Here is a 69,523-nt window from a genome sequence, read left to right on the forward strand (position 1 = left end):
CCTAAAACTTAGGATCAAAGCCCTCACACAACTCTCTCAAATTCTATTGATTAAGGTCTCAAATTCTATTGATTAAGGTGTTATCAGTTCTTATTACTAACTTAGCTATTTGATTGTTCGATTAATCTAGCTAAGTCTACAATGATTCAAGAGGTAACTAATAAATTGAATTGTTAAAGTCCAAGAACATACAAATAGCAAGAGAAAGACATTGACAACCAAAAAAACTAAGTTAAACTAAAAAAAATGGCATCGTCACCAACAATCCCACCATAATGGTTTTGCTACTCATAGTGTTCAAAGATTTAAATAAAGACATGGTTGAAAACAATGAAAATATTGAAATAACTATACTAGATAATCCCTAGAGTGATTTGACTAGAATGGAAGTTCATCTTCGAGCTCGGATCGATCTCTTGCCTTCTTTTTCTATTCATCAAGTTCTAGGTTAAAAATGAGAGTGAATGGGGGGCTTAAAGTCTGCCAAAATTCGTGCCCTAGATTTCATTTATACCCCAACTAAAAAAGGAAAGAAATTTGTAGTCTAATCTGTTGTTTTAAACTGACAACTTTCATTTGACAATTTCCTCCCTTTAACCTAAAATTTGTGTCAAATGTAAATCTAATTCTTTTCAACCTATCAACTCTATCCATAGGTTTTACATTTCCATTTTGGCTCATCAAGAAATAAGGCCTCAAAGCTCAAACGGGCTAATTAGGAATATTTCATAGAAACATGTTTGAAAATGGGTATTGGCTAACAAAGACAGTCTAACTCGATCTTCTTAATTCAGCCCCATTATGTAAATTCAGTTTGATGTATTGAAGCCTGACAAATATTCTCAAGTTTGTTTAATACTTAATTTATTCCACGTCGTACATTCCCATATCAGGCTAATTTTTCTTAATTTCAAATCTATTGGATAATTTAGAAAATCAAATAGTCAAAATTATGATTTAATCCGCCATTTTTTTTATTTATAATATAAAATGCAACATTCGATCGTTGACACTTCAGGCGCGACTCTAATAAACTAGATGAAGGTGAAGAGAAACGCATTTTCATCAAGATCGAATGTTTAACTGCATTTCCCCCCGTTTTAGCTGAATCCGGCGATAATTTAGTTCGAGTGTGAAGAGAGATGCTGGCGAAGGCGGTGATTAAGAGAGAGGAAATATGGCAGCTCTGTCACCAAAACTCTATCTCCACCATTGCATCCGATACTCCGAGATCCTCTTATTCCACTGAAGACATTCTCAGGTATTTCCTGCTCATCAGTTTTGAGTGTAAATTACGCCATCAGCGACGTTTCTACTCAAATTTGAGAATATTTCAGAATTCCGAGTGATTTGTTGAAGCGTATACTTGTATAACGGCCGCCTCAACCTCCGCTTACTAGCCTTGAAGATTCGTCTCGATTGTTAATTATGTTTGGTTTTGTGATGATGGCTATTAATATTATGTTGCCGTGGTATAATTTGGGGAAAATCAAATTACAATTTCCTAAATCAAATTACAATATTATGTTGTCGTGGTAAAAACTTGCTCCTTATGTTTCGATTGAAGTTAATTAGATTGTATGGAATTGCAGCTATGGGAAATGCATCTGGAAGTAGTACAAGGAAGCTATTTCCTGCTTGGCTTTGGAAGAGGAAGCCCAATCAAGGTTTGCTTAGCACTTAGCAGTCCTTATTAGTTGAAATAAACTTTGTATACATATTGCATGTATTTATATAGGCAGAGTAACTTATTTCTCTTCAACTGTTGATGAAGAGGATCATTTTGGACTCCAGAGCTTTTCACTGCGCGAGCTACGTGTTGCAACAGACAGTTTTAGCGACAAAAATATCCTTGTACGTGGTGGACGTGGTAAAGTTTAATAAAGGTCGACTAGCAGATGGCTCTCTAGTAGAAGTTGAACGATTGCAACCACAAGCAACTGAGATAAGATATGGAAATGATAAGCATTCCTATACATTGCAATGTAATTCGTGCTCGTGGATTTTGTATTACTCAAAAAGAAAAGCTGCTCGTTTATCCGTACATGGCTAATGGAAGTGTGGCGTTCTGGTTAAGAGGTCAGCTCAATCAACCATTCATATTCATTTGCTGGTCTAATTGCGTTCTGGTTATGGAAAGTAACCATAAATAGTAATCAAGGCAAGTTTTGTATAAACAATAACTGTGTAGATTTCGTTTTGTTTGTTATATTATAAAGTGTTTGTATTTATTATATTTTGTAGTAACTGATTGAGAATTTTGTTATACATACATTATATTTGTAATAAACCAACCGACTCCAGAAAGAAAAGATTCACAGCCTCGTCTGGACTGGCTAACAAGGATGAAGATAGCACTTGGAGCTGCAAAGGGTCTAGCTTACCTTCATCATGAATGCCCCAGGAAAATCATTCATCGTGATGTTAAAGCTTCAAACATATTGCTGGATGAGAACTTTGAGGCAGTTCTTGCTGACTTATCCGTGGGTGAATTTGTGGATTGCTGCGGTAATGATCTTGTCACTCCAGTTAAAGGAACGATTGGTCATATAGCTCCTGAGTATCTTGCTATTGGTAAGTGTTCGGTGAAAAATGATGTTTTTGGTTATGGAGTCTTTCTTCTCGAGCTCATCACAGCGCAGAAAGCTTTAGATCTTGCTCGGCTCGCCATTGATGGTGACACGATGCTAATAAAGTTAGTGAGTTTGAAACCTAAATATTGTTGTGATAAGTGATATTTTGATGATTGTACATTAATCCTATGGTGATGAATCTAGGCAATATTTTCATTTGAAGTAGAAATTTCACAAATTGAAACTGTGACGGTGCATTTTTCTAGTACCTTGTTAGTTAGCTCAATTATTGTTATATGGTTACTCAGGAATTTATAATCTGACATCAGGTTAGCCATATTTACATCGAGAAAGAATGTGAAGTGATAGTTGATGCAGAACTTCAACGTGAGTTCATAGATGAAGAGGTTGAGGAGTTGTTGCAAATAGCTCTGATCTGCACACGAGAGGAGCCAGAAGGACGTCCGACGATGTTTGAAGTTGTGAGGAGGTTAGAAGTTGCGTATCACTTGACAAAGGAAGAGTGGTCGTCCATGGAAGATTTCAAAGAAGACATTTTGGAAGGTCGAGATGTCGAGAATTTTTCTATGGATAAACTACATGCTGCAACAAAGGGTTTTAGCAACAAAATTATCAGTGAAGATAGTTTTAATGTGATCTACAAAGGCTGTTTAGATGACTATCCTGTTGCAGTTAAAAGATAAAATTCTCAAAGTCTAGAATATTATTTTGAAAGAGAACTAGAGATTGGACAAATGTGTTCGCAAACAATTCCGAATCTGATGGTACAATTGGTCATATAGCTCCCGAGTACATTGCCAGTGGTAAGTGTTCAGATGGTTTCAGTTATGGAGAATTATTACAGGACGGAGAATTATTGATCTTATTCACGTTGCTGATGAGAAGGACATGACATGATGTGTGTTGATTGGGTGAGAGACCTACTTGCCTTTAAAGCTTATTCTATAAGAATTTGCAGTTTGTAATTCCTTATTTCTCTCATACATCTAATATCAGGTAAAACAGAATTATGAGGAGAGAAGATGGGAATCAATGGCTGACATTGAAGGTGGTGATGATGAGATGGAGGCAGTGACGAAGCAGCTGGTGAAAATAGCTGCTCTCTGCACACGATACGACCCAAACAGACGTCCAAGGATGTCGGATGTTGTGATGATGTTATGATTTGTGCTTGGTGAATGTAAAAATAAAATGGAATGAAATTGTGTAGTGTGTAAATTATGTGTGTGGTGTGTGGTGTGTGCAATGTGTGTGCAGTGTCTAATGTGAATTTTTTTTAATATTTAATAATTATAAAATTTTAAGATAATAAAATTGAGTGATATTGAATTTGATATAATATAATATGATGGGTGTAATCCGTTGCTAACTTTTCTTACGTTGCTAACTCATCAACGTAGTGTATTAAAATGTCAACACATGTTTGTGTTATATTTTAATAAACTATGTTGACATTTAATTATTAATGTCAACACAATGTATTAAAATATCAACTTAAGTCTATGTTGACATTTCATTATCATCGTGCACATTAACGAGTTAGTAACTTAACAAAGTTAGCAACGGATTACATCTCACAATTCTGCCTCCTCCAAAAAATATTTTTGGATCCGCCACTGCCCAAGCCTATAATAATCATTAGTCTAATTTCACAACATATGTTATCTCTCCTAAATAGCACCTGTAGATATCATAAATTAATAAAAATCAAATAGAAAGATTAAATCGGACATTTGGAGCCACGAGTACCGCCAGTCAGCCGGCGAAACAGCCAAGGTTTGGGGCGTTCTACTAGCGGCCCCAAACAGGGCTGCATAGTGATGCCACTAAGGCGGGGGCCAGAAAGATCACGAGTAGCAAATGGAATTGGCTAGATGGAGAAAATCGGGTTTCTAGGCCAATTGGCCTTTAAAGTTACGCAAATGTACCCACTCTGTTATCTATTCCAGTTATAGGAAACACGCCAACCTCATTGGCGTTTTGTTTTAGTGAAAACGCCAACTAAGATGGCGTTTTATAATGTCTCGTATTTTGCCCGTATTGTCTCCCATTACAGTTACGTTAAAACACGCCAATTGTGTTGGCGTTTACTACCTAAAAACGCCAATTGCGAAGGCGTGTTTATGAAATAAAAAACACCGACGGAAATTGCGTATTTTCTAAAAGACGCCTTCGAAGTTGGCGTCTTTAAGTACAGAAACGCCAACTACATTGGCGGGTTTACATAAAAAACGCCAACCCCAATGGCGGGTTTTTACAGACTGTTATAGCAGCCCCTCATCTTCCAAATCGCGAAAAACACACACCACACACCATTCGCGATTTTCCATAGTAGCAGCGCCTCTCGTCGGGAATTCCTCCTACTCTCCGTGATTTCGCCCTCCATTTATCAATCGGTACTAGTTTTCCCCAAAATCTTCCAATTTATTTGGTTAGTATACTTATCTTTTACATTATTAGAGTAATTGTTGGATACTTAGCTAGGGTTTGTAATGGGTTGCAATTTGAGTTGAAATATTGTGCATATGGATTATTTGTATGACGTTAGTGTTGATTATTATGTTGGGTTGTTTGGATTTAAGTGAATTTGTGTATAAATTTGATTATAAACCAAAATCGTAGGGTTTTAAAACTTGAAAATTGGGCAAATTGATTTGGTTTATGTGGGTGTTGGTTAGTGTCTTTGTTTGTAGTTTGAATTGTTAATATTGTGTATATTGTTAGGTTGAAATTGAAATTGAAATTGTTAGGTTGGTCAAACTAAAATTGGGTAAGTTGAATTTGTGGAGAATTGATGTATATTGTGCATTTGAACGGTTACTTTTGTGTAGGTGAATTGTGTTATGATGTTGAAGTTGTGTATTGTGAATTATTTGATATAGGTGTTCCATTTTGTGATATTGTATAAAATTGTTTGTAATTATTGAATTTGTTTAGGTTTGTTTATTGTTTAATTTGGAATATGAATGTGTGTAGGTAATTTATGACATCTTCTTCAACTTCTCGTCGTCGGCTCTTATGTGGTCCTGAGGACCCCTCCGTATTATATCTGCAGAGACAACACGTCTCTAATAACATATGGGCAGGAGTGCCATCGGAAGACGTACGGTGTAGAAGATACGAAGGAATCATATGGGATGTTCCCATAAATCCTCGTGTTTTGGCGGTTATAGATGAGATGGGGTTCGGCGGGATGTTGAGGTGTGGTCAACCGAAAGACATTGACCACCATCTTATCACCGCTTTGATCGAACGTTGGAGGCCTGAGACTCATACGTTTCATTTTCCAGTCGGTGAAGCGCCTGTGAGCTTAGAAGACGTGGAGGTCTTATGGGGCCTCAAAACTGACGGTGAGCCTCTGACGGGTTACATCCCCACTAAGGATGTCGGATATTGGAAGGATGTTTGTTTGGATTTTCTTGGCTTTATTCCAGATGCAGTTGATCTAAAAGAAATGAACTGGAAGCAGACAAGCTTATCAAACCAACTGCGGATTGAGCTGAGTGATGACCACGAGCAATACATGTACAATCAACGTGCTCGTGTGTATTGTCTGCTGTTACTGGGTGGTCTACTGATCCCGAACGCCACCGGTAATAAAATTCCCTTCTTCTACCTTCAGTTTTTCATGGATATAGAACAATGTGGTAGCTATAGCTGGGGAGGTGCGACTCTTGCCTGCTTGTACCACAATCTATGTGAAGCTGCACTTGGTAAGAGGACCGATGTCGGGGGAGCTCTTACATTGTTACAGCTGTGGGCTTGGGAGAGAATCCCAATTATTAGACCGCAGATGCTGAACCCCACGCCCGTAGACTACTTACCATGTGCAGTCGCGTAAGTTGTCCACTAATTACTTTTTTAAGCATAATTGTTATTGATTTTTGTGTTGTTCGCTCATAATTTAATTTTTGTAGGTGGACTGGTCGGGCCTCTTATGTAAAAGCACCCGGACATTGCATTGAAACTTTCAGAGATCAGTTCTCAACAATGCATGCCAATCAGGTAATTTACATAACCTAAATTATTGCTAGATTGCTGTTTTTGATTGAACTTGTTTTGACTAAATAAGTTTCATATTTAGTTTATTTGGAGGCCGTACGTCAATCGAAATCTGGCGGATATTTGTGTTGCCGGTCGTCCTATATGGACGTCGATGACAACACTAATCTGCTGGAATATGGTTGAGCCACACATGCCACAGCGAGTGCTGCGACAGTTTGGGATTGTCCAACCGTATATCCCGCTTGTCGACCGGTTCCACGGAACTGATTTTACGAAACAGGATCGCCGTGGCAAAGCAGGTCGGAACTGGGTTGAGTGGCACGCCAAGCATATACAAGATTGGCATAATAGGCACGACACGGTGTATGTTGATTTGGAGTACTCATTCGAGCCTGTTGCTACTGATGAGTACATGGATTGGTTTCGCCGGATAACCGTGGTGTACCTAACAAAACCCGGCGTGCATGCTCCTGAGGGCTTCCATGAAACGGCGGCCTCTCATCACTACGCGGTAAATTTCAACAACTATTCTTTATTTATATTCATATGATGAAATGTAATTAACACTGAAAATTGTAGGTGGATACCCTTCACAAAATACGCCACTTTCTTAGGGAGCAAGACATGTCAGGACGGCCGGATTTATTCACCATTTCGAGGATGGTTGAACATGGCCTCCAGATATGTGGGGAAGCTGAGACGATGGACTACCGTCCTTCCCAGCGCTCTGAGATGGACATCGAGGTGCCCGTGCGGCAAAAAGCGAAGCGGCGTGGAAAGAAGAAAGTTGGTGGACAGTCGTCATCATCAAGGATGGATACTCAATTGGTTGATGATTCTGATGACGATTTTGAGGCTCCTCCTCCACCAAGATCTGCCGTGCGGGGTCATCACTCTGTCAGCCACACGGGTGGTACAGGAGAAGATATCGGTCTCAGCGATCAACAATCTCCACCTCGGTCTTCTGTGAGAGACGACTTTTTTGATGTTGATTTAGAGAATGCTGTCGTTGAAGATACTCCTCCGTCCAGAATCCCTAAGACCAGTATCGGGAAGGGAATCCGTAGTCTGTTTATGCGGAAAAGGCGAGACGAGTGATTTTTATTGGTGTTGGTTGTAATTTGATACATTCTATATAAATTGGTGTTTTTTTATTGATTTGACCGCTTCATATTAGTAATTTGATATATTCTATTGATATTGGTGGTTTTCATTGATTTCCCATATTTATATTGTAAGTTGATAAATGCGCGGTTTTTATATTAGATAATTGGGCTATTTGCAAACACGCCATTCAAGATGGCGTTTTTAAGTTGGTAAATAAATTGTGCAAATTTTGCACACGCCGTGGCTGAGCTACTGAACAAACACGCCAACCTGATAGGCGTTTTTTTTGATAACACGCCACTTATGATGGCGTTTTTAAATAACGCCACTCACAATGGCGTTTTTATAACTAAAACACGCCAACTCCATATGCGTTTTTTAATCACGCCACTCACAATGGCGTTTTTAAGATGGGCAAATTTTTGATGGCGTTTTTCCAACGCGGAGGTTGAGCTACTGAACAAACACGCCAATACCAGTTGGCGTTTTTAAAACACGCCACTTAGGTTGGCGTTTTATCACAAACACGCCAACCGCATAGGCGTTTTTTACTAAAACACGCCAATCGCATAGGCGTTTTTACCAAACCACGCCAACTTCAATGGCGTGTTTTAGTTAAAAAAACAGCCCAAGCCAAAATATAAGTATAACATTTCGTGTGTTTCGATTCAAGCCAAAATGTAAGTATAACATTACAATGTTCAATTCAATAAATATCTACGATTATAAACAGAACAATGTTCAATTCAACTAAATAGTTGTTACACGTTCAATTGTCTCGCCTTCTCCGAGTAAAGAAGCTACGGATACCCTTTCCGATTCTGGCGGTGGAGAGTCTAGACGGAGGAGTATCTTGCACAACGACATTCTCTAGATCAACCCCGAAAAAATCGTCTCGCACATAAGACCTAGGTGGAGAATGTGGGATATCACCGAGCCCGATGTCTTCGCCTGTATAACCAGTGTGGCTGACAGAATGACGACCTCGAACTGCAGATGTTGGTGGAGGTGGAGGCATAAAATCGTGAGAGGCATCATCAGTGTGGCTGATAGAATGACGACCTCGAACTGCAGATCTTGATGGAGGTGGAGGCATAAAATCGTGAGCGGCATCATCTACCAACTGAGTATCCATCCTCGAACGAGCATTCGGGCAGTTGCGTCTGTCGTGCCCTGGTTGACGGCAATGTTTACATCGGCGTTGGGTTCGTGGCTGGTCAGTTTCACGGACATCCATCTGATTACGAATCCTAGTAGTACGGTATCGACCGCGACTTTTAGGCATTAACTGAGCTCGTGAACATTGCAAAGTCCATTCAGGCACGGCCCAATAATCTTGGTGTCTGATTGGATTGAACACCGTAGAATATTGGTGTACCCAAACACTTGTGCGGTATACGTTATCAACAAGCGACAGCATGGGCTCGTTTCTAAACCGCGCAACTGCCGCTGCATGTGAACATGGAAGTCTCCACATCTGCCACTTTTGACATTTGCAGTTCGACTCCAAGTACTTTACCTTCCACTTATTACCACCCTTTCCACCAATTCGACTCTTTGTTCGAACCACATAAAGCCCTGCAATTGTGTTTGGGACTCTCACATTATGTAATTGACCTTTTACATCAGATTTACACACCTTTGCATGGGCCCACGGGGTAAGTGGTGTGGCACACTGTGTTGCTGCAAGTGACCGCTCATTAAACCATTCTATTGTCCTCCAAAATATCAGATCAATGCAAGCTTTAATTGGGAGTTGTCTTGCGCCTCTCAACACATTGTTGTAAGATTCCACCATATTAGTGGTCATCTCACCCCATCGTTTGTGTTTGTCATACGCCAAACTCCATTTTTCTAACTCCACGGCATCAAGGTACTGCACGGCCTCGTCGTTGATGGTTCGAAGTAAACGACGTTTGTTCTTAAACTTGCGTTTCTTGGTAGCAATACCAATTTTCCAAACAAGTCTTTTTACCATGATGCCTTTATGATTCTGCAAAACATTCTTTCTAACATGTACCAAGCAAAATCGGTGATGCCCCACATTGGGTTCTTCTTTCCATATGGGAGAATTCATTGCATCTATGATTCCCACATGCCTATCTGATATTACACATATTTCATGCTTTGCCACGTGAAGTCTAATACGTTCCATAAACCAATTCCAACTTTGTATGGTTTCCTCATCAACAATGGCATATGCAATAGGCAAACATTTCTTATTAGCATCAAATCCAACGGCAATAAGAATTTTACCTCGAAATCGTCCACGTAGATGAGTTCCATCAACGGTTAAAACTGGTTTGCATAGTTGAAAAGCCTCCACAGCTGGACCAAAAGCCCAAAATACGTACTTGAAAACCTTGTTCATACCGTTGCTTGATCTGTCATCATGCAACCATTCGACAATTGTGCCAGGATTTTGTCTTTGCACCTCATTCAAATAAGCTGGTAAAACTTTGAAATTCCACTCCCACGAACCATACACAAGCTCAATAGCTGTCCTCCGAGCATACCATGCTTTCTTGTAACTAACTTTCACATGAAATCTATTTTCAATATCCGCCACAATTGCTTTTACCTTGTAGCAAGGATCGTTTTCTATTTGATGGCGAACACTCAACGCTATCATACCCTACGTAAGATTAGCGTCCCCATTATAATTACGATCCCCCATGCAAGTATGAGCAGTGCTAAACACTCTAATTTGCCAGTGTTCATCATGCTTCCTCAGTGTTGCTCGGCACTCCCACAAACATTTAGGTAAGGACTTATCTTTCGGATTTCCTTGTGGCCACTTACAAACTGCATGCCATCTCTTTCCTTTACTTTCAACGACTGTATATTGGCGGATTTTTTTCAAATGCCAATGAGTGACAGCTGACTTCAATTCCAATTTGGTTTTAAATTTAGTATGCAACCCGACATTGCTCGGATCTTTTTCACTCCAATAATGCACATTGAGATCATCAGACTCAAAGTTTTTTGGATCAAAACTATCATACGGACCTGGTAAGGTGCGAAAATAGTTCATACCAGGCTGTGGGAACTGTGGAACTACTCTTTCTCGTACTGCTCTTCCTCCAGTTGATGTTTCTCCAACCACTGTTTCTCCAACCGGAATGGATGTGCTTGGAGCAACAAATTGGTCCTCATCCGACGAAGCACCATCTGAATCTGTACTATCCGGGTCGACATCTTCAGAATCATAAGGTGATTGTGGATCAAGAAAGTCGGCTTTATCAGGACCAATTATGGCCTCAATCACATCTCAGTTGTCACTGTCCCCTAAATGCACGCCTCCAACATCAAAATCTTGTGTTGTATCGAAGCATGGTTCTTGGCCTCTCGTAGACGTACCAACATCAAAATCTTGTGTTGCAGCGAAATATGGTTCTCGGCCTCTCGTAGACGTACCAACATCATTACTCATGAGAAGATGACTATGTTGTTGAGTAATTGACGAATACTCAACATACAATTCAATTTGACCTCCTGTAGTCATACTCTCACTAAACATTATTGGCATGTATACTTCTTCTAGTAAAATACCTATATACGTGATTGAAGATCCATGCCATATATGACGTTTCCATACTATTTGAAGTTTGTTTTCAAATATGTTTATCCCCATCCTTTCACAAATTGTTTCCACAAGCTTATCGTAGGAAATACTTTCATCCAACATAATCAATCCTTTTGCAAAAGGAGGATCATATGAAATAACTGTTCCGGGAATTATCTTTCCACCCCAATATAAATAGACACACCACGTCATACTATCTGCATTAATGTCAAACACAAATATTGGTCAAAAATATTTCTTTACAGTACACTACAATATATACTATCATAACAACCTATCAAATATGAGTAAAAAATTAGATATACTACAACATATTATACCATAACAATTGGTCAAAATATTTCTATTAATTACAATACAATTTATAATACTATAACAAACCAGCAAATAATTATATAAATTACACTACAATATATACTATCATAATAATCCAACACAAATATTAGTACACTAATGTTTGGAAGAATAATGAGTACAAAATTCGATATACTAACCGATTACGAGGACTAATATTTGGAAGAATGAGCCACAATAGAAATCTACACCCTTCAATCCGACCAAGGCAAGATTTTTCGCGTTTTTCAGTTTTGGGAGGTTTTTTCGCCGTTTTGGAGAGGGAATGTGACGATGGTTTTGCGATTTTGGGGCAGATCTGGGAGATAAGGTTCAACAGAAAAACGCCTACGCAATTGGCGTTTTTTTCTAAACACGCCAACGAAATTGACGTTTTTTAGTTAAACACGCCATCGAAATTGGCGTTTTATAACATAAAAACGCCATCATCATAGGAGTGTTCAATTAAACACGGTAACAAAGTTGGCGTGTTTAAATTTAAGTATATTGGTTGAAAATACACCCAAAATACGGTCAACATATAACACGCCAACACAGTTGGCGTTTTTGCGTAATGACGCGCCAATGTCACTGGCGTTTTTATTTATAAACACGCCAATGAGGTTGGCGTGTTTCCTATAACTGGAATAGATAACAAAGTGGGTACATTTGCGTAATTTTAAAGGCCAATTGGCCTAGAAACCCGATTTTCTCTGGCTAGATGGCCCACCAATTTCCATTGTCATTATTTCGCGAAGAATAAGAATTTTGAAGTGTTACAACAAAGAGAATATAAATCCAAGCATGAAAATGAAAATGAAAATGAAAAAATAAAAGAGAAGTCCATTATCCATAGGCATAGAGAAGAAAGCTTAAGCTGTATTTTCACGCTTTATCTCCATAAAAATCATTCAGCTCAACTTTCCCAAATTCGTCTAGGGTTATCCCCCTTTTTCCTCCGTTTTCTATTGTCACTGAGGAGCTGCTCATTCAGTTAATTTTCCTATATGGATTCGCGGGGCGTGGCTTTGGAGCCTTGAATCTGCTTCATTTATGACGACTGATCTCGTGAATTTCCGCCGATTCCGATTCTCCAGGTATTTTAGGGGAGCCACATGTTTTTTTCCTGTTGAGCACGCAGTTCTAGGTCCTGTGAATTTCGTGAATTTCTATTTGTGAGCTTGCGTTGATTTGGTAGTTAGTGCTGGATCTTGTGTGGTGTGTCTAAGCTGCATTTTAGCTCTTATTCTGTGCTCTGAATTTCTTCGTGAGGAATTGTTCCAGTGGTTTAGGGTTGTGGATTTCCTCATTTTGTTTGGGAAGTGATCATTTTTAGGCAATAGAGTGATGCGAGATAATAGATTGAAGTTTATGGTTTTCGTTTCCTCCCTGGATTTGGGTTTGATATAGTATTAATTTGTTTGCGATCTTGGCTTTCTTAATTTGGGGTTTCCAGTGACTCAGAATCTAAGATTTAAGAATTTATTTTTCTTTATTTGAAAGAGCGCTTATGCTTTTGTTTTCTTTGTTAGTATTTTTTTACTTATTATAGATGATTGTGAACTTTGGTTATATTTCAGTAAATGTGTTAAAATTAATGTAAGGCATAAAGTTGAGGGTTATCAGGTTATGGTACATCTAAGAGCAAGGATTATCAGCCGAGAAGAGTAGCAGCTAGAAAATGAATTCTCATGATAACATATTTTAGTTTATGTTGTCAGATTAGTTGTTTACAGTCTCTTATTTCCGTTTTTGTTAATGTGTTTCTATGTCGGTTTGTTTGATCGTAAGAACTTATCCGTGTGCTGGAAATTGTGTTGCAGGTATCAGTGTACTGATTTTGATACCCCTTATTTATAACTGCTAACAACCCTGGAGGTTATATCACAATCCATGTTGCCTGACGGTTAGGGGGTTTTATGGATGGTGTTAAGACGGCTACACGGCTCAAGGGTAAGAGATATCGTATTCTCTGCATAATTTTGGTCTTGACTATCTAATTTGCTGATTTGCATGACCTTTAAGACTTTTATAAGAATGTCATTCATGCTTCTATCCCAGCATATGCTACGCATCTCATAAATTTCTTATATTGTGAACAATCACATGACTTGAAGAATTTGTTGCATCTCGATAGTGGGACAGGTTTTGTAAATGATGTAATTCTTTGGCTGTTTCTAGGGCAGGTAATTCGGTCGGTTCGGTTCTAACCGAACCGAAAACGCGGTTAACCGAGCCCAAAACTAACCGAGATTAAAGCACCGGAACTGAAACGAATTGGCCTCGGTTCGGTTTGGTTCCTAACCGAATAGGGTCGGTTCGGTTCTGGTTAACCGAATCGGAACCGAATTTAAAATAAAAATTATGTAGTTCACAGGTATTGATCCTTGGACATTGCACACGAAAAATTCCCATCTTGGCCACCACTTGCGCTGCATTGCGTTTTTAGTGTTTAAATTTGTAGAAAACATTATGTAGGTACTTTTGTATTAGAAATTAAAAAAATAAAAACAACCTATTTATAATATGTTTAATCCAACGAAACAAAAAAGTTTACAACCTGCTCAACCCAAAAATTAAAATATTTTAAAAAGTAAACAACTCCAAGCTCAAAGCTTCCAAAACAACAAGGTCAATCAATCAAAGTATACAACCTACTTATAATATGCTTAATCCAAAAGTTGAAATATTCAAAAAAGTAAACAACTCCAAGTTCGAAGATTCCAAAATAACAAGGTCAATCCATCAAAGTTTACAACTTACTCAATTCAACAACCATTCAAAGTTCAAATATTAAAAAAAATAACCTCCAAGTTCAATATTTTCAAATTCCAAACCAAATGCACGATAAATTTAACTTTAACCATGATCACTTGAATGAGTTCTTTCCAATTCTCCCAATTCTGCACCGTCCAATGGCCACGTCACTTTGTCATCCATAATTGCCTCCACCACTATAAAAAATAATGAATTAAAGAAAATGAGTAAAAAATGAAGAATAAATAAATATATTAGTAAATAGTAATGAATTACTCACTTTCATAGTATTGCTTTCTCAAAATGGTATTCTCTCCTTCTTCCATGAGATCGGCCGAACTAGAACAAGACCTCAACCAATCCTCGGAGCATATCAAAGCTTCTACCATTTCCGGCGCCAAAGAGTATCTAAATGTCAACAGCACATGCCCCCCATGCTGAATGCCGACTCAGAAGCAACGCTTGATATAGGAATTGCAAGGATATCTTTAGCCATCTCTCGACAGAATAGGAAAGGAAATACCGTATGTCTTCCACCATATAAGAATGTCAAAATGCTCATGTTCACTGGCCTTGTATTGCTTCTCTGGGAAGTAACGAGTGAGCTCTGAGCTATCATCTTTATCATCATCTTCACTAGCAACGCAGAGAATGTTACAAGAACTTTTACCAAGAAATCGCCGAACAGTTGGCCTATTCGATATTTGGCTAGTTGAAGCTGATATTTGGCTAGTTGAAGCTGTTCGTGGTCGTGTTTGGTCAGCCACTGGAGTGAATTCTTTCTTGTACAACTCAAATAAGTCAAAGATTGACTTTCTCAACTCCTTTGCCAACTCATTTGCCCGTGCATCACCATACATCTTCTTCAAACAAAACTCTACATGCTTCATCTTTTGTCTAGGATCAAGCATTGCAGCAATGTACAGAATTTTGTTCATGTTTGGATTACGCTCATATTCCTCTAACCAATACTTACCAATTGATATGGAGTGAAAGGCGGAAGTAAAACAAGAAGTGGGATTCAATAAATATAAAAGAAGAACAATCCTCCAAAGAGGCCAAGATAATCCTCCGATGAGGCCTACGGTTGATACCGTCCTAATACACTTTATTTTCCGAGATATCTAGCTCTTCTAAAGATGAGCTATTTATAAGGATCAACCTATAGATAAACAAAGAAACAAATCCTCAACATTTAAAGTAACCTTTCAACAATCTCCACAATAATGAAAATAATCTCAAGAGATAATGGAGATCATTAGCTTGATCTCTATCAATTGTAATCTTCAACAATCTCCATAATAATGAAAATAATCTCAAGAGATAATGGAGATCATTAGCTTGATCTCTATCACCAAGCTTTTCCATCATCTTCTTAGCTATGTATCTAACCTCAGCATCTTCATCATCCTCCTCCGACCATTTTATGATATGGAATATGTCACACATCTCCATAAGAAATGAATGTGAGTAGGCATACGTGGTGCCAGAGACGAGACGAGTCATAACATAAAAGGATTGGAGAAAACTACACACCTTCCTCACTTCAATCCAATCTTCTTCTCCAGGTACGCCAACTGTGAGGTCGTTGTGTTTCAGGTTTCTCAAATCCCTATCGAATTGGGGATTGACGTTGTTGAACAGCTTCATAGCCGGCTCATATGGCAATGTCGCCTCGAGCATTAAGTAAGTCGAGTTCCATCTAGTAGGTACATCTTGACATAGAAATTTTTTGGTATCAACCTTACATACCTTAGCAATATCCTTGAAGGCCTTAGACCTAGCTGATGAACCATTTATCCATTTCACGGCTTCTCTAACTCGTACAACAGCCATGCCCATTTGTTTCATGTCATCTTCAACAACCAATTAAGTATGTGTGCAACACACCTCTGATGAAAATATTACCCATCGGCAGCGTTATCAATCTCGTATGGCAGCTTATGGCGGTTCGCCTAAAAACCGCCACAGGGATATGGCGTATTATTATGGCGGATATGGCGGTCAATAATTAAATAAATAAAATAATACTTATTATTTATACATAATTTAAAAATTGGAAAATAACAAAAATATAACATCTAAAACTCTTAAAACAATTAATAAAGCATGAAATACAGCTCTAACATCCATGTTTCTTGCATAATGCCCCATTCCTAAATGCAGTACACACGCAATGTTGTCAAATGGCGGATATGGCGGTGCTATGGCAGTGCCATGTTGCTATGGCATTTCCACCACAGAACGCCATGCCATAGCGCCATGGTGCCGCCATATCCGCTATTTGATAACATTGCCCATCGGCAACAAGCATGCCTCTCGCATTGAAGTTGGACTTCATTTCCTTGATTGCTACATCATTGTTTTTAGCATTGTCCATGGTGCAACAAAAAAGCCTCTGAATGCCCCAGTTCGTAAGAGCCTTTATCAACATCTTAACAATATCATCCCCCTTATGGCTAGTAATGTCAAAGAAGCTGATTATTTTCTTGTGCAACCTTCATTCCTGGTCGATAAAATGTGATCTAACACAAATAAAGCTTGTGTTATTGACTCCAGTCCAACAGTCGGTGGTAATTGATACTCTACTCATGCCTGGTCTGGAGAAAACCACTTTCAATAGTTCCCTCTCTTCTAGAAACATCTTCACACAATCTGATATTATCCTGTGTCTGCTCGGGATATTAAAGTTTGGTAACATATCACAGCAGAATAAACGAAATCCCTCTCGTTCCACGAATCTAAATGGTTGTTCATCAAGAACAATCATCCTGCATAATGCGTATCTGCCCCTTTCTTGGATGTCTTGCCGCAATTCATCTTGGCTGAGTGGTGTTTGATTCTTTTCCGCTTCATTTTCTTCAAACATGAAGCATGATGCTTCCACATAGCGGATGTGCCATTGGGCTTCGAATCAACAGCTATACACGTTCCACACAGTTTGCATTCCTTTTTTGAATTGAATCTTCAAACACTTAATCAAATTTTTTCCATATACTCGATCTTACTACGTGTTTACGCTTTTTTGATGCCGGCGGCGCCATTCCCTCTTCCTCTTCCTCTCCATCGAGCCCTAGTTCTTCAACTTCAATATCTTCAAGTATATCGTTGAGTGGCCGATTGCTCCCTATGTCTTGGGTGAAAGACTCTGAATTTGACATCTTCAACTCTGCACGAAGATAACTGTTACAATTTTGGCCTTCACACAAGTTCAAACATAATCAAGTACTGCTAAAAAATTTCTTGTCTTCACAAATCCATGGACAAAAAGGTGAATTCAACAAGAACAAAAAGAGAAACTGAGGAAAAAGAATAAAAAGAAAGCTGACTTCGTTTGCATTTCATAAGAAAAAAACTACCACAATAAATAGCAAACAATATAAAGATTCATACAATTAAGAAAAATGACCGACCAAAATCATTTTAGGCATCTAAATTATTCTTTGTAATCTCATTTGAAATTTGAAGATAGCCTAAAGTCCTAAACCAAAAATAAATCTATTGGTGACCACGAACATGTTGTGTGAAGTAAACTTCATATAGATGAATTCTCATATAACCGTGCATAAAACAGCCAACAACCTCACCAATCAATTTCATTATTTCAGCATCACTCACACCCTCACAATCACGCAGATAAAAACAAACAGAAAGATATCCGAGCTCTACATTACACCAAAAAAATTGAGCTCTGAACCCCAAATTTGAGTCAAATAACCAACCTCAAGCAGGGTCAGGGGCGGCGGCTGATGGGATGAGGCGGAGACCGGAGGTGGTGGTGGGTATTGGAGGAGGCGCGGCGGCGCGATTGCAGCGGAACAGTGGTGAAGGGGGAAGAAGGAGAGTGAACAAATTAGGGCTCCGTCTCTTTTCTCAGCTTCTGGTTTGAAAGAATGAAATCTAAGTTATTATATTTTTTTAATAATAAAATAAAAGAATAATCATAATTAATATATTTAATCGGTTGTTTAATTTAATAATCGGTTAAACCGATCGGTTCTCGGTCTAACCGAGAACCGATCAAGACATGCAGAATTTGGAACCGAATATAACCGATAACCGAATGGGGCGGTTCTCGGTTAACCGAGAACCGAGGTGATCGGTTCGGTCATCGGTTAACCGACTAACCGATGACCGAATTATCAGCCCTAGCTGTTTCTTATGTATATCAATGTTTCTTATTGATAATAATAATTTGTGAATTAAAATCATCATCAATAGTATGGGCTGGGTTATATAGGTAAATTGGCCGGGCTGTAGAGGTTCTGGGCGAAGGTGGGAGGCCGCCATATGGGCAGGATAAATGAACTGAAAAGTCAATTTTGACTGCCATGGCGGCCGCCAGTAAAAACCGGCGCGGTGATGGCGTTTTTGCCAAAAACCGCAACGTCCTATCGCCATGACAGATATTTGACAACATTGATGTATATACCTTTCAAAGATCCATGTGAGCCTGCACTTCGTGCTATACTATACAGTGACAAAAAAATGTTACGTTATTAAACAAACAACATACAATTGCAATTGTAAATGCATGTTTCTTATGGTTGCAGGCTCTTGGTGTTATTGGCTGATACAGTTTGCTATCTGGCTGTGTAACCTTAGTGATGTGCTGGCTCTGAAGATGCTAGCCCCCAGTGATGTCTCTTCAGCATCTTTGCTTGCTAGCCCACCTAAAAGTGGTATTTTTAAACCCATAGACGCATCACCGGCTGTCATTCCACATTATTCATTCCCGGGTGGTTCTTTGCCTCCAATGTATCCCACTTATCCAAGCACCTACGAGCCAGTCTTGACTGGACGGTGCCCTGTAAATTTTTCTGCCATTTCAAGTATCATGGAGATCACAGCGTCGGACTGCATCCACCCATTAGCAGGAGTAGTAGCAAATGTTATATGCTGCCCTCAGTTCAATAGTTTGCTTCACATATTCCAGGGATTCTATAGTACCAGTTCTGATAATCTAGTTTTACAAAATGCAGTCGCAGACGATTGTTTTAAAGACATTGTCAGTATATTAGCGAGCAGAGGAGCAAACAATTCGATACCTATAATATGCTCTGCGAAATCTAAGAATCTGACTGGTGGCACCTGTCCTGTTAAGGATGTAACCACTTTTGAGAAAACTGTGAACACAAGCAAATTATTGGATGCATGCAGTACAATAGATCCTCTTAAGGAATGCTGTCGGTCGATTTGTCAGCCAGTTATTATGGAGGCTGCCCTCAAACTATCTGGAGTTCAATCATTCATGAATGATAATAAAGATGCAGTTGGACTTTCTGATCACGTTGACACAATTAGTGATTGCAAAGGAGTGGTTCTTTCATGGATTTCAAGTAAACTTCCTCATGAAAATGCAAACAAAGCATTCAGAATATTGTCTGCTTGCAAGGTTAATAAAGGTATGTATCGGGCTGATATATATTGCAGTGCTTGATGGGGAGCTTGTATTAAGAGGCTTCTTATTTTTCGCTTTTATCAATAATCTAATTCTTGCTGATACTTTTAATAACTAATCTTACCATTAATATGCCCGGTGATTATTCACTATTCAGATCATCAATTTGCTTATAAACTTATGATTTGATCAAATCTTTGAATCCTCTTGGGTGGTTGAAGCCATTCATATTATATTCCCTGAACCTTAAACTTAAAATGAGCATTTCATTATGTTTTTTTTATGGTTTTCTTATGATTTATTACATCATAACTTCAATGTGCCTATTCATGCTTGAGTTGGTAGCTTCATTTTATCCTTATTAAAGCTAGCTTTTTGTGAAGCATAGATGCTTAGATTTGGTAATGTATCTCTATATGGAAAAGTTATAAATGATGCTGCCCTAGATTTATAATGTATGAAACCATTTCTGGAATGATGAGTCGCATGATTAAATGAGTGGCATGTAGATCAATCTCCATAACGCAAACATAATATCAGATTTACCAAAAGAGGGATATGATTCTTCGACTGGTTAGTTCAACGACTATGCAGAAATCTTGAATTTCTATATTGCTTTACCTAGAGCCATTTATCACTTTTATGTTAGTTCATAAACAATTAAGATTCTAGGTTGTATGACACCAGGTTATTGATTCTTTCCTTGTGTGCAGCTTGTCCTTTGGATTTGAAACACCCTAAAGAGGTAATTGATGCATGCCGCAATGTTGCTGCACCGAGTCCATCATGTTGCAGCTCACTAAATACTTACATAGCAGGAATACAGAAACAAATGCTGATAACAAACAAGCAAGCAATTATATGTGCAACCATGTTTGGCGCCATGCTGCAGAAGGCTGGAGTGATGACAAATGTTTATGAGCTTTGTGATGTGGACTTAAAAGACTTTAGTCTCCAAGGTGAGAATCTGAATTGTTTCCACTATGCAGTTTCTTATGATGATGTGGTCAGTGATATGCTAATTAGTTCTCTCTTATCTGTTTCTGTGCTTTGTTGGAGCAGCGTATGGACCTGAAGGTACATAAAGCCACCCTTCTATGTTCTGTTTTGCCAAATATTATATACTACATGATGTTTTATAATAGAAATTGCATCTCATTGGTATAATCTCATCATATAGTATACCGGATTGATGGCTTTAGTCATAGTTGTCATATGGTCATGGATTCCTTATTTCATGATTTGCATTAGTTCAGTTACTGGGCTAATTCAGTTCGTTCGTATGAGGAATATACTTGCATATTCCCTTCTAGTAATTGAACACGTCCACTGAGGTTCGAGCTTGATGGAAAAAACCCTCTAATGTTTGAAGATATTTTTAAAAGAGATTGCTTACACATAAACCATTTGCCGAAATAATAGACATTGTAGACCATTTATATCGTATAACTCTTGCTTTCTAGCCATACCAAAGAAAACTCAAGCAATATGATACTGTAAATAATTTTGCGGTGACCAATTTTGTAGGATGTTTGCTCGGGAGCCTTCCTGCAGACATGATATATTATAACTCATCTGGATTCAGCTTCACTTGTGATTTACGGGACAATATTGCAGCACCATGGCCATCATCATCGTCCATCACATCAATGTCACTTTGCGCTCCTGGTAACCAATTCTTTTATCAGCCACCAGATCAATCTTTCCATTTAATTTGTTCAAATGAACATTCTATAATAAGATCGTTCGCATATACAGAGATGTCGTTGCCTGCACTACCTACATCGCAGAATTTGGGCAATCCTGGTGCGTATTTCTCTTCATTAATCATCTCAACATAGCTTCTTTTTGTTCTGTGATTCCAACACTTGGAATAATTATGTTGTCGAACACAGGGTGCCGAGGAGTCGGTGCGGATCTCTTTGTTTCCCTTCTTTCGATTTTTGTCAGTGCAATACTGTTGAGCTTATCTATGTGAAGAAGGGTTTAAATTTGTGTCTTGGGATGGGAAGAGCGTAGGTGTATATGTTAAGCTTGTTTCATGTAGAGTAGTAATAGATTTGTTTCTCTCTTTCTTTTCATTGTTCCTTTTTTTGTTATTATGACATCATTTTTACTTTTGTTTTTAAATTAGTTATTCTCTTATCTTTTTTTTGTTTACATGATGGGAATAAACTTACTGTTATGTTATCATGCTGCGCCTATGCCTATGGAGTTGGTGAAAAATATCCTCAAAATGAATTTTTTTTTACTTTCGTTTAGGATAAATTCATAATGCTAAAATTTGATTTGGAAATCAGAAACAGTCCAAAACTATAGCAACTTCTCAAACCAGGATTCACCAATTACTTTTGAAAACAAGTACTACTAATTCCAAACGATCTTCATCCAATTTCTCCCTTTCATGCATGTTTGTCTTATATAATTTCCCAATCTTCATCGTTAAAATCTTCATCCAATTTCAGCCACTCGTCCTCATCAACTTCGACATTTTCCGAATTGCTCTGGTAGTCTGACATATCCGGAGTCCAAAGTTGAAACACAAGTTAAAAAGTTAAAGAAATTATGTTAATATGAAATTTCAATGAATGTGACGAATAAGACACTCTTGAGAAGATGTAACAAACATTGCATAATATGGTACTATAAAATTATATGCTACTATAAACTATTTTCATTTTGGTTGGCTCCTTTAAAATATAAACTTTTAATACTTTCTATTTTAGGAAACATTTTTCTCTCGGCTAGACTATTCTTCACTAACCATAATTCAATCACTTTTTATCTCCCTCTTATTTTACCAATATGCATTAAAATTCGTACCATTTCAAAAGTTTTTGTTTTTCGAAGACGGGCATAGTAATTTTTGTGACAGAATAGAGTACACAAATGACGGGCTAGGCGCAATATAACAATTATGACCCAAAACAGAAACATAGCATATCATTGGGCAGCAAGACGCTGTCCCCCATTTGGCTAGCGGCAAACAATACAGATTCAAGGCATACTAATAGTAATAATAGAGAATATTAATGCTACCTGTATCGAAATCGGAGTCGGAATATGAAGCTTCAGATTGATGCCCATAATCAAACTTTATTTCTATCAAAAAGTAGAACTATATATATGTTAAACAAGTGGAGTATAAAAAATTAATAAAATCAAGAAATATAGTTTTTTTTTAAAAAATAGGTGTAAATAGTGCTGCATGTATGAATATACATGTAAGGCATTAAACAGGTATTTGATGTCTAAATGAGAATTTCCTTCCACATGTACTACATTTGAATTCCAAGAATGAGGAAGCTAGACTAAATAAAACATACTTCCTTCATCCCACAAGAATATGCACTCTCTCCTTTTTAGTTCATCTCACAAAAATATGTATTTTCTAATTTTAGAATCTTTTTTCTCTCTAATAAGATGAAACTCATTCCTCACAAACAATACTTTATTTAATTTTTCCCTCTACCTCTATCTTACTTTACCAATTTTACAGCGAACCCAAACTGCAAATTCTTTGGGGACTGATGGAGTACTAGTTATAAAGACAAACAAAATAGGGTTAGAGTTTGAAGCAACATTACTACTTGTTTTGGATGATGAAGAATCGACAAATGAAGTCACTTTATCAGCTAGTGAGCTATCTCGTTCATTCGTTTCTTCCGAAGACTGGGGCATTATAAATTGCAGTGAGCCTGAAATTCAAGATTATTTAAATCATAAGAATCTACTAGATTATGCAAGTAGTATTGGTGGTATCAATTTTCACAATCAAAGTAAAACTAGATAGGTACAATACAATCAAAGAAAAGATACAACTATATATTAAATGAAGACATAGTTTACCTAGACCAAGAAATCCATGTATAATGAGTTCAGCAAGAAGATCTTTTCCTATCAACTGAGACACCGTCAAATCTGTAAGACATGAACATATACAGATCACTAATTATGTAAAAAAATCCATAGTCGATGCATTATTTCATAAAACTCACAATCCAAATCGTAAAAACCGGATTGAAAATCACCACAAGATGAGACTTTATCGTCATCAAACTCCTCGCCGCCGGTTGATTCTCTAAAGAAAGCCGGATAAACCGGTTCAACATCAGCTCGAATTGGCCATAACCTAACGCCTTCTCGAATCATATCCTTTTGAATTTTAGCAGATTTTGGAGGTTGAAAATAACCTTAAACAAGCAATTTCACATCAATAAAAAATTGTTTGAGACTTCCATTTAGGTATTCTTGAACATTTTCAATCAGTGCAAATAATGTGTATATATGCTTAAGAAACAATGTGAACTAAAACCACGGAAAAAATAAAAGATTACATGTCAATGAATAAAAAATTCATATAAAGTATTATGAGCATGAATATTAAAATATAAACTTGATTTTATCTAGATATTATACAAATATCTATAGTAGAGTTCCCTAGAATGTAGTAAATTATCTAGATTTTATGAGAAAAATCTAGATATAAAATATTAAATAATCTAGTAGAAAATTGTAGAATAGGAAATGAATGCCTATAAATATGGTATAGTTGTACCATTTTCACAAGTTGAATAAGTTGAGAACTTGAGGAATAAAGTGTTCCCATATTACATCTCCTAAACCATTTCTCATATATTCCATCCATTCTCCTCTCAAATATTTTCTTCAAACTAAATTATCCCTCCAACATATATCTTATATATTCGAACAGAACAATTTTGGCAAAAAATATGATATTGAATCTTCGAAATCCATAATAGGATTATAATTTCTGCCACCAAAACAAAATATACAATCCAATATTAACTACAAAAGTACAAAAAATATGATTTCATATCATAAAAATATTTATTTTGAGATAATAATTCCTTTCACTATATCTTATAACTAGTCACAATAAGCAAAATTTTGAATGTTGAAAATCAACCTTGAACTTTGTTTGAGACTTTCACTGCTACGTTGAAATGTTCTTGAATATTTTCCACCATGGATAACAAAATTTAGCAGTGTAAAATGGAATGGGGTTCAAGACTTGCATAAAAGCAGAAAACTGTTAAATGAATAAACTCCAACATTATAGAGACATTAATTACCTAATTATAAGAACAGCTCGTGGGCTTTGTTTACTTTTAATTAACCCTACTTGGGTTTTTTTTAAAATTAACATGGCATTATCAGCCAAAAATAAAGTCGGATAAATCATTAATTCCTTTTGTTGTATGGGTGTATTATATTGCCAATATATATGTTGCTTTTAGCCTTACAAAATGTTGTATTTATTTTATGGAGGAAATTCATTATCAAACTATTAAAGTTTCGTTGTTTTTAAATGTTAAAAGTATACAGAAAAAAGATATTGGTCCTCAAAATCTAAACTTTAGTCAAAATCTGTTATTTCTCACGAATTTTAAAATTGGTTTACAATATCACAAACTTTGCACTTTGTTTGATATTTCGTACTGTGTGTCTATCACCATATTTGACTAACTTGCGAAGCTTTTTATCATACTTGACACAATTAAATCAATGTGGTTTTCTACGTGACTTTTTATCCTACTTGTTATGAACTTAAAAAGTGATTTGAAATGGAGTGAACTACAAAAATGACCTCTGGACTATGAATTTATCTCTTATAGTCCCTGAACTTTAAAAGTATCGTCAGACATCCCTGGACTAAGGGTTTATTTCAAAAATGGTCATTTTAGCTATTTTGTATCCGAAAATGCCCTTTTGGGCTGCTGGCCAATTGCCTTTTACATTTTTTACTTTTTCAATCTGATAATGATGTATTAAATCTGATATTATTTTCAAATTATCTTCTTATTCTGTTTTTCATCCTTAGCTTTGTTTTTATTTCAATATTAGATTTAATTTTATAAAATTAAATTTAAAATTTAGATTTTTAAATACTAATAAATTATTTTTAGTCTGTTTTTAAAATGTAAAATCTTTTATTTTAGAAAAGGACTCCACAATTCATTAACATTAATTTTACTATTTTTTCAGCTTGTTATTTTATTTTATTCATTTTTTCATGTTCTCTTACTTTATTAATTTTGTATTAAAACTAACGTCGTTTTCAAAGTTTTATTTTTAGAAAACGAAGGTAGTATTAGTTTTGACTCAAAGTCTAACATTTTAAGTCGCCATGATATATGAATTGATTCGCTCTATTTGGTCTTCTTTGCTTGGGTGGCATCAAAATAATTCATTCCACAAAACAACTTATACCAGCAATCCACAAGTAAAAATGTACTATTATCGAATTAATGTGGCATTTCCACCTTTGTTTGAACAACTTACCTACTTTATATTACTAGTATATATCATGGCAAATAATTTACTTATAAAATCAACAATTCAATTTAAAACACTAGCAATTTGTTAAAATTTTCCGATAATAAATTTTAACGGAACTTTAAAATCGGGATAGGCGAGCTTTAATATAACGTTTAAAGACTTGCTTTTTACAAGATTGTCAATATAAGAATGTAATCAAATTCCTCTGGATTACAAATTGCTACAAATATTTTGCCCCCACAAAAGCTAATTATTACACACGAGTTCCTAATTTGATTTATGATTTATTATGTTGTATCTTTAATCTAAACAAATTGGATTCCATATATGCCCATAACTTTATCTAGTCATGAATAAGTAGCTCATTCACTTCAGTTATAGCCATATCCCATTTAGTATCATCTTCTTTTTCCTTTGGATTTTAAAAACAAATTTGAAAAAATAAATTATCAAAGCAACTTCATGAAATATTCACATACAACAAATACTACATGATAATTGTTTAAATTTAAAGATGGCTATGTTCTTTTGTCATGACCATACCATAAGCTTCATGATTTTCGTTTCAATTTGTTTAGAAATATCAAATTTTCCGCCAAGTATTAAAACAGAATATCTTAATATACTTGACTAGGTGACAGACTCACAGACCAGGGCGGATGCATAAATGAACATTTTCAAATATTATTTAAAAATATTTTTTAAGTAATTTATATGATTAATAAGAGTTTTAATATAATTATATGTATAACATAGCAATGCATTATAAAAATTTACAAAAAAATATTAAAAAAATTAATTCATTTAGGGATGAAGTCTCACCTCTCTCTACGTGGGTCCACCCATGGTCACAACTCACATTTTCAGCAAGATTTTAAATGAAAAATGAAAGTCTTATTCTACTCGCCCACTATGAACTCTTTTATCAAAACATTTGCAGTTTAGCTTATTCATTTTTTAAGACGACAAAAACGTAACTCAAATAATAAGACGATTCTTATCCGTCACCCAACAAGACAACTTTATTGTTTATCTGTTTATTCTATTCTAACGTTCATTGTCTCATCTCTGATTTATATTTGGGCAAATAGCCAAAAGAATCACAAAGTTTAATCAAATTCTAGTCTATTCGTAATTTTCATATATGACGTGGATATTGTTGAGCATGTTTTTTGAGCTTTTGAAATATTTATGTATTACGTTTACGCCATGCTTAATTCTATGCAAATCAACTTGATGGGATAATTCAGAAAATCGTCAAAGTTATGATTTGATTGGTCATTTTTTTAAAGTTACAGAATAAACCAGATTTGACCAAACTTTGTGACATTTTTTTACTATATACCTTTTACTTTATTATTTCTTTTAATTTGCAATGGTATGTTTTAGATAAATACGAGATCAAATCAAAACTATGAAATAAATAAATATTTATATAGTAATAAAATATATTATTCAAATCTTAAATTACCTAAATTCAAATATTAAAATTATATAGTTAAAATTTAAAATTTATACACTATAACGAACCTAAATCATACTTGAATTTTCTTGGATATTTTTTAATCATTTTCAGTGTATTTGTAATTGTTCTGAGGTCATAGTAGACATATCTTTGTTGCATGCTTTGAATAAAACACTATACAACTTTTCGAAGCGACTAATCTTCTCCCAAATTTTATCATACTTGAAAGATTTGTTGTCCAACTTCTAATATACTTGAAATATTTGTTGTTATCTTATTAATAGATGAACATCACGGATCAGAGAATATTTTCATCGCTTGAATATGAATTAGAATAAGATGAATATGGTGTAACTGAAGTGAAAAATTCGTTTGACTGTTGTCAATGAGTAAAACAAATAAATTAAGTAAAACTAATTTAATTGATTTTAAATAACATGTCGAATTTAACATTTCATGTATAATTAACGAGTGGATTGCACTCGCTGCTAATCTAATTGGCTTAGAGAATCTCCGACCATTTACGTTAAACTCAAACTCATTTTAGTGTAAATTTCACATTAAATAGATATTCACTTCAACCATCTACACTAAACTCACATTTGAAGGAAAAAAAATATATGTATTTATCTATCATTTTTACTCACAAAATTTGAAAAAGAGTTTTGGAATTATTTTAGCGTAAACCTAGTAGGTATATTTTACTCAAAAACCAAATATGTGATTGGTTTTAGAGTACCTAATTGTTGCCTACTCTATTTTAAGTTTTAATATACCCTTCGGAGATAGTCTTAGTGCACAAGTTCGCTGCTCGCGGTCATCTTATTCCTTGCGATGAACAATTAGTCATGTGTTGCTGATGTCCATTGGAGGAACTAGCTAGGTGATGGAGACGAGGGGCTTAAGCCCCTAATCAACTCATTTTTTAAATATTTTTTAATAAAATTTTAAAATTTATTTAAAGTTTGTGTAAATTATTATACAAAAGCTCCTGTTAATAATCTAAATCACTTAAAAATGTATTTCCAATTAGTATTTGGAATATATAGCTCCTACACGAGTTTTTTCTGCGTTAGCCCATGCTGACGTCGTTGCTTACTATAACTCATAATCAAATCTATTTACCTCAAATAGATATTATTAGCATATATATATATGAAGCGGTCAAAATGAAAAAGATCCCTAATCTGCAATGAATACATGTGAATCCAAACTAGGGAAAAAGAACCTTTAAGTTTGAATTAGTTGGCAAAGAAAGACCAAAAATCCGTGATACTTTTTTGTTGAAGTTATGTGAAATTGAAGGTAAAAATAATTTAAAGTCCAATGATATTCACATTATTACAAACTGAAATGACAGTTTTCTACCACAGCCCACAGGATCTGACTGACTATATTCCTCTGGCCAATAACTACTCATGACAAAGTATAGAGAAGCCTCCCATTATTTCATCATTATAAAAGGAAATAAATTTATATCACTTGTATAAATTATAAATAAAAACAGCATATAGTCAATGTGCCAGCCCCTACTTTGCCATTTTGCTCCAAAGGAAATTATCCTTTTTTCTCCTCTCTCTAATCCCACAATTTCATTCCAATCCCACTGTCAAATTCCATTTTAGAAAACAATGAGCCATACATCCATTTCATCATTTGCCTTGTATTCAATAAATTTATCTCTTTTTATTTCAAGAATGTGTAATTTTTTTATCTAATATGTATGCACATGTGTCATGTATGAAGAGATGTTCACTATTCACACGCTTGCTACAAAAATTCAAATAGGCACAAAACAGTTAGCCTCCATTTATTTGTATTGCTATAATTTTATTTATTTCATTTTATTTTCTACGTGCAATTGAGATTCCATCTTGCTTTTATTTCCCCTCCCCTCTTCTTCACCTTCCCACCACTTCAATTTTCTTCCAGTAGCTTAAAGAATCTTTTGAAGGCTACAAAGAAAAACAATCCTTACAACACACACCAAAAATCTTGATAAGAAAAATCGATTTCCATCCTAATAAATTTAAAGTTTTAATCTTTGTTGGTGCATGTTTGTGTTTCCATGGCTAGCTACAAGCAAGCTCACATCTCTGCTTCTTCCTACAACAATGGCGCCTCTGTGCAGGGAGAGTGGGGTATGCCAATATTTAAGCATCAGAAGACCATTTCCATGAATTGGACTACTGAAGAGCATGCCCTCTTGGTGGATTATTTGGCCCAGTAAAGCCCTCCTTTTTTGCATCTTTGTTGAATATTTTTTGTTCAAAATTTGTAGGAAAGTTTGCATCTTTGAAGATTTGTGGGAAAGTTTGCATCTTTGTTGAGAATCTGTGGTAAAGTTTGTATCTTTGTAGGAAATTTGTATCAAAGTTTGCATCTTTGTTTCTGTGGATGTGGGATTTTCTGATGTGTTCTTGTGTGTGTGCATTGTTGTTTGAACAGATTTTGATTTGTTTTGTTGTGTTGGGTAAAAGTTGGTTTGGTTTGAAGGAATCTTGATCCAATGTTAGAAAAATGTTGCATTTGATTTGCTGTATTTTGTGAAGTGAAGATTTGTGTGTTGTGTTGTTTGGGATCTATGTTTTAGGTTTCTTACACTAATAAGATATAAACAGTGTGGATGTTTCTAGGTCAGCCTTGGAGAACTTTTTATTGGCTTTTTAATTTTTTTTTTACTTTGTAACTTTGATGGATGCTCATTTTACTTCTGATTGTGTGATCGATGTGTAGGCTGTGGATCGAACATCGTAGTGAAGATTAAACACTTGCTAAGTTGTACATTTTATTTCTCTTGTGATTTCTAAAGTTGCCTATTTAAAAATTGTTGTATTTAGGTGGTATTTACTTGGGGATCTTCAATTCTCTTATAGTAGTTTTCATTTTAGTTATATGAATTTATGCAACGTTTTTGTGGTTGGGAGTTGATTTCTTGAGGGATTGGAGGATATGTAGATTCGATAATCTGATGCAGGTTCGGATTATGTTTTTGTGTTGGTGTGTTTTCTGTCATAAATCTTCCCATTTGAAAACAGTACATAATCAGATCATGTTTTGTCGTTATCGTGTCGTCACCAACTGTGTTTTGTCGTTATCGTGTCGTCAACTGTTAGTACTTACGTCATCGGATCCTGCGTAATCTACACATAGATTTGACAGCATTTTGTGGGATTTATTATATTAACTGTTGGTGATCAATGACTAGAAACAAAATCAAGAAAATTGGTGTGATTAAATGCAAGAACTTGATAATTTTATTTTTCTAGATTATCTATTTGTTTTCAATCTTATAACAATTTATTGGTTCACACAACACATTTTGATTTACTCTAGCTATGGCAGGGACTCAACCGTGTTCGGTTATGCAAACATCGCTCTGCTGCTAAAGTCCAAGACTGTTCGAGATGTGGCTTTGCGCTGCAGATGGATGGCTGTGAGTTTTATCCATCTTCTCAAAGTCGCATAACTGTATTCTCGTATTCATAAATCAGGATTCGAAAAAATTAGAAAACGACGTAGATAGTAATAACAGAAAGGGTCATAAAAGATAATGCAGAATGAATCTCCATTGAGTTAGTCATAAGTAGTAGGTACTGATGAATTCATTGTCGTTAGCGAACTGGAATGATTCATTCGACTCTGCAGAAGAAGGAAATCAGCAAGAGGCGGAAGGACGATCTCAACGTAAGGAAAAGCAAAGAACGAAAGGTAAGTACTTCGCCTCAGGTTCATTATCTCAAGCCATAATCTGTTTATGCATATCTCCGATTTCTTGAAGTGGAAAACTCTCAATGCCTCAAAGATTAATACTAGTAGGGGCATTATTTCTTGCACACACCTGAACTTTTTGCTTAATTTGATATTTCAAATTATTATTCTGAATTGGATGGCTTAACCAATGAGTTCTTACTTTTCCAAAATTTCCAAAATTCAAACACAAAGTCATCTCCTAGGCTGGTGTAAATTCTTCCAAGCATTTCTAAATTATTAAAATTTTTGAGTTTCTCTAGTATACCTTTTAACTAGACTCCCAAGGCTTGATAAGTTTTTTTTTGTCAGGAACACTCTACTGTAAAGCCTTCTCGATTATCCATCCAATCGGATGCATCTCAAGCTCCGGGAATGATTTCCAATCACAGCAATGGTTAGCTAACTTAGCTTCTTTTCTGAAAGATCAGTTTTTTATGGTTTAGAATCAAGATATTTTAGTTTGTTCTAGCATACATATTGCATCAATGGAATGAATCTAGAAAGGAAATGTTTCATTAAGCGGCTCAAACTCATCTATGCTTCGATTCTGCTTTGTTTCCTCATTTTATTTCCTTTACACTTCTATTATGTGGACAGATTTAGCTGGAGCCACTAAGCAGCTTCTTCAGCAAAATGCGTTGGCTTTGAAACAAATATCGAAAAATCTTTCGACTCATCAGGTAAACTCTTAACGTTTAATTAACTTCAATAGAGTTGAATTAACTTGGGATTCTCCTACACTATCTGTGATTATACATGTCTTCATTATGTGTACAAATTGATGCCTTAGAATCTGTCTAAGGGGAGATTTCTTGACGAACGTGGCTAATGTATCTCTCTCTTTCGTGTTTTACAGATACGCCAAAACATTGGGCTTCTGAGTCAAGCTCGCGACAACATCTTTAAAATCTTATCCAAGTAGGATTTACATTTTACACTGTGATTCTTGATTTTCATTTGATGCATTCCAATACTTGCATTCTTTGTCAATCTCTGTCTTAAATAATATTCGTTCTTGGCATTTTATCTGTCGCGTAGAATTTTCTATAGAAACGAATATCTTCGTTCTTTTTAGTAAATTAGTCTTTGTCCTTTTTTTCTCAATGTGAGTTCTATAAAGAAAGAAAAGAAAAAAAAATAAACAAAATTCTTCTATGTAGATTGGAAAGAAACCATTGATTCTTGTAATTGGCCTTAATTTTGTCATTTTTTCTGATCTTTTGGCAATGCATGTAGCTTGGACGAGATGGGGCCAGCGATGAAGAAAATGGCTGAGCTCCCTAAGGTGGATGAAGAGCTAGCGAACTCCATCCTTTCTTCGCCAAACTTCCCTATCCAGCTATGATCGATCATCGAGAAGCTGCAGATTGGTGATGCTCGCGATTAAAATGATGGATTGATAGACTTGTATCTTCCTATCTTGTTTATCAGCAGAGGTAATTAACATTTGAGATCTGAATGTGCTGAAAAATGGTGGAACAAAATCTCTCAAAGCATTTTTTTGTACTTTGAAATGTTGAGTCGAGACTACATGGTACAACAAGCATGATGGACCATATTTCTGTATTTGGTTTGATTTTTAAGAATTTTCTTCTTGTTTGATGTAATTGTTTAATACATTGAATTTGTCTAAGTTTAGAGACTACTTCATTATATAATTTCAAAAAAATGAAAAATATGTTACTAATTCACTTGTCTACCTCATCTTTTACACATACTTGTGCATATTTCTCCATATTGAAGTAGTATTATACTTCATTTGTCCAATTACAAGTGAGACTCTCTTTTTAGGAAGTGTTGTTTAGTATTGTAAGAATATCTCCAAGAAAAAAGATAATATATTTACCTCTTTTTTATAAAAAAAAACTCTAATAGAAAAAAAATATTTGAGAATGTATTTATTATACATTCTTCAATTTAGAGGGGTATGTTTACATCTTTTACATGCAAAAAGGTAAAATGTGGTTGTTATTTTTTGTATATATTTTTTCATTTTACCTTCTTCCATTGGATTTCATTACAAATTCTTCAAGGAAAATAGGTAAATTGACAAGATATATTTCTCATTTACCTCTTCAAAAAGGTAAATATTACTCCCTCTGTCCCTGAAAATTTGTCACATTTCATTTTCTGCACTCGTTTTGAAAAAATGATAATAAATAATTAAAATGTAGAGAGAGTAAAGTAAGAGATAAAATAATATAGAGAAGACTTTATCTACATTATTCTCTCTCTTATTTTACCTTCTCTCCACTTTAACAATTTATTATTATTTTTCTAAAATAAGTGCAGAAAATGAAATATGACAAATTTTCAGGGACGGATGGAGTATTTCTTAAAAGTAGTGAATTCCAAGGAAATAAGGCAAATTGATAAAGAACAAAATAATTATTCTCTCCGTTCCAAAGAAGATGACTAATTCCTTTGACGGCACAAAATTTTATGCAATTTTATTATGTATATTAAGTGAAGAGAAAATAAAATAAAAGAAACAGTAATAAAATAGAAGTAAAAGTGTTCCAATTTTTTGTAACCAGAATCATCTTAAGTGGAATAGAGAGAGTACCATAGTTACTTTAGTACATAGAAGAGTAATATATCTCTTCAAAAATGAAAAAAAATGTAGTAATACTTTTTCTTAAATACTCTTTTCGTTGGACAATGAATTTTTATAAAAAAAAATGTATTTATGGTGGTTATTTTCTTTTAGCTTTTCATTTACCTCTTCCCTTGGAAGTAAGATTAAGTGATGTAAATTATTTTTTTATTTTTATCACATATGTTGCATTTTCAAATTCTAGTCAATAATTCAAAATTTTCAAATTCAATTTCATAATTTTAATTTCTTTAAATTTACTGGTTATATAGGCAAACTTGTGTTCGAATTTTCAAAATAATATGGCGGCGGATTTGAGTTTTCATTTACAACTAAAAAAAGGGGGCCACATTCACCTACAACAAGTTGAAATCACCTATAAATACATTGTCATTCAGTTTAAACAGCCTTTCGATTCACAATTCACAAAAACAAGCAAAAAAGTAAAATAAAAATGTCAATAAATTTATCCTCTGAGATACAATAACAATTTGTGCAGTTTATCGTCAAAAGATGCATTTACAGCATACCACCAAGAGGCACAATATAGGAAGCGTAGCTAATTAAAGTTCACCATATCGCATGCTTCATACACAAGATACTGGTTAATAGAGGTGAAATAATGCAAATTGTGAATGGTAAAAAGAAGGTTGCAACTTACTCCAGAATTTGCATTACCCTGAGAGGTGTAACATAAGAACCCTTCTTGTTGGCTTAGGCTGTAGTAAGTCAATAGTTGAGGGATGGGTTAAAAGATGTCTTATATTAGGGCTGACAAATCGTGCAATTCGGTCGTTATCGAGTCCACCTGATAGGTCAGACCCTAACCCAACCCAAAATCACCGGGTGGTTACCAGGTCCCAACCCATTAACTTCGTGCATGTTCGTGTCAAGTTATCATGACATGTAAAAAATTAGCAGCCCTACCATTCATGTTAGTAAGTTACTCCCTCCGTTCCGTTCCCTTACAGATGAGTCATTTTTCCGTTTCGGGAAGTTCCCTCATAGTTGAGTCATTTCCATATATAGTAATCTTTTTATCTTTCTTACTTTACTCTCTCTTATTTTATTCCCTCTACTTTATTCTCTCACTTACTCTCTTTATCTATTTATTTAACCTACTCAACATCCCTTTCTTAAACTCCGTGTCATGCTCTAAGTTGGCGAGGCAAGAATCCTTTAATTTCTAATCCGAACAACTAGCAAAAACAAATAGAAATTCAATAACAACTATTACTGAAATGTAGAAGAAATGGGAACCTTTCGTGGAACAAGGATGGCAAAGCATGTGATTCGTAGGATGCTTGCCTCGAAGTTCATAAGAGCTGCCAGTTCTGAAGCAGGTGATTAATCTCTTCCTTTGATTCTCTACTTTAGAAGCTTTTAACCTCTGCACAGACTTTGCAGTGCATAGATTAGCTGAAGGAAATATGGTCACGAGGAACTTGATGTAATGAGTGAAGAACTTGTTTTCTAAGTTCAGAACACCGATATAATGTTACCTGCTCCTATAATTGCAGAGGCTCCTTGTATGGCCAGCCAATGGAATACAATTATACGGATCATGTGAATGACAATGTCTTGGAGATGGAACAGTTTGCGCTTACACGCTGTAGCACAGAGCTGGACTTTTGAAACATGTAGCAATTTCAGTCAAAATAGTTAAATTATTTTATACAGGCCACTCAATGGACAAAAATCATTCACATGCAGCATAGTTCAGATGTTGTACAAAATTCCCAAACTAGGTAGAGAAACTAATGATGCCATAATCAAAATCAAAAGCACAAGTTAGTGAGTTTATATATCAAAGTATAACAAAGTAAACGACATCGAGAGCGCAATGTATGTGACAAAGTGAATACGACTATGAGTAGATATCAAAATGTTAGTCATACAAAACGATCTTCCTGATGAAAAAAGTAATGCAAATGCGTATTTATTGCTCGTTCAATCTTCAAAAGGAACAGTAGAAACTAGAACATGAGTATGATCATGCTGCAAGAAACCAGAAGCTTCATTCAAGATTCCCTTCATCCTACAAGAAATATAATTGCTGTAAGTTTTCATGCATATAAACCAAAGAAATGTAAGAAAAAATTAACATCTGTGTGGTTCACTGGTTACGGTTATAAGAAACCACAATCTATCTAAACCAAAACATCAAGAAAGGATATTAGATATATTCCATCACATAAGAGATAGGTAATTAGTTGTAATTGAGATACACACCACATTCTTTAACCGATATTGCTATTTTGGGATGTCCGCAATTTAAAGTCACATTTTCTTTTTTTCCGTATTAGGTAGGTGGATCTCACCATTCAACAAAATCACCACACTCACATTCTATTATAAAACCAACATATATAATTGTAGTCCACATTCAACTAACACATTTCCACATTTTTCTTCACAAAAGTCAAACAATTTCTTAAAACTTGCGAGGAATCAAAACTGTACTTATTCCTACAGTTCCATTCTACAAAAAACAGTGAATAAACTCTAAAAGCAAACAAAACCTGAGGGGAAGTAGGTTTTGTGGAAATCAGAGACTCCAAATTAGACACTCGCGTATCCAACGAATTGAACTTTTCCGTCAACTGCACAAACATTAACAATGAAAAACTAGAGAAATTTATACACGCGTGTGAATAAGTGAATGCTATAGTTCAATCAATTCGAATTAAATTTATAAACGACTAGATTTGAGGATGGAATTTCACCTGATCAAAAAGGGAAGTGCGATCCGTCCACAAATCCGTGACCACAAACTGTGCAATTGCTCCAGAAGCAGAGGCGAAACCTACACCAAACCACAAAAACCTCGTTCGCATCATTTTCACTAGTTTTTCACTTTCTTTACTAAGAAGTGTGGAGTTGGATTTGACTTGAGTCTTGATTGTACGAAACCTAGTCGGTCGGACTCAAACTCAACTCATCGTCAGGTAAATAATTTCTTTTTCATTGTGGGTTTATCGTCCATTTTGCAGAGGTTAAACGATTTCTAATTTATTTTAAAATATACTGAAATTCTATACTTTATTTTTTTAGCAAAATATCATCCCTCATACTTTATTATCCACTAATCCACCTACTTTATTCCCACTTTACTTCTTTATTTTTCTCTTTCCTCTCGTTACTTTAATATTTTAAATATCAATTCCTTAAATCGCATGCTCAAAAGAAGTGTTTCGCTTATATTAGGATCGAGGGAGTATTTTTTTTCCCGAAGAGAGAACTAAATAGTAGTTCTTCAACTTTGAAGTTTGTATGTCAATTGTCTCTAACTTCAAAAATATTCTGGTAGACCCTTAGACTAAGATGCAATCACATATGTGTATATTTTCTATTACTCCCCCCATCCGCGAATAGAAGCCCGTTTTTCCATTTTAGTCCGTCCGCGAATAGGAGTCTCGGTTTTATCATAAATGGTAATAGGGTCTCATCTTCAACTAACTCATTCCACTCATATTTTATTTAAAACTAATATATACAAGTGGGACCCCTATTCCATAAACTTTTTTCCATCCATTTTTCTTACATTTCTTAAAATTTCTTATATTTCTTAAAACTCATGCCGCCAAGGAAAGAGACTCCTAATGACGGATGGAGGGAGTAATAAGGAATGAATATAAATGGAAATCTGGGACACATAATAGGAGACACATTCCACAAATTTTTTACAATCAACTTTTAATCAAAATGTGACATTTAATGATGGGCAGAGGGAATATACTCCATTATTATGTTATGGGTGATCGTGACTGTGGAGCATTGACTGTTGTTTCATTCTCTGATAATGTCTTCTTGTTGTTGTTGGCCATGGGTACAAGAAAATTAACCGAGCGTAATACAACTTAAAAAGAAGGAATGCATAATAAAAACTGAAACAAAATTGCAACAACAAACTCGAAACAACAAGCCGAGTCAAGGAGGTTCCTGTCCGCAAGATGAGATACACCCCGGTAGTGCTCTCGAATTGGTGTGTCGTCAAAGATAAAATGACTTTTTGTCTCTGATGTAGCAGCACCGCTATCAGCAGAGCTGAGGCGAACTGTATGGAGGTGGGGCAGAACTTTGACATAAGAACAATGCACACATGAGAGAGAGAGCGCTTATGAATGCAGAGAATGTTTTTTACTGGACGGACGTATCTGGACATGCTGTGCGTCTAGGTTCGTTCACGACGAGGACTTCGTCACGTGTCAGCCACTTTGGCTTCGTAACGACCAAACCCAATGAACAGCCCAAAGACCAATTGTCAAGATCCAAGTTCAAGACCACGACACTTGAAATCCTAGTCACGCGTCTATTCAGAGAACAAACGATGCTGGTGATGAGCAACGGTAGTGGTGGTGGGCGGAGATAGTGGTGGCACCTAGGAGCTCGGTCACAGTAACACCTTCTACCTAACCGCAACCAATCAAATAGGAGATGCCAGACCACACGTCCCCTCCACGTCATCATTCCCCACATTTTCTGCTCCAGACCACAACTCCGACAAACCTACAAGCGCCATCCATGCCTCATTCAACCACAAACATTAAATTGCACTATTCATAACTTCAAAATAGTTTACTCTTAAAATTGAAAACGTTGAACATTTATATTTCGGAAATTATAAATTACAAACTCTATAAATCAAAAAAAATTATGAACCTAGAAATAAAACAATTACAAGTCCTAAAATTTCAAAAACTACTGTTCCTAAAAATTGAAATGTTGAACAATTATATTTCAGAAAATGCGTAGGAATAAAGTAGAAGGAATGAATGTTGTGGAGTTTAAACATGCCAAAAAAGAATCGATTTTTTACAAAAAAAATAGTGTTGGGGTCCGGTCTGTGCGCCTACAACACCAGGACGGGCCGCAAACAGGTGCGGCCCCAGGCCTCTCCAATGTTCCCGAGCGCGTCCCAAGTCTCTCCACCACCACCTCCAATATTTTTGCTTAGCGTTGTGGATGGCCTAAAATTCAACCATATAGACTACAACAACAGAGATTTGTTTGATCCTTTATAGACTGCAAATAAAATGCATACATTATTTAAAAAACTATTAAGCCTTCAATTGTTTATATTTGCCCATCACAACGACCAAAAAATATTGTTAGCTCCGAAATATGGAGTATTTAACTGTTGGATAAGTAGAAATACTTAAGATCATAAACTGCATAAACAAGAGATAGAATGAGATGAACAGAAGAGAAGCAGGCGAAGGTTTTCATAAGGTAAGAGGAATTTCGAATTGCTTCAAGGACAGAGATGAGGAGCTTTCCTTTTTCCGGGACCTTAAAAAACGCGAAAAAGATCAATCTGCAAGCCTTGTTCACCCTATTTCTGATGACTTTGAGCCAAACGGTGGGTTAACTGTTGACACCTTGTTTTTATTACTGTTATTTTGTCATTTGTTGACATTTTCTAATAGTCCAAATCATCGTTTGAAGTTTGTTATGAGGATTGGGGCAAAACTGCACAATCAGTCAAGCTCGGTGTTAGCCGAGCTTAATCGTGCGCGGCAGGGACTGATATACTGTTAGGTGATTGATTGCAGCTCGGTGTTAGCCGAGCTTAATCGTGCTCGGTGATTAGCCGAGCTTAATCGTGCTCGGTGATTAGCCGAGCTTGCTGGTGCTCGGTATTGGCCGAACTTAATCGAGTTCGGTGTTGGCCGAACTTAGTCGAGTTCGGTGTTGGCCGTTGTTATTAACTGATGCATAGACAAACGTGAGCCGTCGGATGCGATTAGTTAGTTAGCTTAAATGACAGCCGTTGGTTTTGTTTTGGTTGTTAGATTAGTGTTATATAGAGTGAATAACCGAGCTGTGCAAGAGAGTGAGAGAAAAAGATTTTTCATCCATCAGTTTGTAATCTTCCACAAGAAATTGAATACAAGATTTCCATTAATTCTCCGAGAGTTGTTCTTAGCTTTATTCATTTTCATATCGAGTGTTTGTTCTTCTTGTTCCGGAATCGATCTTGTTGTGATAGCAAGATTGAGTCGCGTATTTGCTAACATTACAAATTGGCGCCGTCTGTGGGAAAACGAAGAAGGACGACGCATTCAACAATGTCTACCACGAAGTTCGACGTTGAGCGGTTCACCGGCGAAAATGATTTCGGCCTGTGGAGATTGAAAATGAAAGCTGTTCTTATGCAGCAAGGAGTCTGGGATTATGTCAAATCCAAGGCGGATGAGAAGGAGATTCAAGGAATGGATGCGGCGAAATCTCAAGAACTGGAATACAAGGCGTACAGCTCGATTGTCTTGTGCCTCAGCGATAGAGTCTTGAGGGAGGTTCAAAAGGAAGATGATGCCGCAGGAGTTTGGGAGAAGTTAGAGAAAATCTATATGGAGAAGTCGATCTCAAATAGATTGCATCTCAAACAAAGGTTATTCAATTTCAAGTTTTCTGACTCCAAGAACTTAGCAGATCAATTAGAAGATTTTCGCAAGTGCATAGATGATCTTGAGAGTGTGGATGATGCCATGAAAGATGAGGATAAAGCTTTGATGTTATTGAATGCTCTGCCTCAGAGTTTTGAGCAATTCAAAGACTCAATACTTCTTGGAAGGGATTCGAAGGTGACTTTAGAGGAGGTATATTCTGCATTAAAGCTGAAGGGAATGCAGAAATCTGTCAGCAAGCAAATCGATCAAGCTGCTGAAAGCCTTAATGTGAAGACTGCATCAAAGAAACAATTCAAATTCAAGAAACCCTCATCTGATAAATGGAGACCACGGGATGCGAAGGAAGGTGATCAGAAGGAGTCAAGAAGTTGTTTTTGGTGTAAGAAACCAGGACACATCAAGCAAAATTGCTTTGCTTTGAAGAAAAGACAAGCTGAAAATCACAAAGCAGATGGTACAGCAGCTATCACTGAGGAAATTGAAGAGGCAAGAGCTCTCAATGTGGTGGAGGATAGTCCATTATCAAGGCTGTGGATCATGGATTCAGGTTGCAGTTTCCATATGTCCTCCAACCTTGACTGGTTCCAAGATTTAAAGGAATCTGAAGGCTCGGTGTTGCTAGGAGATGATCATGTGTGTGATGTAAGGGGTGTTGGGAACATATGCTTGAGGATGGAAGATGGATCACTGCGAAAGCTTACTGATGTAAGGTACATCCCATCCATCAAGAGAAATTTGATCTCATTGGGACTTCTTGAGAAGATAGGTTATAGATTGACCATTTATGGTGGAGAAATGCTTGTTACAAAGGATGGCCAGACGATTATGAGAGCTATCAGAAGTAATGTACTCTATTATCTACAAGCTGAGCCTATTGATGGTTCTGCAAATTCAACTCAACAAACCATCAATTGGCATACAAGGCTCGGGCATGTAGGAGTTGCTGGGATGATGCAATTGGTGAAACAAGGCATAATTCAGATGTCTGAGTCTGATGTACAAAGACACATTGGATCTTGTGAGGAGTGCATACTTGGTAAGAGCAAAAAACTGCCATATGGAGTGGGCAAGCACACATCGAAAGAGCCTCTCCAATATGTTCACAGTGACATATGGGGACCTGCACCAGTGAATAGCCTTGGAGGAGGCAGGTATTTCTTATCCTTTGTTGATGATTTTTCAAGGAAGGTTTGGATAGTAATAATGAAAGACAAGTCAGAAACATTCCAGAGGTTTCAAGAATGGTGTGTAGGTGTTGAGTTGGAGAAAGGAAAGCCATTGAGGTGTCTTAGGACTGACAACGGGCTTGAGTTCTTGTCCCATGAATTTGATGGATTCTGTAAAGATAAGGGGATAAAGAGGCACAGAACAGTCCCTCACAACCCACAACAAAATGGGGTTGCTGAGAGGATCAATAGAACCATTCTTGAAAGGGTGAGGTGCATGTTAATAGCGTCTGGAATGTCTAAACCATTTTGGGGTGAAGCAGCCTCTACTGCTGTTGTTTTGATCAATAAATGTCCTTCAGCTGCCATTGAAAATCAGACCCCAGACAGCAAATGGTATGGATCTTATGGGGATTATTCAAAACTGAGGCCATTTGGGTGTAGAGCTTATGCTCACATAAAGCAAGGTAAATTGGAACCTAGAGCTCTCAGGTGTGTAATGATTGGGTATCAGATGGGAGTCAGTGGGTACAGGCTGTGGTGCTGTGAGGAAGGAAACAAGAAAGTGGTGGTTAGCAGAGATGTGATCTTCAAAGAATCTGAAATGCCTTTCCTCAACAAGGATAATCAGAAAGTTCATTTTGAGGTGGAGAACCAGAGAGTAACTACAGATGTAACTCAGACTGATCTAAATGCTACATCTGATGTCAGTGGTGGTGGAGCTTCTGGAATGCAAGCTGAAATCAGAACACCAGAGAGAGTGATTGCTAGAAACAGAGCAAAGAGGAATATTAAGCTCCCTTCTAGATTTAATGATTATGACATGATGCACTATGCACTGGCAGTGGCTGAACAGATGGATTACCATGAACCTTCATCTTATAAAGAAGCAATCAGAAGCCCTGAAAAGGATCAGTGGTTGTTAGCTATGCAAGAGGAGATTGATAGCTTGTATAAAAACCACACATGGATCTTGGTACTGAGGCCTACTGATCAGAAAACAGTAGGGTGCAAATGGATTTACAAAAAGAAGGTTGAGGCCTTCAACAACAACCATATCAGGTTCAAGGCAAGGTTGGTGGCTAAGGGGTTCACACAGAGGGAGGGTGTGGATTACAATGAAATTTTCTCACCTGTTGTCAAACACAGCTCCATCAGGCTATTACTTGCTATAGTTGCTCAAAGAGATTGGGAATTGCAACAACTTGATGTTAAAACTGCTTTTCTCCATGGTGAACTTGAAGAAAAAATATACATGGAGCAACCACCTGGTTTTGTGAAGCCAGGAGATGAAAAGAAAGTGTGTTTGCTAAAAAGAAGTCTCTATGGTCTAAAACAAAGCTCAAGGCAGTGGTACCTGAGGTTCAATGTGTTCATGCAGAAGATTGGGTTTGAAAAATCTTTGTATGATCACTGTGTGTTCATCAAGAGAAGAGGTGGAGTTGCTGTAGCATATCTACTGTTATATGTAGATGATATGCTGATCTCTGCAGAGCATAAGGAAGAGGTGGAGTTAGTGAAGGCTGATCTGAAATCTGAATTCGATATGAAAGATCTTGGTGATGCCAAGAAGATTCTTGGGATGGAAATTATCAGAGATAGAGATCACAAGCAGATATGGCTGACTCAAAGGGATTATATCAGTAGTGTGATCAAGAAATTCCAGATGGATCATAGCAAACCAGTGAGCATGCCCCTGAGTTCACAGTTCAAGCTCAGCAGCAATCAAAGCCCTAAAGATGATGAACAGAGAAGAGAAATGGATAAGGTCACATATGCAAACATAGTGGGGAGTATCATGTACACCATGGTGTGTACAAGGCCAGATATCAGCCAGGCAATAAGTGTTGTGAGCAGGTACATGGCTGATCCGGGTATACAGCATTGGCAAGCTTTAAAATGGATATTAAGGTATCTCAATGGCACTCGGGATTATGGCATACTGTTTGATGGAAGTAAGAATTTTGATACACAGCCTCTATTGGGATATTGTGATTCTGATTTTGCAACTAACATTGACACAAGGAAGTCCCAATCCGGCTATGTTTTCTGCATGTATGGAGCTGCTGTAAGTTGGAAATCGAGTTTGCAATCTGTGGTGGCACTCTCAACAACTGAGGCAGAATATATTTCCATGGCTGAGGCTGTAAAGGAGAGCATGTGGCTGAAAGGAATCTGCTCGGATTTTGGAGTCGATCAAGAAGCTGTGACTGTATTATGTGATTCAAATAGTGCCATATGTCTATCAAAACATCAGACATTCCATGAGAGGAGCAAGCATGTGGATGTTAAGCTTCATTTTGTGAGGGATGAAGTTGAAAAGGGCTCAGTAAAGATTGAGAAAGTAGCTACTGAGCACAATGCTGCTGATATGCTAACAAAGGTGTTACCCGGACTTAAGTTGAAGTATTGCATGGATTTGGTGAATCTGATTCAGCTGGAGTGATTGTGGAAGATGGATATGCTCTGTGGATTGTCCAGTTGTGTCCCAAGGTGGAGATTTGTTATGAGGATTGGGGCAAAACTGCACAATCAGTCAAGCTCGGTGTTAGCCGAGCTTAATCGTGCGCGGCAGGGACTGATATACTGTTAGGTGATTGATTGCAGCTCGGTGTTAGCCGAGCTTAATCGTGCTCGGTGATTAGCCGAGCTTAATCGTGCTCGGTGATTAGCCGAGCTTGCTGGTGCTCGGTATTGGCCGAACTTAATCGAGTTCGGTGTTGGCCGAACTTAGTCGAGTTCGGTGTTGGCCGTTGTTATTAACTGATGCATAGACAAACGTGAGCCGTCGGATGCGATTAGTTAGTTAGCTTAAATGACAGCCGTTGGTTTTGTTTTGGTTGTTAGATTAGTGTTATATAGAGTGAATAACCGAGCTGTGCAAGAGAGTGAGAGAAAAAGATTTTTCATCCATCAGTTTGTAATCTTCCACAAGAAATTGAATACAAGATTTCCATTAATTCTCCGAGAGTTGTTCTTAGCTTTATTCATTTTCATATCGAGTGTTTGTTCTTCTTGTTCCGGAATCGATCTTGTTGTGATAGCAAGATTGAGTCGCGTATTTGCTAACATTACAAAGTTTGTATAATATTTAGAATTTGCATTTGATTATATCCATATATACGTATGTGTGTGTTTTTTTCTTTTGTTTTTTTTTTTGATTAAGTTGGTTTTTGAATCAAGTGCAGGAAGCTTTGGGTTGAACAAAATGAATGGTGAGACTGGCAAAAATGACTACAACTGGTAATGACGAATCCATTTAGTTATGTGCTAATCAACTCTCAATTTGTTTTATTGAAAGTTAACAATTTTTTCAAATGAAATTTGTTTTTTGTTTTGATTTTGTGAACGTTTATGAAGGCTGAAAACGCCTCCGGCGACAGCTCTATTTCCTTCACTTGAGATTTGTTAGAAATCAGTGAAGATCAGCAAAGAAATCTGCGAAGATTATGAAATCAATTTAGAGTGATTCTTTCCTGATTTATAGCTAGGGTAAATCATAGCAAATCATACCATATGTAAATATCCTTTTGCCTATTTAGGCATGTAACTTCTCCTCGTTGTATATACTTGAATGAATAAAAATCAAAGCCTTTCGCAACATGGCATCAGAGCATAATAAACGAAGGCTCAGAATATAGATTCATCATCGCCATATACCTATCCCGACCAGAAGGCAGACAACCGGCGATATACCTGAAAAATGGCAGAAGAAGAAGATGTCAAAACCGGCGATATTAGACTCAAAGCTAGCAAGAATGTTACAGTAGCATTCAAGCTGAACGGGAGAAACTATCCCCTATGGGCTCGACTGATGCGAGTAGCCATCGAGAGCAGGAGGGCACTACGACACATCACCGGAGTGCCGGAACCCCCAAAACCAATCGATAAAGAATATCTGGAGTGGGGGGAGACCGATTTAGTGGTCTTCTCCTAGATCGTGGACAATATGGAGATCGAGATCGTCGGAGATTTCGCACATCACCAAAGTGCGAAGGCAATCTGGGATAGCCTAGCCGTGACGTACCAGAGTACGTCAGATTCGTATATGATATACGACATGGAGGATAAGGCCAGCCGAATCGTCCAAGGGGACATGGATCTGGAGACATACTAGAGGACCCTACAAGGGGTATGGATTGAGATCGATCGATGCCAAACAAAGACCATCACCTGCTGCGACAAAGGAATCGATGAGTACCGAAACATCATAAATCAAAGAAGATTATACAAGTTCTTGGCGGGTTTGAATCCCCAATTCGAAGGGACTAGAAGAGACATCCTCAAAGAAAGCCCAACCCCCCAGTAGATGTCGCATATGGCTGGGTGAAACGGGAAGCCATACGGCTCAAGATTATGCCGCCGACAAACCCCGATTCAACCTTCGCAACAAATGGGGTGGGGCTCGGATTTGGAGCCCGAAACACGCAATTCCAGACCCAGCATGCACCGCTCCATCCCGGACAACACCTCGCCGCCACCAACAACCGCCGCAGAGCAACCAAACCCGACAAAACCAAGCTATGGTGCTCAAACTGTGGGATGAACAAACATACCCGGGAAACTTGCTTCAAATTGGTTGGATTCCCGGATTGGTGGGATGAGAATAAAAAAGGGAAGGCCAAATTGGCCATCGGAGTTGAAGAAACTGGCGGAGCAGAGAACACCACCCATGGGCGAGGCGGCGCTGAGGGTGAAACTCCAGGCGGCGGCGGCAGACGAGGAGAGGAGGTGGGGCAGGCGCCGTTCGCCGGACGGGTCGGAGGAACGGCAGACGGCACATTTGGGGAAGGAGGTAATGGGCTAGGGCTTGTCAAGCCCTACCCATTTGTTAATTTTTTTGCACGATCCCCATACTTTCAATTTATCACATAAAAAACCCCATGCTTTACAGAATGCCCCCCATACTTTAAAAAATCAGAAAACCGAGTCCATGTTATGTGATAATACATTAGTTAGTCCCAATAGTTTTGATATATTTCATGAGCAGCCCATTGCATGTACTGTGCAACATAAATCTAATGATAGAGATAAATGGTGGATTTTTTATTGTGAGGCAACTGACACGATGACACATGATAAGAGGGATTTTACAAATTTTTGTGGTACTATGAAAAGTCAGATACAGACTGCAGATGGGAAATTAACTTCAGTAGAGGGGAGTGGAACAATTGAGATTTCACCAACGTTAAGATTGTCAAATTGTCTCTATGTTCCCAAATTATCACACAAGTTGATGTCTATTAGCCACGTGATGAAGGAATTAAATTGTACATTGCTAATGCATCCTAATTTCTGTGTATTACAGGATATCAGGACGAGGAGGATAATTGGGCGTGGCACTGAGCGTCAAGGCCTCTACTATGTTGATGAGATGGCTCACCAAGGCACAGTGCCGCAATGCTGGCTCACGGATCTGCGACTTGAGACGCTTGGTTGAGGCACAGACGTCTAGGTCATCCATCTCTTGGTTATTTTAAATTGTTTTTTCCTAACTTTTCCCATCTCAAGGAGTTTGAGTGTGAATCTTGTGTTTTGGCGAAAAGCCATAGACAATCTTTTAAGTCTTCTGAAACTCGTGTCAAGAGTCTGTTTTCTTTAGTACATGCTGATGTTTGGGGCCCTGCGCCTGTTACTGGTAATCACGGTTTTCGATATTTCTTGTTATTTGTGGATGATTGTTCGAGAATGACATGGATATATTTTTTAAAACACAAATCCGCGGTTTATGAAAAATTTGTCCTTTTTTACAAACTAAGCCAAACTCAATTTCAGACAACCATTAAAGTCCATAGGTCTGTTAACGGGAGGGAGTTCGTCAATAAGGAAATGTCAAATTTTTTCATGGAAAAAGGGTTAGTTCATCAAACCTCGTGCCCATATACCCCCGAACTAAATGGAGTAGCCGAAAGGAAAAATAGGATAATTATGGAAATCACTCGTGCCTTGTTTTTTGATTCCAATGTTCCAAAATTTCTTTGGCCTGAGGCAGTTACCACGTCTGTTTATTTGGTGAACCGTCTCCCTACAAAAATTTTGAAAATGAAAACCCCGTTACAACTGTTGTCTTCTCTAGCCGACGTGCCTGGACCTCTTACCCTACCCCTTAAAATTTTTGGATGTTCTGTGTATGTTCATGTTCCCAATCACGAAAGAACAAAATTTTCCGCATGGGCTATAAAATGCATTTTTTTGGGGTATGGAATCAACCAAAAAGGTTATAGGTGCTTCGACCCATCGTCTAGGAAGATAATAACAACCATGAACTGCAATTTTTTAGAGTGTGAGTATTACTATACCAGCCTTAGTGGTCAGGGGGAGAGTAGTAGAAATATTGATAGGTCAAGTGGACCCCTAAGCTGGTTTGTGCCATCACCAAGTGACTCTGCCGTGGAACCAACAAAGACAGTTAGTACTGCCACCGAGCCTGTCTCGTCGGCTATAGAGCCTCCTCAATCACCGTGTCCCGACAGTCCTCCTCCAGTGATATCTGAGGTAATCTCTGAAACTGGAAACAATAGTATAAATATTCCTAATGACTCGGCTGCAGAACCAACAGAGAATGCCGTGATCGACGGGGATACCGGGTAGTACATACTTCTATAGCGAAGCACAAGAGGTGTTCCATCTAAACGGTACAGTCCAGAACGTATCTCGAAGAAAAGTAGATATTCAGTGGCAAATCTGGCTAAAGCAAATCTGACAGAAATGGCAGGGGCCTTTATGGCGGCCCTGTATAAGGAAGAAGAGATCCCTAGATCGGAGGAGGAAGCAATGAAAATTCCACATTGGAGGGAGGCAATGCTTGTAGAGATGAATGCACTAATGAAAAGCAAAACGTGGGAAGTATGTGTGAGACCAGAAGGGTCTAGACTAGTGGGGATGCCGCTAGGTGTTTACAATCAAGAGGAAACCAGAAGGGTCTATTGAACGATACAAAGCAAGGCTAGTAGCAAAAGGCTATACTCAAACCTATGGAGTTGATTATGCAGAGACCTTCTCACCAGTGGCCAAGATGAACACTATTCATGTACTATTCTCTATTGCTGCAACAAAAGACTGGCCACTACATCAATTTGATGTAACCAACGCCTTCCTACACGGTGAGCTTACTAAGCCGATCTATATGGAAGCCCCGTCGGGTTTTGAGGGAGAACTCAAGACAGGAGAGGTATGTAAACTCAAAAAGACCCTTTATGGCTTGAAGCAGTCACCAAGGGCATGGCTCGGAAGATTCAAGGAAGTAATGAAGAAGTATGAGTATAAACAGAATAACTCAGATCATACTCTGTTTCTAAAGAAGAAAGAAGGGAAAATCACCTGTCTGATTATTTATGTGGATGATATGATCCCGACGGGGGATGATGAGGAAGAAATAAAGCAGCTAAGGAAGAATCTATTTGCCGAGTTTGAAATGAAAGATTTGGGCCTCTTGAAATATTTTCTGGGTATTGAAGTGATGAGATCCAAGAAGGGAATATTCATAAGCCAACGGAAGTACATTTTGGATCTCCTAACAGAAATAGGAATGCTAGATTGCAAGCCTGCAGAAACTCCAATGATGCAGAACCATGGTCTTCGATTGACTGAAGGGGCGGGACTTACACACCAAACAAGATATCAATGCCTGGTAGGGAAGCTTATCTATCTTTCTCACACAAGACCGGATATTGCATATGCTGTGAGAATAATTAGTCAATTTATGCATAAACCTCAAGCCGATCACTGGGAAGCGGCATTGAGAATTGTGCGCTACTTGAAGGGGACTCCAGGACACGGGATATTATTCGAGAACCATGGGAACTTGGCAATACATGGGTTCACTGATGCAGATTGGGCAGGGAATCCAAATGACCGAAGGTCGACTGCAGGGTATTTTACCTTCGTGAGAGGTAACCTTGTGACATGGCGAAGTAAGAAGCAAAAGGTGGTGGCCTTATCTAGTGCAGAAGCAGAGTTTCGTGGGATCAAAAGTGGATTGACAAAAATCATGTGTTAAAGAAGTTAATGATAGAACTTGGCTTGATGACAAACTAGCCATGTAGACTTTTTTGTGACAACAAAGCAGCAATCAGTATATCTGAGAATCTAGTACAACACTATCAGACGAAGCATATTGAGGTAGACCGTCATTTCATCAAGGAGAATATAGAAATAGGGGTGATAGACCTTCCATTTGTTCGTTCAAAAGATCAGTTAGCAGATATTCTTACGAAGGCTGTAGATGCAAGAAGCTTCTGTGAAGTATTGGGCAAGTTGAAAATAGGAGATCCCATTGTTCAACTTGAGGGGGAGTGTTAGAAATCAGCGAAGATCAACAAAGAAATCTGCGAAGATTATGAAATCAATTTAGAGTGATTCTTTCCTGATTTATAGCTAGGGTAAATCATAGCAAATCATACCATATGTAAATATCCTTTTACCTATTTAGGCGTGTAACTTCTCCTCATTGTATATACTTGAATGAATATAAATCAAAGCCTTTCACAACAAGATGGAAACAAATGGGCAAGAATTAGTCTTGCGAAGACAGATACCAATCATCCAGCCTATTTCAAGGGTAAATTTTATTTCTGATTTTGATCAACTTTTCTTGCATGCTTTGAAATGTGATTTAGGATTCGAATCCAAGAAAGTGATTTTGGATTTAGAATTAGAATATGTATAACTATATAGTTAGTAGGATCGTAGCATGTTGTTATGAAACTGGTATATATTTTGTGAAAACGTTAGCGCTATGCAAGCCAAGTTAGTTTTAATTTGATCAAAATTGTTTGTTAACAAAACGCTAGAAAGTTGGTATATTAGATCTTTCTAAAGTGTTTGGAAATATTTTTGAAATCATTAACCTAGAAAGTTGGTATATTTAGATGTTTCTAGAGAGTTTGAAATATTTTTGAAACACTAAATATTCTTGTACGTATAAATAAATCATGCCTCGTCGATCAGTTTGCAGGGAAATTAGAAGGTAACAAGACAACTACTTAGCCAGAAACCAAGAGCAATGCACCGCTAGATAAGTCAAGCTTTCCAAAAGAGAGTAGGTCAAACACATCAAGAAGCACTCGATACCCACTCCAATACTAGTCACTGGTCCCCGGGGTTTCAAATGACACCTAATTTGAGGACCACAAATAGACATGCACCCGCTACCCGAGGAAGACCGGCATATCATAATTTACCAGGCCCACAAAAGCATGATCCAAACACGAGCACGAGCACAAAGATCATCAGGAGGCAGTCGTGCTCCCCGTGTGTGACAAGGGGGAGAAAGTCGGAGAGCGATGGAAATGCAAGTAATCAGAGCGGTGTTGGTGGTAGTAGAGGTGGAAACTGGGTGCAAATTGTGGGGAGCAAGATGGTGGACAGGTTAATGAATGCGAGAATGTCGAATGTGGAGGATCAACGGTCGAAAATCAAACTGAACGGATCTATGAATGAGAGGTCAAGGAGTTGTAATGTCGAAGAGAGACAGGCTAAGATTAAGCTCAATGGTTCCTTGAATGAGAGCTCTGGACGGTTGATGTCTAAGAACTCAGTAGACATGGCTCTCGAAATTACTCTCTTCCTTTCTCTCGCCTTTTAAATTTAGGAAAATTATAGTCTCATTATCATTGCTAGAGTATAATCTATTTTCTTGTAAGGTGATTCAACGAGACACGTAAATCGGCATGATTCTATAAAGAAAATCATGGCACTAGCAACATCTCAAGTTTAGATGGCTTAATTTGAAAAGACGTTTAATGTCTTAATTTGAAAAGACGTGTGTAATGTAAAGATAGTTAATCTTTCGGATTGAATTAATGGTGGAATTGATGTACCAATATCACATAGTATGGTTTTGAATGAACACAAAAATAAAACAAAATGTTTATTTGAGGAAAATAATTACGAAAATTAACTAGGATATCAATGACTAATTGGAATAATTAGAATATTGGTGAAGCAATGAGATGAAATGAAAAATACTCTCCCGTCCTTAAAAAAATACACTATTTTTACCATTTTGATGGTCCCCCAAAAATTAGACAATTTCTAAATATATAAAATTTTCAACAAATAATAATCTTACACATCATTTATTACGTGGACTACACAATTAACGAACACTCCCTTCACTACATTTTCCCTCTCTCTTTTACTTTTTTCATTTCTCTCTTACTTTACTAATTGCATATTAAAATTCGCATCATTTACAAATTTATCTATTTTCTCGAGGACGGAAAGAGTATTTTGAAATATGAGAGTTAATAAAAAATAAAGATTAAAGTTCAAAATTGGTTCCATATATTTGCTCATAAACTTTTTGGTTCTACACATTAAGGGCCTATTCAAGTTACTTGAAATGAAATCTGCCCAATTTAAGGATTCCAGAACTCATACTGTTCCATCACGGTTTTAGCCAAGTGTTTATAGTGTTCAACATTTCAAAAAGGGTTGCAGATATGGGCTTTTACATTTTTTTTCTTTTTTGTTTAAAATTTGCCCATTTTCTATACTTCCTAATATGCCCTCATCGTTTTTGACGAGCCCGCCACCGAAATTTGGTACGCGGAATACCTATTCAAATTCAATTCAAGTTTGGGGATAAATAAGGAGCTGCTATTGTCTGCAAATTGATAGCCAAACGGAACGATGCAGTCGGGACACCAGCACGGGAAAGGTATGACCGAGTCTCTCCGATTTTCCATTCCTTTAGAAGGACTATACATTACAAGCTTTAACTATCTCCATTTGTTCAGTGCTTCATGTGTTACCCCAAAAAACTTGATTAGTACTGATATTCACTTCTGATTTTGTAACATATGCGCACCTAATGGTGCGCCGTCGGCCACCGACATCGTGATGTGCTATTTATTTTCGCATCAATTGCTGAATCCGTGGCGCCATTGAAGTAGATATGTTATCTTGTTTGCAATTTTGTATTGACATTGCCGAGTTCTAGCTTTGATTAAGTGATTGTTTTAAGTGAGTATTTAATCGAGAGGCTTCTACTTAAGGTCTGTCTCCGTTACCCGGTGGACCGAATGTAGGTATCCCCAACTCTGAAAACATCCATGGGGAGGTAGCTCTAGCAGCAGGGCCGATTACGATGGTATGTACACCACTCTGTTTTAGTTAACATCGTTTTTGTTGTCACGATGCTTTTATATGACTTTCTGACTGGGATGGTGGGGTTTTCTGTTCCAGTTGTGACTGCGACGCCGAGGAACAAGTTTCGCAAGGGGGAAAGATCGAGACGAATGTGAACTCCGCAGGAGGAAGACATACTAACAGCGACATTGCTAGAGCTCACTGCAACAGGCTGGAAATCGGACAACGGTTTCAGGGCGGGGTACCTAAGTAAGATAGAGGACAGCCTCTGTGCCGAGTTCCCCAGCACGGACTTGAAAGGAAACCCGTTCCCTAATTAATTTACATGTACCAGAATATACATTTGGCATAGCGATTTTAGTTTTGGAAACTTAGCGTACGAGGAAGCTATCAAAACTTAGTTTGAGACAGTTTTCCCTATCAAAATTCCGACCATTACCAGCAAGAGTCAGGTGCACAAAATCAGGACATTGCTCTTCCACTCCAACAGGTGAAGGGTGTTGTAGTAAGGAGCACTTATCACAGAGTGGGACGTTGCTTCAGATATAGTATCTGTTCCACGTACATCTCGAGTGCGTTTACCTATTTCCGCGTGGATATTGCAGCTGCGAAGCGAAGTGTCACCGACCACCTCGTCATACCACTTAAAAGACCCACGATGCTTCCTTTCGACTGGACACTTCAGGTAGTATCGCCCTGCATTGATCGCTGACGGCCCGGCACGCTTAAGTTCCATTTTCCCGCTACCGCAAACGCATTCTGACATTTCTTCTGTAGGATGCATATTGCTAAAAAATAAAACAGAAGACAACATATATCTACATCATCAATACTGATTAGTGAATGAGGAATCATAGAGCAACCATCATATCACATAAGCAGTAGCAAATGCAGTGCTATCGTTTTACAATAAGTTCAATTAAAACAGAACGGTTTAATCTCAATTCCAAGTCACTTCTTTCCAAATCGATTACTCATTCATCTGTTATTCCACATGTTGAGTGCTAGACTATCTCTGAACTGAGTCCAATCGGAAGACGGCTCAACACATTCAACATACTCCCCACCAACGTAATCTTCCTCTGTGTTCGTTATGTTCATGTTTGTGTCTAGCTCAAGTTCCACTGGATCCACCTCCATTGTTGGGGTTTTGGAGCCCTTGCACAGCGGAAGACTTGTACAAAATAAATAAATCAGACGTGGGATCTATTTGACCGATTACGGGATTAATCTATTCACATGTTAACACAGAATTGCATGCTAGAACGCAAATAATTCATGCTCATAGAATATAAATCCTAAACATGAATTCTACGGTTTAGAGTTACCGATTTGACTCTCCAAAGAATCGTCGATTGCTCGCGCCTTCTCCACGATGATCTTCAATACTAGACCACGGATCTTCTAACTGGTGTCCCGAACTGTATTCCGACATCAGGGTGGGCTGATCTTATCGAAACACTAGGACTCGAATAAAGAAGACAGAAAATTCCTCACGGAGGAGGAGCTGAAAATCTCACGGAGGAGAAATTCTCTTTGAAAAAATCGTCCCTTTCATTAATTTTGGAATGGACGAAATTTTCATGTTAATTAATTATTTTTCTGTCTCTTTTATTCTCATATTTATAATAGTTCATATTGGGCCCAGTCAGGGATCTATGGAAGGTTTTGGATATGGGCTCCCCCAATTAGCTTTTTACTAATTAAATTGAACCCACAATTCAATACAAGCTTATATTGGAATATTATGAGCAGCCACTATAGAAGTAATATTGAACTCCCCATCCAAATCCGAAATTATAAGTATTCCGGGTTTCCATTTTGTTTATTATTTATTTCCCGCGCTTAAGATATAAATGTCCATTAATTAATTAAAGTCTGCTATGGACTTAATTAATTAACATCTTATTAATTCCAAGTGTGGACTTAGCAAGAAATACTTATTTATTATTCATAGAGTAATAAAACTCCAACTAGCCAGTTTCCGAATAATAAAACCTTGTTCAAGCTTCTCTTGAGGACATTATCAAACGAGACTCACCTCGCGCACGATTCAACATAATAGCAATCCTAGCACCGCTAGATAATGATCACCATTACCCAATATACCTGGATCGTTGGGTGACGAAAAACCCGCACCTTTGGTAAGTCAAAGTAGTAGATACTCAATATCGTATGCTCAATGCTAACGTACATTGATTAAGAAATAGATATTTATCAAGACCTCGTCTTTCAGTAGATAGCATAAAGACACGTCTTGCTGTTAGATCCATTCAGTGCTATACCACACCAACGTCATCTTATTTCAATAAGGCTTAGAAATAATCGGACTGACATTGCAACCTTTCACGATAGGTAGCCAAAGCCTATCTAGGTTGTGAAATTCTTCTTTTTCTTTTGCAAAGTATTGAATAGAACCGACTGTAGTTACCTTAAAGTGGACGACGCCCACAACCAGTCTACTAAGCAAAAGACTTAGGCTTTGTTTACTTCTTATGCATTTAAATGTTTATAAAACATCTTATAAACGCACAAGCAAACACAATGTAATAATTTACTGATTCTATTCGTGCGAAATGCTCGAATAATACTGAATCGGGTCAAAAGTGGATTGTAGAGTTTTTCCGTACACAAGCAAGATTCTATTCGTGCGAACTCGCTCGAAACATGCTTTCTAGTATACTAAACCTAACATCCATTTCACGTCGAATGAAATTATGGAGTAAGAAACATGCCATGATTAGACGGATTTGCGTTTTTATAGGATAAAATGAAGCGCTCCTTAGAATGCCCTACCGCATTTTCAAAACTCCAAATGCGCGTTCAATCACATTTCGCGCTTTGGTATGCCGCATGTTGAATAATTCCTTCGGGGTTTGGGGAGTCTCGGTGCCAGGACCCCACTCCTTGAGATGATAGCGTACTGCCTTGAATGGTGTGAGGAACCTATTGCAATTTGCATAAGCATTATCGCAAAGGTAATAGCAACCTATAAAACATAAGGTGGAACGCGATTAATGTTGCAGATGTGAAGAGAGCTGAATATATAAACAATGGGTGTAAGTAATATGCTACCTTGAGGTACTTTTTAGCCCACCGGCATGTGAAACTGCATTCGTGAGGACGCGGGAGTCTCCTGCACAGCCTTCCCAGCCAGGGAGCAACTACACAAACTACATTTGACGATCACACACAACTAGAACATTAGTTGCTATCTGCCCTTTCCTCGTTCTATACCGTGGTTTGTCATCATTTAGAACTAAGACACTAATATGGGTGTCGTCCAGCGCGCTGAGACAACCCTTGAGTTAAACAAATAAAAGGTTACACTTTATTATTTGGTAAGCAAAAAAACATATACCCAAAATGGATATTACAGCAAAATATACACTTGTGGCCGTATTACCTTAAACCACTTCCAACGATGGTCGGTGCAATCATCCGGAACGGGTGCCGGCTTCGCAAGGAGCACAGGATAAAGGCTAGGTACAGCAGCAAGTACCTTATGTACATAATACGATACAGTTCCACCTGAACGCCAAAAAGTAGTCCCAATAACTCGATTCTTCTGATAGTGTGCCAATACAGATACAAATATTGTCGTTTGCTCCTCGACACCAAGGCATTTACCTACTGTCAACCCCCCCCCCTCTCAGAAAGTAAACGACACAACCTACCAAACGTGTTACGGTCCATGCATAGATTGAATACACATGCAGAATTTGTGACGTGCAGTAGCCGGTCTAAGTACTTCAGCTGTGCAGGGATCTTGTTGACCACGTTGTGTCGCCGAGCGTGCTCAACAATCTGACGCCTCTCCCGTCTACACCGGGCACAGATGTAACGATGTAACAATGTTGTGGTTTCTTCACGATAAAGGAGCATAATGTCCTCGAGCAACAAACATAGATGCGCTGATTTGGTAGAGTAAAGACTCATTTTCTGGATTTGTATATTGGCCTTAACTATATAACAATGTATGAGCAAATTGTAGGATTATCAACACAGCAACACAGTACAATGACACCCAAAATTAACATAAACGTCGTCGCTGGGAGCAGTTGTATTACCCGACTGAAATTTCAGAGCTAAACAAAGTGGGGCTGGGTATTATCCCAAACGACGCGATCAGGAGCATGATGTTTGGCAAGAAGAATAAATAGCGAGCAAAATCAAATCACGAATTTTTGGATTAATTTCTGCTTACCTAGGCTTACAGAGGCCCAGATCAGGAGCACGATGACGGCGTCTAGCTTCTGATTTTGTAACTTTCCTGATTCTTGATCCTACGATGTGTCCCAGAAAAAAACCCAAAAATTACTGTGGGTGTTTCAATCTGCTATTCACATATCCATGTGTGTAAATTGCAAGGGATAGCTGACAAGGGCATACCTGGGGTGATTGGGGGGAGTCAGATTCGGAAATCTTCAGTTCACAACCAAATCAGCCTCCGCCACGGAATCGAGTTATGCAGATCTAGGGTTGGGTCGACATTTGTTGATGGGGGAAAATGAGTGGGCTCTCTCGGGTGAGTTAAAAATTTCAGAGGCAAAATGGTAATCTTCCATTCATTACTGGATCCGAATTTCTAGGCGAGAATCGTAAAGCACCTCCTTCGGCTGAATTGGATTTGGCGTATTTCAGAATTGAACAGTGCGGGCCCGAATATAATCAGCGGGCTTCAGTAGGTTAAAACATATACCTTGAACAACCACCAAGTCTAAGAAATAAGCTCATATCTGCTCCTTTCATGAAACTTGAAGAGGCCTGTTAGCTTTTAATGTCAAACATTACATTTTAAGTCTGTATTTAATAATTTCTTAAATACTTAACAATCTATCAATACCAAAACATAATGTTTGAATAAACGGACCAAATTTTTTTACAAATACTACTCGTTCCGCCCTTAAATTTTGTCACAATTTAATCGGGCTGGGATTTTAAGATCGAAATTTTACATAAGTAAATTTGGCTGGGCTTAAATTGATAGCTGGCATAGATATGGAGGAGGAACACGAACATCCGCCGCCGTCTCCGGGTATCCCGCCGGTGGAGCTGAGAGACTGCATAGAAGAGCTACTGAAATTCACACTCACTTCCTCCATACAAGGCAAGACTCAAACCGGTCTCTCCAATGAATACTGCGCCCACCTCCTCAGAGACGACCCATCAAATCCCCTTTACACTCACGCCGGTATTTTTGCTGCCCTCTTCTTAAATTTACAATCTTTTCACCAATTCAGTCTAGCGCTGTACTCTTCGCATAAGCAGTTGTACTCTTTTCATGCCCATCTCCCTGTTTCTATTATTGCCAAAGCTTGTGCTCTGTCATATTATACTCTTATATATGTGTGTGTGTGTTTTAGTGTTTGTTTGTTTATTTTCGGACTTATATATATTCCATGTCAGTTACTTTGGGGTTTGTGAGAAAATCTAGAAAAGAGTAAAGCATGTGTATTTTTTGACAACCCTAAAAATGACTAAAGTTGGTGTAATTTGTAGTAAGTTTTAAGAGTAAAAGCAAAAATGGCTAAAAAATTGTATGATTTTGAGCCAATTAGCCATTCTAAATATTGATCAATATGTGATTTTCTGTTTATACAAGCACATTGTGTATTATGTCAAATTCTTGATTTTGTTTTCTTGTTATTCTAGATATACAGATGTACATTAGTCGTTTTAGTTGGCATACAAATGACTTTCGGGGACTTGGACTCTTAGATATACGAAGGACAGGCTTTTGCAGGATATTTCAAGTGAAAATAATACTATTTGAGAAAATTCGATTTTAGGTAGAAGTAGAACGAATCATTATTGATGAAATGGGTGAAGTGATATGGTAAAAATAAAATAAAGTGCATATTGGACTTGCTTTCTGTCCTAGTTCTTTACTGTCCTTCAGTTGCTAATGGTGTGTGAGCACTGTAATCAGATGTTTCCGGAGGAGTTCCATCGTATCCTTTATACAAGCGACTAGCATTGTCTCTATATCAGTCCATATCTTCTGGAGTCTTGTGTTCATATCAAGAACTTATACCAGCTCATGAAGAACCGAACTGTAGGAAGAAAGACGAAGAATGGAATAAGATTCTTGCAGAAAAGGGTTCTGCTTTACTAAGTGTAAGACTGAGATAATGTTCATTACATTACTTCTTTTCCGATGGTGCAGAGAAACTTTTTTTTCAGTGCTAACATTGAGATTCTGTAGCTGATCAGGGAAGTAAACTTTGATCTTCATGTTCAGGAGCCTTTCTTCTCTCTGCTCAGTGGTATTCATCTCTTGTATTTTACTCTCTGTTCGATTCGTTTCTATGATCTTTTCACTTTTTGAAAGAGTTTTGCCTCGTATGCAGATGGTGTAAAAACAATTGAAGGAAGATGTGCAGTTGGTGACTACAAGAGGTATAACACGCTCTAGTCCCGTGTTGTCCCATGTATGTGACAATTATCTTGAAGAAACATGACCATTATACCGAAGAAAAGTGTCTATTATGGAGTTCTGCATTATGTTCGTAGAGGGGAAGTTTTGTTTCTTTCTGGCAGCTTTCTGTTAAATCTCATGAAGTGTCGTTCTTGTGTCTTAAGCAGAATCCGAGCTGGACATGTTCTTCTCGTCAACAAGTGTTTAACACTTCAAGTTCAGGTGCTGGGAATTCCGTACACTTTCTTTATTGAAGGAATTGTCATGTACTAAAGCTTGAGCCTTTTCAGGACGTCCGACAATATTCCTCATTCCGCGAGATGCTGGAAGTAGAAAATCTGGCAAATATCCTACCGGGTGTGACAAGCATCGAAGAAGGTAGCAGCTTCGGTGAATTACTACTATTTATGCTCTTGCTGATAAGATTCTTTCAGGTGTCCAAATCTACAGAAATTTCTACTCAGAAGAAAAGGAAAGATCGAATGGCATTCTTGCCATATGTGTTCAAGCACCAACCACTCAGCTTCGCGATATTGCTGCCTCCATACTCTCAGTAAGCATTCTTCTATATACAGAATTACTGATTTTCAAGAAGTCGATATGCCTTTGTTGCATCATGCATTTTGGCAGGGTCTGGGCTGCGGTGGAGTGCAGAAACTTCTGGGCTTCGTAGAGACCGTGGGATCAAATCCGGAGTCACTCCCTCCAGCGCCATCAACCCTGCTCTCCACATTTTTGTCACCACATAATCCCGATGTATGATTGTAGCCTAGAATTTCTTCAAGCCTTTGGTAGTTAAGGGTTGGTTACGTATTCCGTCTTTTTTTTTGGTTCGAGGTTAAAGGTTCAATCCTCACAAACGGTGCCAGAGCTCTAGCAAAGCATGTTAACCGAAGCAGCGAAGGATACTGGGGCCTGTTACATGGAAGTGGTCAGTTCCCTTTGAGAATGTGGCGATGAAATTATAAGTTACACGACGTTTTGAACCTTAATAGTTCTTCATTTTGGGCTTACGACTGCAGACGAAGAGAAGAACAGGCATGCTGCGGAGATCATCAGTCGTCTGCTGGCTGAGTGTAGCTGGATGAACATGCATATTGTTCGACCACATGGGACCGTCTTTGAGATCAGGAACGACGGGGGTTATGGCGCACGGTGGTCTGTAGATGGAAGTAAGGTATACTTTTTTCTTGCTAGAATCTAAAGGCATTGATGAGATTCGAATTTTTAGCAATGAAGTCGTTCAGCTGACCAACTAAAGCGATTAAGTTCGCAGTTTATCGGATTTTTGGAGCCGTATGCGATTGATGGATACGCGAAGGGTTGGAGACACTAGACATGCTCTCGGACCCGACACGAAAGACTTTGTATTGATGAAGTGAAACACAACGTCGAAACTTGAGATGCCATTATTTAGAAGAACATCTTTTACATGCCATTATTAAGAAAAACATCTTTTACCTTTATTAGGTCCGGTTAAAACTCTTAAATCTTATCTCATATTGACTTGTTAATGATCCTGTTTTATCTTTATAAATACGTAACCCTTCCTTTTATAATGCCTTTTAATTATAAGGCCTTTTAAGAGTGAGTGATCCATTTCTGGTTCAAAAATCACTCTAATCCAACACAACACAACTTAGTGATTAATTTCTCTACTTAAATATATGTCTTATTTTTCTCAAAATAAATGGGCACCATTATCCAAAAATATTTTCTACAATTAATGTTATGACTTAAATTCCAACATCAAAAATTTTAATTAAGTCACGTTGAATTTTGTGGTGTAATTTGGGGCCTGTAGTAATATTGAAGTATTTGTTTTTTTTTTCGTCCCACTCAACCACCGTCAGTTTATAAATTGGGCCTTCTTTAAGTTAAGGCCCATTAAGTTGTCATTTCTTCAGATTCTGTGGTATATATAAGCATAGAACAGATCAACGGTCACTAAAGCTAGGGTTTGGAGGCTGCTCATTCTTCTTCGCCTGCATCCGACCTACCCTACCGAAAATGGTACTCTCCTTTAAATCCAACCTACTTTCATGAATTTTACGTGTTTAGACGAAATCTGTTCGTGTTTTCTCTATTCTTCCATGATTTTTTTTTGTTTTGTTTGATTTGTTCTTGATTTGTTTTGCAACTGTCGTTTCTGTGAAAAACTTAGATATATAGGTTTCAGAAAATGAATGTGATGGAGTGGAATCAGTTTTGGTATTGCTAGTATAGGCAACGATGTGATTCGAGCTTGAATTGAGTTTAATAAGCTTAATTTGTGCGAAAGATCTTGATTCTGTTGCAACGGAGAAGCGATTGGTGTTTTCTATTAGCTATCAGTTTAGAATTTCCGATTGTGTTGAAACGAAAAGGAATGAAGGTAGTGCAGCTCTGTGTTTTGAATAGAAAATGTAGATGCAACCATAAAATTGAGCAATTTCCGATTGTGTTGAACAAAAAGGAATGCAGCTGTGTTTTGAATAGAAAATGTAGATGCAACCCTAAAATTGATGCAATTTCCGATTGTGTTGAAATGAAAAGGAATGCAGGTGGTGCAGCTCTTTGTTTTGAATAGAAATGTAGATGCAACCCTAAAATTGATGCACATCCATTTCATATGCTGTGGTAGTGATCTGTATTTGTCAGTTTCAATGTTGCATGCCGTTGGAAAGATCACGGTCCTAGAATGCCCTTACTTCTTTATAAATCGTGGCACTTATTTTTGCCTTGAAATTTCTCGGGTGTAATACAGGTGATCTAGCCTTGCTTGGTGGTGTTCAGTTTCCTTGATAAAATAGTACCAAGATATAATCTAGGATTAAGTTGTGAGATTGTTTTAGTTGTAGAGTGTTGGCTATGACTAATTATCACATGATTATCCATCTAGGATTGAGTTGAGTTGTGAGATTCAATCTCATGAATCAAACACGCCACAAATGCGCCACATTTTTAATCTCGAGATACAATCTTGCAAACCGAACAGCTCGTAGTATTAAATTTTGTTCCACAAGCATTTCTATGTTGTATATCTATGAGTGGCTGTGCCTATTCATTTAGTAATATTTTTGAGTACCTTGGATTTTAATGGCTCTGGTTTGGTTATCTTGTTATTAACAGCCGAAGCAGATTCACGAGATAAAGGACTTCCTGCTCACAGCCAGGAGAAAGGATGCTCAGTCTGTGAAGATCAAGAAGAGTAAAGATGTTGTCAAGTTCAAGGTCAGGTGCTCGAAATACCTCTACACCCTCTGTGTCTTTGACCTCGAGAAGGCCGACAAGTTGAAGCAATCCCTTCCGCCAGGTATAACTCTCCAGCATTGCTCTTACTATTTGTATAACAGAAATTTGTTACACATTACATCCTATCAAAAACCATGATGTGTGTAATTGTGCTGCTGCCAAATGCATATGGTTATCATCTTATGAATGCCTAACTTAAATGTTTTCGTTTTACTGTATTTTTAGGTCTGAACGTGCAGGACCTTTGAAGCTGCAACGTGCCCGCCTCTGGATTGTTGTAGCACTTTTGCAAGTGATTTTGCTTGAGCTTTTTTCTTAATATTTGAGTTGAAGACTGTTTTGATACGGTTTGAGAATATTTATGGTGATCAATACATGCCATGTGTGTCAGTTAATCATTTTCTTTGACAATTTGAGCTTGAGTTTTGCACTATTTCTGACGTTCTTACTCCGCGGCATATGGATTAAAAATCATCCTTTTCACTATTCGCTTAGATTTGTTATATTTTAACTTACAGTTACATTTTGAGTCTGTCTAGTGCCATGAAATTATTGTCGATTTGGATCAAATCAATTGTTTGGCAGCATACAAAATGTTTATATTTGAAATTATTATTAGTAGTGTGCTAAATAAGCTTAATCAATTATAACAACTTATCTGTATTGTAAGCAATAATAATTTTTATTTTAGGTCGTAAGTTTAATTTATAAGGCCATTTGCAACTCATCTTTTATCCATCTTCTCGTCACAATCCATGGGTGGCACACCATTTTTTACACCATCTCTTTATCAAAAGACAATACATGCAACACTCCATTTCTTCTCATAACCATTCATAGGCCACAAATTTTAATTTCTTCAATTTAAAATTACAACTAATTAAAATATATTTTATTTAAAATACTTAATTACAACAAATTAATAGCCTAAAATTTAAAAATGGCATGAAACCATAATACTTAATTAAAACCCTAGAAATTAAAATACATAATTAAAATCTTACAAATTAAAAAATAACATAATTAAAATCTTAAAAATTACTTCGTCAGCGGCTGTAGAGATTGCTTTGATGGCACAAACGACAGGTCAGCATCGGGGACCCAATTGAGCCATGAGAAGTTGAAGCCCTTAGTTATGTGCTCTTAATTGGAACGACACCAAAATGGTATGTCGGCCACTGTGGCCAAGAAGAACAGGTGCATTAAACTATTATTCACTAGCGGGCATTAGCATCTTAATCACCACCAGTAACCGAAGTATCTTCCAGATTTTCTTCTAGATTTTTTCTTCATCCTCCGGCAGGGTCTTCCTAATTTGGGATAACAATTGCGTCTACCCGTGGGATCCCTACCGCAAGTGGCCCGTCAACGAGCCTTGACTACCGACGTCGGGTAATCCGGCACGGCACATGGTCGTTTTTGAGGTTGTTAATTCCGTCCTTGGCTGGCCATAGTTGCATAATGAAGGAAATTGTTGAGAGAAAAATGAGAGAGATGAAGATGTAGAGAGTTTTTTTGTGTGAAGAAAATGATACTATGAAGTGGGTATTTATTGATGATCTTAGGATGAGTTGGAAGATAAAAAAGAAAATGGGTAAAAAGCGATAATATCTGACGAAGTGAAATTTTTTTAAATTTTGATTTATTTTTGAGTTTTCCGATTTGAGAAAAAAATTATAAAACTGTGCGCTAGCTCGCTAAGAGCATCTCCAATGGCGGACGTCCGGTCGGACATCCGGTCGGACGTCGCGACGGGCGACCCGGACGTCCGCCATTGTGGCGTTTAGGGTCGGATACGGACGTCCCGTGAGGATGTCGGGTGTCCTCGGACGTCTCTGCGACGGGCGGGCGGACGTCCGCCACTGTGGCAAGGGTCGGACGTCCCGCTCGGACGTCCGAAATTTTTTTATTTTTTTTAAACCCTATATATACGGCTCGTTGAACTTCATTTCATTTGCACCACTTGTTGTTAACAAGTTTCTCTCTTCTTTTACTACAAATTTCATTTCTACTTTTAATGGAGAACGATAGGAACTCCCCGGCCACGAGCGAGTCGCAGACTCCGGCGTTTCCCATCGACCTGGAGGGAAACGTCAGCGGAAATGCGACAACGGTACCGGGAATGGGACAGATGGGGGGCATGGGTGGGATGATGTCCCCTTATATGTACAATTGGATGAGACAGATGGGTGGTATGTGTGGTATGATGCCTAGGGCAGCCGGGATGGGGGGCATGACCCCAAATATGATGATGCCGGGGATGGGGATGGGGGACATGACCCCAAATATGATGGGGGCATGACCCCAAATATGATGATGGCGGGGATGATGCCGGGGATGATGCATGTGGGAGGGGGTGGCAGGGGCCCTGAACCACTAGCGGACGATGTCTATCGGCCGGTTGTGGATATGCAGTCTACTGATACCCCTTCCACTTATGTTCCGGATACTCAATTCACCGGCATAGACACTTTCTCTTTTGAGGAGTTGGGGATATCTCCAGTCAGGCAGACGCCCGATGATATGAGCGGGGGCAGTGGGGAAGGGACGTGGCAAGGGCAAGGGGAAAGCCCCAGGGTCTTCCTCACAAACGGTGGCAGAGGAGGAGGATGAGGAGACGGGAAAGAGGACGATCTGGAGCCAGTGGGAAAACATTGCGCTTGCGAAGGCTTGGATTGCAATTGTCGAGGATCCCTATGTCGGTGCCAACCAGGATATTGACACACTGTGGCATCGGATCGCTGAAGCCTACCACACACACAAACCGGCTGGGGCGAAGCGTCGCCTTCCCGAACAATGCCGGAAACAGTGGGAGCGGTTGAGGCCTAAGCTTAGTCGATTTGCTGGCCTCTACCAAAACAACCTCCGCCAGGCAAGCAGCGGTATATCCGAGGAGGATGTCCGGAACCGTGCCTTTGCTCAGTACCCTGACAGAGCCTTGAAATTCAAACAATTCGACCAGTGGGAGGCCTTTCTCGTGGTGAAGGATTCCCCAAAGTTTTGTGGGGGAGTCGAATCGGGCTGGGGGAAGCGGACGAAGATCAATGCTTCCGGTGAATACAGCAGCAGTGCTGGTTCGCACGAGCTCCCGGAAGCCGATGAATTGTCCCCGCTACCGCAATCAGACTCTCGTCGTCGTCGTCGCCCGGTTGGGCAAAAGGCTGCGCAGCGGAGGGCTAGGGGAACCAGCGGCGGTAGCGGGTCGTTCGAGGTCAAATCGGAGGCCCCTGCTCCCCAAGAAGATATCGACCGCCTCGCCCGCGCGCAGTTAACGACAAGCTTGGTCCGGACCATGCATAGGTGGCATAGCACGACCGATCCGCTGTACAAGAGGATGCTGAAGGATGTCATCGATGGATGTCGGCGCGATTTGGGGATGCCCCCCATTGGAGATGATGGCGCCGAGATTAGCGGAGGGGACGACGGGGGCGGCACGGGCGACGGGGGAGGCACGGGCGACGAGGACAGCGCGGAGTGAGCCGGGGATGTTGGATTATGTATTTTTCTTTTTTTGAATGACTATGTATTTTGTTTTTTTTCTAACTATGTTTTTTTTATGTTTTATGAATATGTATTTTTGCCCGTATTTTGCTTTCCCGTATTCCGTGTCAAATTTATATTTCCGTTTTTACGTAATTAAATTATTGTGATTTTTTTTATTGCGGGATGTCCTAGTGGGAAGGGCGGACATAGGAGGGGATGTCCTAGTGACGTGGCAGTGGGATGGGAAGTCCTAGTGACGTGACAGGATGTGTTTTTGGGATGTCCTAGTGGATGTCCTAGTGGGATGTCCGCCCACTGGAGATGCTCTAACTCCCCCTTCGCACGGCAAGCCACCTGAGATGCTGTCTTGCGGATGGTTCGTCCCGCCGGGACGACACCGTGCGATAGTTTTGCAGATGGCCAAATCTGTGTCATGATTTCAAATGAAGAAGCGCGTTAATTATAAAAAAATATCTAGTGAAACGCGTTTCTATATGTGTAGCCGTTAATTAAACAATTTGGGCATTTTCCATCTCTCACTTTGCGTATTCTTCAACTCACTCAATTGTTCATGCACCCTCTCCAAAACTAACACTTTACAAAGGAGTACCGTTCAATCTTCTCCTCTGTTGTTGTTCTAGAGAGAGAGAGATATATATTCTCTCTCCACTGCTTCCGTCGAATTAATTTCAGGTCAATTATCTCTTCAGATATGGTGGTTTCAATTTCCATCTATTGAGTTGTTCATCTTTACTTTAATTTACTTGATGCAAATGATCGATTTGGTTGAGGAACAATTGGATTTATGTAATTGGAAGAAGTGAGGCCAGATCCTGTTAGATCACGAACTCTATTTTGGGCGGAGTGATTTTGCAATATGAAATCGATTTTTTCACTTTGTTGTTTTGTTAATTTTGTGTGATTTGGTCAATACGATCGTGATTATTCATATCTAGCTTGAATGTTTGTATCCAGACGGATCCGCGTGGATTGGGTAGAGTTGTGGATGGAAGGAGCTAAATCATTTTGTAAGCAGAAATCTACACTTTATAGGCTTTAAAACTTTCTGGGGAATGAATCTCTGTTTAATTATGCTTTCTGCTTTCTTAGCTCTACCAATTGAGTATCTGATTTGAAGGGAAAGGCGACGAGGAGGAAGAGCTGGAGTCGGTGCAGGACACTCAGCCGTTGAAGTCTGGTGGGGGGAACGGCCAGATTCGATTTCGATCGCCGTCGGCTGCTGAGCTTTTGGATGCGCAGCAGCAAGTTCAGATGGAGAAGGTTTTGAAACGAAACAGGCAGCACGAGACCTTTTCTGACAAGTTCCAGAGATGGCGTGGTGCGATGCTATTGGTTTTTGTCCCTCTCCTGCTGATATCATTTGTGCTATTTCTCATGCCCTCGAATTCGTCTCCCGATTCTATCTCTAGAAAGTTCGCTCCCAACTTCATGTCTAAGAAATATGCGGTCATCTTTGATGCTGGAAGCTCTGGTAGTCGGGTGCACGTCTTCTGCTTTAACAAGCAGCTAGATCTTGTTCCTATGGGAGAAGAACTTGAGCTGTTTGAGCAGGTTATCTCTATAGTCCTATTATAACTGTATTCTGTTCAATTTTTGCATCGAGGGTGTAATAATTGGTTAATGTGACTTATGACTGAAAACGGGTTTAGTGGAAGAATGCCGCAGTCATGTATGGATACCTCTACTCCTGGAGAGAAGAGTCTTAGGTTTTTCTTTAGGTGGAGTACATTACAGTTACGGGGGAAGACTACGATATGGAACAGGCAAGATGAACGAAAGGATTAGCAAAGACTTGTTATAATAACCTGAAGGGATCCTATGTTAAGTTATGGCATCCTAGATTCTTTATCTTGACCTCAACAGTTGATTTGTATTTTAAACTTAAGTTTGTAGGAGAACTTAATTATATGGGAGATGGCTGTGCCTCTGATCTGCCTTTTCTTTTTGAATAAATGAGAAGTCTTTTTAGGTGGGTACCGGGTACCTCTTGTTTCTGTTTTTAGGTACACATATCCAACACCTTGAAAAACAACAAATAAAGGTCAAGTTGAAATATTTCAGTTTTGAGAATTTATGGGGCATAGATGTGGAGAAGAATGTTGATCCAGACTTCTGTCAAAATACACTAGTATTGCAGAGGTCATGGTTGAACTCACGACCTAGTAGCAATTAAAGCCTCAGATTTAATCAGTCAAAGCATCATATATTAGTGGAAATAAACAGTTTTGCTTTTTTCAGAGCCTATACATCTTGAACTGCCTTTTTTTTCTCTTCCTGACATTAGGCTGGATATTGACTTTCATTTGTAGCTGCAACCGGGTCTGAGTGCGTATGCGAAGGACTCCGAGGCTGCTGCAAATTCACTCTCAGAACTACTTGAAAAGGCTGAAGCAGCAGTTCCTGAAGAGCTGCGGTCCATCACTCCAGTTAAAGTTGGGGTAAGGCCGTAGGGGATGACATTTTCTGCTAAAGTATACGTGAATAGCTCACTTTATTAACTTATATCCCCTTAAGTTAAATTGTACCAATCATGTTCATGCAGGCTACTGCTGGTCTAAGGCAGTTGGAAGGTGATGCATCTGACAGGATTTTACAAGCAGTAACTACATGCTCCAAAAGTTCTTAGTGAAATTGTCCTTTTCTTTCCTTTCTCCTAGTTCGTTCTGGTTACTCCTCTAATCTTTTGCATAGGTGAGGGATTATTTAAAGAAAAAAAGCTCCTTTAAGTCAAAGGCTGACTGGGTCACAGTTTTGGATGGGAACCAGGAAGGTGCTTACCAATGGGTATGCATGTTATACTCCATTTGAGTGTTGGATATTTTTTCTGCCATTTGTAAGACTGATGGCTGTGAGAAGCTAATGTGCTAAACTCTTCAATATTGAATACATTGTTCTCTGAGAACTTGTATATACTGTTACATGTTTACAGGTGACCATTAACTATCTATTGGGAAATTTGGGCAAAGAGTACTCCAGTACTGTTGGAGTGGTTGATCTTGGGGGTGGCTCTGTTCAAATGGCATATGCAATCTCAGAGTCAGATGCTGCTAAAGCTCCTAAGGTATCTGGTGGAGAGGAGTCCTATGTGCAACAAATGTATCTCAAGGGAAGAAAATATTATCTCTATATTCACAGGTATGTAGCCCTTAATGTTATCTTTTATTCTTACCTCTCATCTTTCATGCATGCTGTTAATCATGGTGGTTTTTGTTTAATCTCTTGTTGCCTTATTGTTTAAATAGTGATGCATTTTCATTAGCAAGGTATCTTCTTGATGTTATGATAAGACACATATGGAAGTATTAAATGGTCTCGATAATATTTTATTTCTGATGGCGTCAATGTTTCTGGCTTGCAGTTACCTACATTATGGTTTACTGGCTGCTCGAGCTGAGATTTTAAAAACCACTCAAGACTCTGGGAATCCATGTATACTGGAGGGCTATGATGGTTTGTAAAAGCCTACTTCTTATCTTGACTTCCTTATGTGATTTTAAAAAATTGTAAATGGGCCTGCATATCAGATCAGTCCGAGTAACCTTTGAAATACCAATAGAATAGTTAGGGTGACTATTTTCATCAATGCTATACTGTAGAATTATGAAGTTTTCCATGAAACCTTAACTTAAATATGTAACGATGGTATAATACTGTGTGGAAGGTTATAATGCCATATTGAAACAAGTACTATTGAAGAATTTGTCAGTTATTCTTCGTATCTGTTGAGCAGAACATATGAAAGAGTGAATTTCTTTTTCTCAATGCTGAGGAAATGCCCTGCTAATGACATA

General features: G+C 38.1%; 6 protein-coding genes, 1 long non-coding RNA gene and 1 pseudogene across 16 annotated transcripts in view; 6 read left to right on the forward strand and 2 right to left on the reverse strand.

Moving 5' to 3' along the window:
- Positions 1–1,027: 1,027 nt before the first annotated feature.
- On the forward strand, positions 1,028–3,820 carry LOC121770031 (annotated as a pseudogene).
- A 1,952-nt stretch (positions 3,821–5,772) lies between these two features.
- Positions 5,773–7,697, forward strand: LOC121774799 (serine/threonine-protein phosphatase 7 long form homolog). The gene is made up of 4 exons (XM_042171659.1): positions 5,773–6,431; positions 6,512–6,599; positions 6,679–7,110; positions 7,179–7,697. The coding sequence occupies exons 1-4, from the start codon at positions 5,773–5,775 to the stop codon at positions 7,695–7,697; spliced, it is 1,698 nt and encodes a 565-aa protein (XP_042027593.1).
- A 4,748-nt stretch (positions 7,698–12,445) lies between these two features.
- LOC121790114 (uncharacterized GPI-anchored protein At1g61900-like) lies at positions 12,446–21,943 on the forward strand. 3 transcript variants are annotated; one of them, XM_042188403.1, is made up of 8 exons: positions 12,446–12,722; positions 13,449–13,578; positions 18,936–19,787; positions 20,497–20,742; positions 20,846–20,860; positions 21,311–21,451; positions 21,542–21,589; positions 21,679–21,943. In XM_042188403.1, the coding sequence occupies exons 2-8, from the start codon at positions 13,545–13,547 to the stop codon at positions 21,759–21,761; spliced, it is 1,419 nt and encodes a 472-aa protein (XP_042044337.1). In that variant the 5' UTR covers positions 12,446–12,722; positions 13,449–13,544; the 3' UTR covers positions 21,762–21,943. The 3 variants fall into 3 exon arrangements, with proteins under 3 accessions (XP_042044337.1, XP_042044344.1, XP_042044333.1); XM_042188410.1 differs by lacking the exon at positions 12,446–12,722 and adding an exon at positions 15,951–16,068; XM_042188399.1 differs by lacking the exon at positions 12,446–12,722 and adding an exon at positions 18,623–18,829 and having other exon boundaries at positions 13,486–13,578.
- A 241-nt stretch (positions 21,944–22,184) lies between these two features.
- On the reverse strand, positions 22,185–24,010 carry LOC121780624. Of its 3 annotated transcripts, none has more exons than XM_042178254.1 (5): positions 23,815–24,010; positions 23,633–23,704; positions 23,371–23,481; positions 22,823–22,885; positions 22,185–22,295 (listed from the first exon to the last, which is right to left on the reverse strand). In XM_042178254.1, the coding sequence occupies exons 1-5, from the start codon at positions 23,933–23,935 to the stop codon at positions 22,201–22,203; spliced, it is 462 nt and encodes a 153-aa protein (XP_042034188.1). In that variant the 5' UTR covers positions 23,936–24,010; the 3' UTR covers positions 22,185–22,200. The 3 variants fall into 3 exon arrangements, with proteins under 3 accessions (XP_042034188.1, XP_042034182.1, XP_042034174.1); XM_042178248.1 differs by having other exon boundaries at positions 23,374–23,481; positions 23,782–24,010; XM_042178240.1 differs by having other exon boundaries at positions 23,782–24,010.
- Positions 24,011–29,073: 5,063 nt separating this feature from the next.
- On the forward strand, positions 29,074–32,991 carry LOC121762283. 2 transcript variants are annotated; one of them, XM_042158111.1, is made up of 7 exons: positions 29,074–29,777; positions 30,897–30,987; positions 31,170–31,262; positions 31,614–31,698; positions 31,902–31,984; positions 32,161–32,222; positions 32,541–32,991. In XM_042158111.1, exons 1-7 carry the CDS (start codon positions 29,620–29,622, stop codon positions 32,647–32,649), a joined length of 681 nt encoding a protein of 226 aa, XP_042014045.1. In that variant the 5' UTR covers positions 29,074–29,619; the 3' UTR covers positions 32,650–32,991. The 2 variants fall into 2 exon arrangements, with proteins under 2 accessions (XP_042014045.1, XP_042014055.1); XM_042158121.1 differs by having other exon boundaries at positions 29,076–29,777; positions 31,200–31,262.
- A 1,234-nt stretch (positions 32,992–34,225) lies between these two features.
- LOC121762041 lies at positions 34,226–36,896 on the reverse strand. 2 transcript variants are annotated; one of them, XR_006042148.1, is made up of 4 exons: positions 36,627–36,896; positions 36,423–36,503; positions 35,403–35,938; positions 34,226–35,299 (listed from the first exon to the last, which is right to left on the reverse strand). It is a non-coding gene; the product is annotated as an uncharacterized LOC121762041 (long non-coding RNA). The 2 variants fall into 2 exon arrangements; XR_006042147.1 differs by having other exon boundaries at positions 34,226–35,290; positions 36,627–36,895.
- Positions 36,897–57,421: 20,525 nt separating this feature from the next.
- On the forward strand, positions 57,422–60,550 carry LOC121790131. Of its 3 annotated transcripts, none has more exons than XM_042188418.1 (11): positions 57,422–57,767; positions 58,506–58,693; positions 58,818–58,842; positions 58,927–58,975; positions 59,162–59,216; positions 59,285–59,372; positions 59,429–59,547; positions 59,625–59,750; positions 59,832–59,925; positions 60,017–60,171; positions 60,271–60,550. In XM_042188418.1, the coding sequence occupies exons 1-11, from the start codon at positions 57,575–57,577 to the stop codon at positions 60,328–60,330; spliced, it is 1,152 nt and encodes a 383-aa protein (XP_042044352.1). In that variant the 5' UTR covers positions 57,422–57,574; the 3' UTR covers positions 60,331–60,550. The 3 variants fall into 3 exon arrangements, 2 of the variants coding, with proteins under 2 accessions (XP_042044352.1, XP_042044348.1); XM_042188414.1 differs by having other exon boundaries at positions 57,424–57,767; positions 58,782–58,842; XR_006048223.1 differs by lacking the exon at positions 60,271–60,550 and having other exon boundaries at positions 57,425–57,767; positions 58,782–58,842; positions 59,839–59,925; positions 60,017–60,158.
- Positions 60,551–66,238: 5,688 nt separating this feature from the next.
- Positions 66,239–69,523, forward strand: part of LOC121790147 (apyrase 2-like) — a 4,274-nt gene continuing 989 nt past the window's right edge. The window contains exons 1-8 of one of the 2 annotated variants that reach the window (XM_042188433.1): positions 66,239–66,404; positions 66,687–66,739; positions 66,822–67,283; positions 68,042–68,170; positions 68,275–68,331; positions 68,424–68,516; positions 68,662–68,867; positions 69,091–69,182. In XM_042188433.1, coding sequence (XP_042044367.1) covers positions 66,984–67,283; positions 68,042–68,170; positions 68,275–68,331; positions 68,424–68,516; positions 68,662–68,867; positions 69,091–69,182 — 877 coding nt within the window. In that variant the 5' untranslated portion in view covers positions 66,239–66,404; positions 66,687–66,739; positions 66,822–66,983. The remainder of the gene's footprint in view (positions 66,405–66,686; positions 66,740–66,821; positions 67,284–68,041; positions 68,171–68,274; positions 68,332–68,423; positions 68,517–68,661; positions 68,868–69,090; positions 69,183–69,523) is intronic. The other variant, XM_042188430.1, reaches the window with a different exon arrangement.

This window comes from Salvia splendens, chromosome 2, assembly GCF_004379255.2.
Source record: "Salvia splendens isolate huo1 chromosome 2, SspV2, whole genome shotgun sequence".
Classification (NCBI taxonomy): domain Eukaryota; kingdom Viridiplantae; phylum Streptophyta; class Magnoliopsida; order Lamiales; family Lamiaceae; genus Salvia; species Salvia splendens.

What these genes read in the sequence shown, in the direction of transcription:
- LOC121790131 (XM_042188414.1), top strand. Translation starts at nt 57,575, where the DNA reads ATGGAGGAGGAACACGAACATCCGCCGCCGTCTCCGGGTATCCCGCCG. An exon ending in TGTCACCACATAATCCCGAT is followed by an intron (nt 59,751 to 59,831) that starts GTATGATTGTAG and finishes TTTTGGTTCGAG; the next exon opens with GTTAAAGGTTCAATCCTCAC. An exon ending in GGTCTGTAGATGGAAGTAAG is followed by an intron (nt 60,172 to 60,270) that starts GTATACTTTTTT and finishes TTAAGTTCGCAG; the next exon opens with TTTATCGGATTTTTGGAGCC.
- LOC121762283 (XM_042158111.1), top strand. Translation starts at nt 29,620, where the DNA reads ATGGCTAGCTACAAGCAAGCTCACATCTCTGCTTCTTCCTACAACAAT. An exon ending in TTGGTGGATTATTTGGCCCA is followed by an intron (nt 29,778 to 30,896) that starts GTAAAGCCCTCC and finishes TAGCTATGGCAG; the next exon opens with GGACTCAACCGTGTTCGGTT. An exon ending in ATCTTTAAAATCTTATCCAA is followed by an intron (nt 32,223 to 32,540) that starts GTAGGATTTACA and finishes CAATGCATGTAG; the next exon opens with CTTGGACGAGATGGGGCCAG.
- LOC121774799 (XM_042171659.1), top strand. Translation starts at nt 5,773, where the DNA reads ATGGGGTTCGGCGGGATGTTGAGGTGTGGTCAACCGAAAGACATTGAC. An exon ending in CAACAATGCATGCCAATCAG is followed by an intron (nt 6,600 to 6,678) that starts GTAATTTACATA and finishes TTTCATATTTAG; the next exon opens with TTTATTTGGAGGCCGTACGT. An exon ending in CGGCCTCTCATCACTACGCG is followed by an intron (nt 7,111 to 7,178) that starts GTAAATTTCAAC and finishes TGAAAATTGTAG; the next exon opens with GTGGATACCCTTCACAAAAT.
- LOC121790114 (XM_042188399.1), top strand. Translation starts at nt 18,745, where the DNA reads ATGGCGTTTTTGCCAAAAACCGCAACGTCCTATCGCCATGACAGATAT. An exon ending in TATACCTTTCAAAGATCCAT is followed by an intron (nt 18,830 to 18,935) that starts GTGAGCCTGCAC and finishes TTATGGTTGCAG; the next exon opens with GCTCTTGGTGTTATTGGCTG. An exon ending in TGCTTGCAAGGTTAATAAAG is followed by an intron (nt 19,788 to 20,496) that starts GTATGTATCGGG and finishes CCTTGTGTGCAG; the next exon opens with CTTGTCCTTTGGATTTGAAA.
- LOC121780624 (XM_042178240.1), bottom strand. Translation starts at nt 23,935, where the DNA reads ATGATTCGAGAAGGCGTTAGGTTATGGCCAATTCGAGCTGATGTTGAA. An exon ending in TTCATCATCCAAAACAAGTA is followed by an intron (nt 22,886 to 23,370) that starts GTAATGTTGCTT and finishes ACTTTTTGATAG; the next exon opens with AAATAAAGTTTGATTATGGG. An exon ending in CGACTCCGATTTCGATACAG is followed by an intron (nt 22,296 to 22,822) that starts GTAGCATTAATA and finishes CGGATATGTCAG; the next exon opens with ACTACCAGAGCAATTCGGAA.